Source organism: Asterias amurensis, chromosome 18, assembly GCF_032118995.1.
Source record: "Asterias amurensis chromosome 18, ASM3211899v1".
Taxonomy (NCBI): Eukaryota; Metazoa; Echinodermata; class Asteroidea; order Forcipulatida; family Asteriidae; genus Asterias; species Asterias amurensis.
The window spans coordinates 5976371-6048459 of record NC_092665.1 but is presented as its reverse complement, the minus strand read 5'-3'; the positions used below and the strand labels follow the sequence as shown (position 1 = coordinate 6048459).

Genomic DNA, 72089 nt, shown 5'->3' with positions numbered 1-72089 from the left:
TACTTCTTTAGGACCTATATTTTCATGGTCGATATTCAGATAACTTAATTTTAGTCATGAAGCTATACAAAAAACATGATTTTGTTAAGTAAACGTACTTTTAAACGTCATTTGTGTCCCTTTTATTTCTGCATAGCGCGAAGTATCGCTGATTTGTATTCCTCGCAGTTCTGTCGTTCGGTACCCCCTACGTACATCATGGTATCATCGGAAACCTTTGACACTCGCCTTTCCGAATATTAGAGGAGATTAAAGCCATGGTTAAAACTAAGGCTGCACAATTGTTAGACCAACAGAGGGCGTTATTTATAATACTCGGATGTTATTGTGGGCTTAGTGTGTGTGTTCGACCCCCCCCCCCCCCCCAGTTTGTAAATATTATTTCAAATATGACGTCAAGGTCACATGGGGCTCCCCAGGCTGATCAACCATTTCCCTCCAATAGACCGTGTAAGGCCGTGTCCGAATGTTTCGACTTCGGCTGCGGCTGCGGCCGCTGGCAGTGCGCGCCATTTTGAAGCCGTGTCCGAATGTTTTTTTCTTTTGGCTGCGGCCGTGGCTGCGGCCGCGACGTCACAGATTTCAAGCCACAAGCGGAGGTGACTTGCTTGTGGCCGGGACGGTGTGTCGTCTGCTGCTACGTGCTAGTGCTACATTATTTACGATGGGACTAGAAACTGTGACTACATACTTCTGCTAAAGCTGCTACAGGTGAAACCTTCAAGTGTAAGTGATGTTTAGATAAAGAAAAAGACGACCTGTGATAATTATGTCACACTTTTTGTGTTGTATTGCTATTTCGGGTGTGTTTTTATCCTGCATTTAATTTAATGTTTTTGTTTATGTTTTTTGTTTTTGACAATAACTCACAACCCAAACCTACCCTAGCGTTGCTCGTTTCGTTTTGTACGAAATTATCATCTTCCTGGGATTCCTGTCATCTGTTTATTGCAATCACGAACAGACAGTCGTGACAAACGATTTTATTTTTTATTTTTGGTGGGGGAGGCTTGTGGTTAGTGGTCTTACTCTTAGAATATTTTAGTTAACTGTAGGACCATGGGACTGGGTCATGATGGGTGAGCTATGTAGGTCTATTTTTACCTCCCATGGGTGAGCTGAGATTGAAGGGCAGGTTGGGCTTTCCAGTTTCACTGGTAATATTTGCTATGGTAAAAATAAAACACAATTGTCATGGTGGTAACTGAAAATTACTTTCATACTTTAACTTCAGGAATTAAAACACCCCTCAACTAGGGAAGGATGGAAGATGAAACGTGCAGCCGTAGGCCTATATCATGGCCCTTTTATGAAGACATGACCTCTCCATGCCCGGTGTACTGTCATCTTTGGTGTTTGGAGGAGTACGAGGATGACCGGTAAGATCTTTATGGTAAGACCAGGAGGAACAGCCACCCAAAAAAAAAATAAGCATCTGTATTATATGACATGATGATGGATGGAGCAGAACAACTCCAGTAGCCGATTTCACAAAGCAGTACGATTATGCTATCTCTTACTCGTCCTAGGATGGGTTAGATGCGTCCTTACGTCTTCAGATACAGAATTTGGAAAGTTCATTCTTAAGTTCTACTGTAAGTCAGTTTTTCGACTACTCAGAAACCAGCTATGACTAGGGCACAGTTTCACACAGAGTAACAAACTAGTTGTACATGCTAATAAATTTTGTGACATTGTTTTACTAATCTCTCTATAATGATGCAAAGGAATTGTTATGAGGGCCTTGAAGTCGGTTTTGCGATGGTCGCCCAATGAATATCTTGACGCAGCGATTGTAAAAACACAGTTTATATGCCATAGTGATGATGTCTATAAACCGTGTTTTTTAGAATCATGCGTCAACATTTCCGATGTCAACATTTCCAACGACTATAAACCGGCTTTAAAGGCAGTGGACACTATTGGTTATTGCTCAAAATAATTATTAGCATAAAACCTTACTTGGTAACGAGTAATGAGGAGAGGGTGATACTGTATACGGGTGGGTCGTGTGGTGTGATTAAACGCACCACGCACAGTGTATACGGGTGGGTTTACAACGGCGTCTTTTTCGGAGTGAATGATGCGACTGCCTTGAGCAAGGCTAGTGATAGTATAAAACATTGTGAGAAACAGCTCTCTCAGTTTTTGAGAAAGATGTAACTTTTTCACGAATGTGATTTCGAGACCTTAGAACTAGATTTTGAGGTCTCAAAAACAAGCATCTGAAAGCACACAATTTTGTGTGACAAGGGTGTTTTTTCTTTCATAGTTATCTCGCAACTTCGAAGACCAATTAAGCTCAAATTTTCACAGATTTGTTATTTTATCAAATGTTGAAATACACCAATTACCAATGGTGTCCAGTGTCTTTAAGTTGGCCTTTTAGTTTGATTAATAAATACCTTGGACAGTTTCCAGGTACTGATTGGTCAAAATCTGATCACAAGGGGATGTATTAACGGATGATAGTTTCAAGTTATCAAAAAAGCGTGAGTAGAATACAGATAAATATACCACTTCCTTATATGCGTTCCATATCCAACCAGGCTGATGGGACGCAGATGCACTATATTTTTCTGTATTGCACTCTCGCGATTGTGATAACGAATTTAAGTCAATAAGGTTAGGTGAAATGTTTTTGTTTTTGGTTTTGCACACGCGTTTTCAATGTAATTTTTGAACTGACTGATCGTATGCATAGCGTGACGTATTGACACTTAAGCTGTTTATTTCGTTAAAAAGATATTTACTAATGGAAATAACAGTGCGAAGACCGTTAACAGCACCAGCCACCAACCCGGTCATTATGCGCAGTGAAGAGCGTGTCCTCGCACTGTTATCTCCTAATTGGTTAAACTATGGGCAATGCTCTATAAACTTGTATTATGTTGGCCTATAAAAGGCAGAGCTGGTGAAAATATACCTCACGTCTCAAAAGTTAAACTTATCTCCTGTGTCTTAATTAATTGTTGATTGTGTGATTATTGGTAGTCTGGGACAGGGGTGTGCTCCACAGTAATCCACATCAATTCCCACCCAATCGCCCCACCCACCCATTGGACCTACAATATTGTTTAATTAAAATAGATGTAATACTAGGTTTTGCAAGAATATTAGAACACTGATGAAAGCACTGTCAGGGGTTTCTTATTTCTGCAGGGGGGGGGGGGGGAGAAATCCACAGGCTAAGTAATTACTGAGGTAGGATTACATTTATTTTAAATTGTTTGCTGTACCCATTGTCAATAAACATTATTATCGAACTGGTCTCTTGACATCTGGTGTAGATCTGCTCTAATAATTATGCGGGAGGTCTTGGGTTAAACTCACCCGAGTAGTAAGCCTGTGAATTCTTTCCTGCAGGACTCAGAAAGCATCTAGTATAACAGTGCTTGATTATCATTACACACCAGTTGGGCATGGTTGGGTCAACCAAAATAATTTTATTTTAAAAAGGTTGTTTTATTTTGGTGTTTATAAAAGAAATGGGTTAATTGTTCACTTTTCAATGTTGAAATCCCTAAATAAAACATGACACTATACTTCAACAAATAGATTTAAACTAAAATTCTACTTGAGAGGTAGAAATAGAGAAATATTGAGCCCCCCCCCCAACTTTAAAATTCACGCCGTTCACATCACTCAGTCCAATCGTGCATGTTGTTTGTTTGCATTAGCAGACGAAACAACACATGTACGACGTATGCAAACACTCATTTCACCGCTTGAGGGCGCGCACACGAAGTCACAGCCGCGTCCGAATGTTTTTGTTGGCCGCGTCATGCCACGGCCGCTAGACGCTGCCAAAGCCGCGATCGCAGCCAGCGGCCACAGCCGAAACATTCGGACACGGCCTAAGTCTCACGATGATAAGGTCACCACTGAGCTTCCGGGCACCACAGAGCCATCAGCTGGGGGAGATTAACGTGCGTGCAATTGTAGTGTGATTTTGTTTCTGTCTGATCACTTTTTATCAATCCCCATAACATATTTATCGAATGATTACATTTACAGTTACCAATCACTAAAATCTGTAAACTTAAAGAAACTAAAAGGAAGAAGTAATGCGCCACCATCCGACTTGAAGTGCCCGAATGGTAAGCAAAGTGAATGTGTTGACTACACTAGCACACCGAAGTTAGTTTTGTTTAAATAAACATAACATTTTCATCTTATTCGAGCAAAAAAAGTCACCTAATTGTTTCTAACACACATCATTGCCCCCTTGGCTCGAAACTCCAATGGGAGTTTCGCTTGTTATCATTGAACATACATTTATTAAATTTTAAATTAAATTGTTACCTCAAACAAGGTCAGAAAAAAATAATACATTGTCAATTTTAATGTATTTTGTCAGAACAGACTAATTTGCAAGCACATCAAGCAACATAAGGCCAGTTGTGTATTGCTTTTAACACGAACGTTTTACTATACCACTCAAGTCAAGCTTTAACAATTTTTTTTTTCAACAAACTGAGGATTTTAATTTAAAGACACCTTTTCTGTGGTACGTTACACCAAACCTTAAGTTAATGGCTAAATTCTGTTGTTTTGAAGCATTTTCTAATACCTTTTAAAATTCAACAAATAATTGTAAGCATAAACACCTTACTTGGTAATGAGCAATGGAGAGATGTTAATAGTATAAAACATTGTGAGTAACGGCTCTCTCTGAAGAAAACTAGTTTTTGAGAAGAAGTACTTTCTGGAATTGTTGAGGTCTCAAATTCAAGGCATCTGAAAGCACACAACTTGTGCGACAAGGGGTGTCTTCCCATTATTCTCTCGCAACTTCGACGGACAATTGAGCTCAAATTAATGTTCACGGGTTTGTTAATTTAAGATTATGTTGAGATACACCAAGTGGAAAGACGTGACTAGTGCTTGAAAGTTTCCTAATGTGTCCTGCCTTTGCCCTTAAAGGGTAATTTTAAACTGATTTTCAATTGTATTTTTTGTTTTCTCAGAGTCTACTTCCGCACAAATGCTTTTGGGAAACAAGAATATTCAATGGAGCAAAACAAATTAAATGAACACATTGCGAACAAAATGTATTTACTATTTACAACTTTTGGATGAGATTGGAGTCATTTTGATTGTTTAACTAAGGCAGGATTCCGCCTTGGGCCCGTGTTTTTAATGGAAATCTGTCCCCGGAGATTCTTTCCCCATTATAGGCAGGTGTGTCAGGAGATTATGTTCTCCCAAAATTCCCTCCCCCTTATACGGCAAACTTGTTACAAACTACTTGTGGTAGCGCCCTCTGTTAAATCACCCTCACTCAGCCCATGTTTGTGTCTCAAACAGGGGAAAGAATCTCCGGCAGCACTGATTTCACTGAGACACCGGCAACCCATCCGGGCGCCTAGTCCTGGAGAATTGCGCGTGACCCTTGTAGTGGCATGAGATTTCTGTCCCTTGGAGATAGTTTCATCCTTTTACAGTGAGCGGTGACCATGGTCGTTTCTTAATTCTGAAAGCACCCTCTTTTGATTCCATCTGCTTTAGACCGTATTGATATCAGATACTCCGAGGAAAAATCCATAGCACTCCGGCTATTCGTTAACCGCGGCCCATACCAGTCTGGGGAAGACAGGAGGGGCCAGGTCACTTCGTTTGTTTGCAGTTTTTCGGAAGCAAACAGAAAACAACATGTTCTGTCGCCAGTCAAATAAGCCGAGTTTTGTTCCCCCGACAACGGGGGCTACAATCCCGGCCAAAATGCTTGGGCCACCCATTCCTACGTTATTTAAACCCATTCCCTGTTCATCCTTCCCACTGACAAGTTTTTAGGGTTCGTGTACTTTTTGTAGAAGGACGCAAAATCAATGTTGACTGATTTACGGTAAACTTGCACTGTTTGAAGGTAAAACGGTAAAAAGTTTCCCTTAAATTTTATTTGCTGAGGTGTTGTAGGTTTTGGCAAAAATGAGTAAAACAGTGTGAGGAAAATTAGTTCAGCTTGCAAATTGTATTTACCAATCATTTTAGTTCAATATCAACTAAATACGCAAAACACAAAAACCAAAACAATCAATTGATACGGCGTTAATGTTCATTCTTTCAATGTATTTAAAACATTCAAGTGACACCTGACTATTTCTAAAACTATGCAATATATCTTAACGTCTAGTACACTAAATGGATTATAGTTAAATTTAAAAAAACATGCTTTGTAGAAATACAAGTATCTAGTAATATACTAATGCTTTGTATTCTAGCGTTAATGCAAACATTAACACTGTGTTTTTGACGACCTTTAACGTAATAATTGTTTAATTGTGAAATGAATCAGATGTTGACAATTTGAAGATTTGATTCAAATGCAGGGGCTAGAAAGAACACACCAGCAGCAGTTATTTGGTTTAATGTCCAAGCTTTGGGTGTATCGCGTTGCTAAGTTACTCCCGTTTGAAATAAGTCAGTGTATACATTTTTGTTAAAAACGAATTACAAGTAAAGTGATGTTTTCGCGCAAAAAGGATACAAATAAGACTAAAATTTGATCACAAAACTGTTGTTTTCAGAGCGTTATTGCTAAAATACCAGTGTGTTTAAAGTCACCTGGAAGTGGTATTTTGTCAAAATAAAGCTTTTGTCACTCACTAAAATATGTGTGTTTGATGAGTAGAATACGAATGAACATTTAACTAAGGTTCTACAAATTTAGTTTCCATAATTAACAAATTTAAAAGTAGGCCCGACCCGAGAGGGCGCTGTTCGTGACGTCAATCGAGGCGCGATATTTGAAGCAGGACGGCTCAAAGTGTTTGCTGCACAGCGCTGGAAAAGACGTCGGACCGAACCACTTTGCAAACTGACCCCATTTTTAGTTATTTTGCTGCCTCCAGCAGCAATACACGTGGTCGACATTGCCGACAAAATGCAAGAAATAAACTTTTTTTCGAAACGTAAAAACTAGAACTTGCATGTAATTGCACGTACGTGTGTTCAATGTACGATCGAGGCAAAGTCTGCCTCGATTGACGTCACAAAAGGGGTAGGCGGAGTCACCCCAAACAACTTTATCTATTTTTAAACATGTAAATCGTTACAAACAATAACTCAACAAATTATGTTATTGTTCATTAACATATACTCTAATGTTTGAAGAAAAATAAATTATATTTCCAGGTGACTTTAACCCTTTAAACTCGACCCCATTTTTAATAAATTTGCATGTGCTCAGGTTATTTATTAAAATGTCTGGTTTACTTCTTGGAAACATGTTAGCATTATGCATCATATTAAAGCTTACATATAGTGCTATTTTATAAGAATATTTTTTACCCCCAACAGGCTATACCATGCAAATATAGTTCTAACAAAAATCACAGAGTGGGTCACAATATTACTGTCAACGAAACCTTTCTGTGTAAGGTAAAATACGACATTGTGTAATCAGCTAATATTCCGAATAATTAAGTCACGGTCGAAGTGAGGAAATTGTTATTTTCCAAATTCACACTAAGATGGTGTATTGGTTTCATGCCGATGTGACGGTTTAACGAATCGCTGTAAGTGTAATATATTTTCCCCTCTTTGACATGTTATCAAACGTTTTATACGAAAGTAATTCAAAACGAATACCCAATGTTTCATCTGCATTAAACAAAAGTGCTTTCTCATGTGAAAACAAAGAAACGCTCAAACCACGACGAAAATTTAAATATTTCTCCATATCGAAACGTGTTCAAAAAGCGACACAAAATAAATGTTTTCTGTTACTTTACAACGCAAGTTCTTTTTGATCACAAGTTGTCGTTAGTTTAATATCAGAAGTATTGTACATTAACGAACATATCAACCGAAGACAACTGTTACCAGTTGTTAGGTGAATTATTTGTATTTTGTTGCCTTAACAGGGTACAGCTTTTTCAACCAATTTAAAATGTTTGAAATAAAATTGCCGGCACAATCGGAGGCCACAATGAATTATAAGTCTGAGTCTGTATCAAGAAATCTGAAGTTTTGTATGTACTGTTTAATAAACTGTCAGTTTTTCTTGCGTAGTTTCATTTTGCATTTTATGGACTCATCATGGTTTCAAGGACTCATCATTGCACCCTCGGACGGAATTACAGGCTGCAGAAATTTCAAACTTTACCGAACATGTAATAAACTCAAAAAGGGGATGAACTGATATTTATAGCACTGTTTACGTGACAAAAACACGTTGAAAGTTGTTGTCACAATACACGTTTGCAAAATCAAGTGTTCAAATAAAACGTCTTTTCCATACTTATTGTCCTGCAAATAATAAAACAATTAATAATAAAGTTATTTTATTCGATTCATCTAAATCCACGTTCGATTTTCCACGATTAACTCATTATTATTATATTTGTAAAAACTATATAGTTGCATATTAGTGTATTTAAATCGTTGTCTAAAACATTTAAACGTAAATGTAATAAACTCAAAAAAGGGATGAACTGATATTTATAGCACTGTTTACGTGACAAAAACACGTTGAAAGTTTTTGTCACAATACACGTTTGCAAAATCAAGTGTTCAAATAAAACGTCTTTTCCATACTTATTGTCCTGCAAATAATAACACAATTAATAATAAAGTAATTTTATTCGATTCATCTAAACACACGTTCGATTTTCCACGATTAACTCATTATTATTCTATTTGTAAAAACTATATAGTTGCATATCAGTTTATTTAAATCGTTGTCTAAAACATTTAAACGTTTCCGTGTGTTTGTATGTGTGATTTAGATTTCGTACAGCAGGAATCCAGTGAAAGACGTGCAATGGTTAGAGTCACATAATACTTGACCGTATACAGCTAAGTGAACTTGATCTCCGTAGTGCAGGGGAATCAATGCACTGTTGCTCACATGATGAGAACCTGCATCGTTTACACCCCCTGTTACAATGGTGTTACCGTTCTTCCTCAGCTTGACAAATAGGTAAGACCCACTTGATGATTTATGGACTGAGAACATCAATACGTATACCCCAGGCACATTACACGTAAACGTGCCGTTATTCAAGTTGAAATCAGTCCCTTCCTCTGAAAACAATAACTCTTCAAAGGGCAGAGGATCATAGGAGAATGGAGGGTTGAAGGCGGTATTCCTCACTGCAGTGAAGGCGGACTGTCGCGTACTACATTCACCTGCTTCACCAGTCTGTCCAGCTGGTCCAGGTTCACCTCTCTCTCCCTTCAGACCATTCATCCCAGACAGACCTCGAAGTCCCTTTCTGCCCTGTTGACCGACTCCTTGCTCTCCCTTCATACCATGATCCCCTTTAGCGCCTGGCGCACCAACCAGTCCATCTGACCCGATGTCTCCATTTCCCCCGGGCTCACCTGCTTCGCCGGTCTGTCCAGCTGGTCCAGGTTCACCTCTCTCCCCATTCAGACCATTCATCCCAGGCAGACCTAGAGGTCCTTGTTTCCCTGGTTGACCGACTCCTTGCTCTCCCTTAAGTCCAGTATCCCCTTTAGCGCCTGGCTCACCAACTAGTCCATCTGACCCCTTGTCTCCTTTAGCCCCAGGTTGACCTACCTCACCAGGGGACCCTACAAGCCCTTGTCCATGGTTCCCATTTGACCCGGGAATTCCCGGTATACCGGCTGGGCCCTGGCAGCAGGAGTTACACGTCATCTCCGGATCAGGTGAAACTGCTGTTTTAGCCACCATGAACGGAACTTGCAAAATACAAAGAAGAAGGGGCACTGTTGGTATGGTAATCTTCATCTGTAATTTAATAGAATAAATAAAACAAACGATGAAAACATGCAGACATAGTAGCGCTGCTCTAGCGGTGACCACAAGTTTTGGGTCAGCTCCAATTTATTCACATTTTCCATGTGTTTGTGGAAGTTCTTTATCACCACTTTCTACATTAACCACGTTTTAGTCAATTTGTGTTTCGCTGGGCTGAGCATGTGTGTGTTAAATTATGTACCTGGCCGTATTGATCGTAATTGTTCTCTTGTGTTGAGCTAAATAATCGCTCCACACAACAAAGTGGCTACCGCTACACACTTGAGTACCTAGCTTACGGCAGGGTGCCGTTGGCTCGTTTGATCTTTAACATACTGAACATCGTGTTGAAATGCTCCCCAATGACACCCAAACAACTGTCAGACAACAGTAAACAACTTTAAAAGAAGAACAAGAGGAAATATGGGTGGTGAGGAGAAATAAATTTAATCAGACCGATAGAATCTTTCTCCCATTAATGGTATCGTCCATTGCCGTTCCCTATGCCCCAAATGGATGAGCTCGATTAATCACATGCGTAAACACAGAGACTCTGGTATCCTTCACTGAGACATGGTTAGACAATACAACCCAGAGTAATGATTTCCATATAGACGGCTTTGGATCTCGGATTCGACTTGACAGAGATTACAAAATTACATGGAAGATACAGGGTGGGGCGCGTATGCCTCTATATTAACAAGAGATGGTGCAACATAGTGATCGTTTGAGATAAAACCAACACCCTATACATTGAGCTCCTGTCCGTATCACTTCGCTCATTTTATAATCCAAGAAAGATTCCTCAACTTGTCTACATTGTGAGGATTTCTCCTCGTGTAAAAAGATACGATATCTACGATAGTCTAACTACTGCATAGCGCGCAGCAGCGTATTGCATGGTACCTCGACGTTTGAAATAATAACTGCACTTGGCATCACAGTATTCTCCTTCGAACCCAATTAGTGTATACCGATTTCCCAATACGCTGCCACTACTTAATTTCATCAAAAGTGGTCGTCCGGAACACGTCAAATAATTTCGACATAGGTTCAAAGCATAATACAAAGACGTATATCGGCGTATTTAGCCGTGATCTTAACTTACGGCACTGTCACACCTTGACGTTTTAGTCAGCGTATGCCGACGTATGACAATTTCTCTTAAACGTTGGCATCCGCTGAACTTTCGATGGACTTTTCAATTTTGAGCGTATACAAAGCCTATTCATAACGAGTTGGACGTATGCAGACCGTAGTAGTAACTTACATAGGACGTTTCCATAGCGAATGCTTAGCGTGTTGCCAGCGTTCACAACTTATGTCCTACGGTAATCTAACTACTGCATAACGCGCGGCAGCGTATTCCCGGCGACCACATCCAGTTGCCTACAAAGAGGGTGTCTCTCGGCGATTGAAATAATAACTGCACTTGACAATGTAGTATCCTCCCGCGAACCCAATTTGTATCCGATTCACATAAACGCTGTCAATACGCCATTATACGGTAGCTGTAAGTTAGAATCACGTTCATTAAGTTATGTGGTCGTCCGGAGCACGTCAAATACGTTCGAGGTAGGTTCAAAGCACGTTACTACTATTACCTGTTAAGGCCCTGTCACACCTAGACGTTTTAGCAAGCGTATGCCGACGAATACAAAATTGTGGCGAATACGCTGGCGTACGTCGAATAAGTTATGGGTAAGTTTTGTATAAGTTATGAGCACGCTGAAACACGCCGTGTACGTCGTAGTAAGGCGAGGTCGTCGAGAAATTGTGTGCATGCACAACAAAATCTAAGTGTGCCAGCGTGTGGTTCATAAGTTCCGCATAAGTTGTAGGTGCGTTATACAATCGATGACGCACGTTCACACACGTTACTTGTGAGGTTATCAGAAGTCGACATACGTCGATATAATGTCTTGCGTACCAAAAACGTATTTCAAATAACCTATATGAGTAATGTGCTTTGAACTTACGTCGAACGTATTTGACGTGTTCCGGATGACCACAGAACTTACTAAACTTGTTTCTAAACTTACAGCTACCATTGACAGAGCAATGTCAATAGGTACATAAAATTTGGGTTCGCATGAGGATTAATACGATGTCAAGTGCAGTTATTATTTCAATCGTCGAGAGGCACCCTCTTTATAGGCTACTATATGTGATCGTCGGCAATACGCTGCCCCCGCGCTCTATGCAGTAGTTGGACCATCGTAGAACATAAGTTGTGAACGCCGTCAACATGCTAAGCATTCGTAGGAAACGCTCTGTGTAAGTTACTTCTACGGTATGCATCCGTCCACCTCGTTATGATTACGCTTCGTATACGCTCAAAATTGAAAAATCCATCGAAAGTTCAGCGTATGCCAACGTTTTAGAGAAATTTGCATACGTCGGCATACGCTGACTAAAACGGAAGGTGTGACAGGGCCTTCATTAGCCACACGCCTTACATCGACGTGTATATCAGCGTGTTTCATCGAGCTCTAACTTATACAAAGTTATCCATAACTTATTTGACGTACACCAGCGTAGTCGCCAAAATTGTCATACGTCGGCATACGCTGGCTTAAACGTCAAGGTGTGACGGGGCCTTTACCCATAACTATTCGACGTACGCCAGCGTGGCTAAAACGTCAAGTGACAGCACCTTAAGACAGTGTGCCACCATGTTTTGGCTTACAAAATATGCTGCCATAGTTTTAAACTGTGTCATTATTGTCGTAACAAATTATTGTTACGAATTATTGGTAACAATTTGTCCCCAAACAAGAGGAATCGATTATCATGGTAAAATAAAACAATTAATGTTGCATGCTCCGTGACGGGGTCCAGGTTTTGTGTAAACTTTTGGGGCAAACAGGCAAACTCGGCTTCACCTCGGTTGCCCCTCCCCACAAAATCACCATAATAATTGTGAAAGTGTTGCATAATGTTCAATCTTGTTTTGTTTTACCCACAACATAAAAGAAAATAACAAAGTGGTCATGTCACACAATGCCATTTCATCAGTACTTGTTGTTAATTTTGTTGACAGCTTTTGGATGAATAGTACACACACATTAAAACGAGCAGAATATCAAGCACATTCAACTGAAACTGTCTAGGTAAACTTTTATTCCCCACTATTTGAACAAGACAAAGTACAAAATACCAGCGGAACTTGCTGCTCCAAAACGGAAACCACTTGCAAGTATGGTGATAAAAGCCCCAACGACACAACGCTATGTATCGTGGTTTCAAAGGGAAATGCAACGGCATTACAGTCTGTACCACCAAACAGTACCACAGTACACTAATGTTGGCAGAGAGAAAAAAGACCCAAACACTGCATAAGAACTTCAGCTGAAAACACTGTAAAACAAATCCGTAAAAATGAATGTGCTTTATTACCTGTGCCAGGTAAAGTGCAATAAATTGCAAAGTGGAAAATTTACAAACTACCCCTTCAAGGCACAATTTACCAAAATTCCATTGTGCAATTTACTGCACTAAACCTTGCACCCTAGCTGCCAGGTAAAGCACCCTAAATTTTACTGCTTTATTGGGTAGAGTGGTGCCCCTTCTTGGGCCAAAACTGCAACCTTCTTGAAATAATTGGCTACTCTAAAATACACGGCATGCATCTAGAAGCCAAAGTCCGGGTCCGACAGTATAACGAGAAACACTTACCTTGATGTTGTGTTCTTGTAGTGCAAGCTTTCTCAGTTTCTCTCTTCCGATAAGATGCAAAGTTGTTATGAGCACTGCTGCTGGTGCAGCGCGTTTAAATACTGCTGTATTTCCATTGAAGTGGCCATCAGTCTACTTCGGGTTTGATTGACAATAGATGAGCAGCCAATCATAGATACGTGTTAAAGTCACTGATTGAAAGCAGTGACTTACTCTACCATTGGTTTGGACGAGGCTGTATGTTGCAATTGTGGATCAATACCGTGTTAAAGTCACTGATTTATGACAGTGACTTACTCTACCATTGGTTTGAATGATACTGTATGTTGAATGGATGCCAATGGTGTAAAACTCTACACTACATTGTGTATGTGTTAAAGTCACTGATTGAAAGCAGTGACTTACTCTATCATTGGTTTGGACGAGGCTGTATGTTACAATTGTGGATCAATACCATGTTAAAGTCACTGATTTATGGCTTACGCAGTGACTTACTCTATCATTGGTTTGAATGATACTGTATGTTGAATGTATACCAATGGTGTAGACTCTACACTACACTGTGTATGTGGTATAGTCACTGATTGAAAGCAGTGACTTACTCTATCACTGGTTCGAATGAGACTGTGTTACCAATGGAGCTCAATTTGTACATGCTTTAATGGTATGGTGTTTTTACATGTATATCCGCCCTACTGGGTTGCACTGTGTGATTGCTTCCTGAAGTTCCTGGCCGTTTTCCTTCTATTTCCGCTCAATTGATGTATTTCCCTGATGATTGTGAGTTAAAGTGCAAGTTTATTATCAAAGAAAGAACTGTGAACGCAATATATATGTTCAGATGGATCTCTTTCGTGCTTCCACTCTTTTGAAGTATATGTTTACTAACACTAACTCAGTGAGTTTTTTTCCGAAATCGAAATGCAATAACAATGTATTTATAGTAGAGTGCGCCACCAACAGAGCAACATTAAATGCACTGGACACCACAGGTAGTTACTCAACAGAATTGCTAGCATAAAGACTTACTTGGTAATGAGCAATGGAAAGAGGTTAATAGTATAAAACATTGTGAGAAACGGCTCTCTCTGAAGAAACCTAGTTTTTGAGAAAGAAGTATTTTCTCGAGTTGTTAAAGGTCTCAAACTGAAGGCATCTGAAAGCACACAACTTGTGCGACGGGGGTGATTTTCCCATTATTCTCTCGCAATTTTGACGACCAATTGAGCTCAAATTAATGTTCACGGGTTTGTTAATTTAAGAATACGTTGAGATACACCAAGTGAAAAGACTCACTAGTGGTTGAAAGTTACCTATTAATGTGTCCTGCCTTTGCCCTTAAAGGGTATTTTTAAACTGATTTTCAATTGTATTCTTTGTTTTCTCAGAGTCTACTACCACCGAAACGCACAAATGCTTTCTGGAAACAAGAATATTCAATGGAGCAAAAACAATCAATACAAACCACAAAAATCAAAAACAATCAAATGAACTTTTGGATGAGATTGAAGTCATTTTGATTGTTTTAAAAAACACGTAAGGCAGGATTCCGCCTTGGGCCGGTGTTTCATGGAAATCTGTCCCCGGAGATTCTGTCCCCATCTTGGGCAACTTCTTTGACATAAAGGACTCGTTCATATATTGAAAATCTCAAAATCGTCAAAATGTGCTTAAAGGCAGTGTACACTATTGGTTAATTACTCAAATTGGCATAAAACCTTACTTGGTAACGAGTAATGGGGAGCTGTTGGCAGTATGAAAGACTGTGAGAAACGACTCCCTCTGAAGAGACGTAGTTTTCGAGAAAGAAGTAATTTTCCACGAATTTAAACATCGTTTTTTTTTCTGGAGGGCTTTCGTAACTATTAGTTTTTCGAGGTGATTTTTTTTTAAACAAATCTTATTACAACACCTCATACAATTATGCTGAAAAACCGTTACAGCAACACAAAGTAAAAAATTGACTGAAATAGTTTACCACTTTAGTAAAATGCAGAGTTAACCTCGGCACAATTCTTTGAAGGAGTCCCATTTTTTGTAAAACTTCACAGTAGATTAATTGGTATTAAAAAATACAGATGTGAAGTTGATGATATAGTACAAGTACCGATATAGATAATGGCCATTTGAAATATGAAATTAAAGTTCAAGAACCGATCATTTATTTCCAAGGTTCAAAAGCCAAAGAATGAATGAAATGATAAGTTATTGCTGTTTTATAGTTATGAAGTCTGTAATTCAAACTGACTATGACCTCAGTCGGATACAAACAGTGACGATCGGTATACACTGTTTCATTACCTCTGATTTTGTTACCTTGATTTCAACATTAATATGGTTAATTTGGATCTATATGCTGACTGCAGGAGGCATTGTGCTACCACAAAGTAAGTAGGCATATAGTGGTTCTCGCTTGAATAGAGTAGAGCTCCATTTGACTTTTCTTTGGATCAAAGTTGAATATGATAATGTAAGCAGACTAAGTGATCACATTGTTTCACGCGAGATCTGGTTGTACGAGAGCTCTGTTGTTTTGCGTGTTGTTATCACGTGAATAGAACCCGAGTTTTTGACGCAATGTGCCCTGTTCCATTGTCTTTTATTGATAGTTTAACGACGTAGGAACACAACAAATATTACAGCCGATTATTTTTTATCGAAAAACACAGAAGATGAGGGTCGAGAAAGAACACACCTTAATCTCATAAAACAAAATACCCGGTATATGTATTTCGGTGTTGCAATTAATATAACAATACTGTTTAGAACTATATGCCAACTAGATATCTGTATAGTGATTAATTAAATGAAAATGAATACCCCCCATAATCAAAAAAATTATATTTTATTTAGTAAATTAAAGTTGTTTTATGTCAATAATTATTTTTTAAGTGCACTCCTGATCAATTTATCCTATTTACAAGGAGCTTCAACATCTGCAAAAGCTCAATCACGAAACCCATAAAATTCCACCAATGATCTTTCAGTTCTGAGCAGACGACACTATCTGATTGTCTTCGAGTAGTGTTTGTAGTGTTTGTATAAATTAATCGTTGTATGGTGCGAAGTACTGGAATGACCTGGCTAGTGACATTTTGCAGAAAGCTATTACCAGAGAGCAAACACTCAATACGAAGAAAGCTAAGAACGTAGTGTTTTTCGTCGGAGATGGGATGGGTATAACAACCGTGACGGCTGCGAGGATTCTCAAGGGGCAGCTGGAGGGAGATCACGCGGAAGGAATAGACCTCGAATGGGATAAGTTCCCTAGTGTAGCTTTGTCAAAGGTAACAATAATTATTACGTCTCGAACATACACACTGAAACAACTACTGCAGGAGATCTTCACCGTTTAAAAAACCTCCCCACTTAAAGCAGGCCTGGGGTCGATTTCACAAAGAATTAGGACTAGTCCTAGGAGATATTAAAAACGTATGGGTAGTCCAAACTTAGGACGAGTAACTCGTCCTAAGTCGAGATAAGACTAGTCCTAGACTAATCCACCCACTGGTTTATATACATGACACGCCCTTACTACTACTTTTTAAACTGCAATGCAGGAGTAACTCACTAGTAATCGTGCAATGTTCTTGCAAACAAATTGCACTCGTCGAAGCCCACACTCTCATAATGGTGCCGCATCGAAACAAGCCAAGTTATGTCACGGTAAAGTAATAACAAATGTTATTTATGATTACAATAATATTGTTTAACTATTGTGCGGAAAGTTGCCGGTTGTGGCGTTTTTAAGAGAATTATTTTGCACCAATGCCGGTATATTGTGGGAGTGTCATTTTGCATAAGTACTGCAGATTATGTTTGCGCTGACTTTAAGCCAGCCATGGGTGAGTTTTTGGCGGTTGAATTGGACATTGGATAATCACTGGACAATGACTGAAACATCTATTGGTACGACCGCCAATACGCAGCCCTGTACTTTGATTTGGACATTCAAACAGAAATGCGCCGTACTTTTGACCGAATGAGGGCGCTATCAAACATATTTGTATCACGGGGTTTATTAATTCATCCCCAAACAGTTATTAAAGACTGGAAAACATAGCCACCACATTACATTCATATGAACCAAGGACAATAAAGGAGCCATTACAACCCGTCTCTCAAGCAACATTAACGGCGCAACAAGTGGCAGAACATTGATCAAAACTGTACAGGACGAATCGTGGGACGGGATTGACGGGGATTGGAGACGGGGATAGACGGGGATTGGTGACGGGGATTGACCTTAGAGGCGAGAGGTTACTCTTTCGCGTTATTCACGAGCCTCGAAGTGTGACGTCAGATGTTCAGGCTAGTATATCCCTATAGCCTGAACATATGACGTCACACTTCGAGGCTCGTGAATGATAACGCTAGAGAGTGGCCTCTAGCGTAGGTCAATCCTTGTCCATCTTCACCTTTCACCTAGATTCATATGCAGATGACCACTAGTACAAATGCCAAAAATCACCTCGGACCAATCAAAACACGGAAACAGAATGCTTACGTCACTGCACGTTTATCCAATGAAATCAGTGTCCAAATATGATACAAATAGTGGGTGTGCCCGATAAGCTTCCCTGGGTCGACCCCGTGGTGCTCACTCGGGTGAACCCCTGACAAGAGCTAATCGAACGAAGCACTCGCCCTCTCGTGGTGATGGCATGCACCTCAGGTCACCCCAAGTGACCCACTCCACAAGCAGGGGGGGGGGGGGGGGGCGCTGACACGGGTGAGCCCCGTCAAAGCTATTCTAAAGTACCGGGGCAGATCGGGGTCGACCCAGGGAAGCTAAACGAACGCACCCACTATATTGAGTGCGCCCCACGTGGTCAAACATACGGAGCATTTAGTCTGAGAATATTTCCTGCACTCTTTCATCCTCTAGACCTACAATACCGATAGGCAAGTACCGGACTCGGCTGGTACGGCTACTGCTTATTTAAGTGGTGTTAAAACCAAGACAGCAGTGATAGGGCTAGACGATTCTGCTATTAAAGGAGATTGTAAATCTAGTCTCAATGCTAATGTGGAGTCTGTTATGATATCTGCTCAAAAGTCTGGTAAGTTTAAAAGAACGTCAACATATTCATATAATGTTTTATAACACACCTCTTGCCTTTTTCTGTATTCTGGTTGGCTGAAACACGGTCTCGTGGGATAAGCTTAGTCTAGTGATCGGGCGCATGTGTTTTGCGGGAACTAGCTCTTTGAAAATAGTGCCCTGTTACAGCGCCCTCTCTTGACTTGAACCGTGAACAGCAACTACAAAACTTCCTTTCTTTTCCACGTGTTGTTCTTATTTCACATTTTAAGACCGACACAATTCGGTAACTAGTGTACGTCAATTCCCCCCTCGGGCCTGTTAGTGACCAGAAGAGGGACCTATTTCCCTTGGCCTTCAGCCTCGGGAAATAGGTCCCTCTTCTGGTCACTCAAAGTCCCTCGGGGGTAGACGTACAATTACCTCATTGCCAGTCAATGTGTGTATAATAAGTATGATTTACTTTCATTGATTTGTTGTCAAGTGTTTTGTATTAATTTTAATCTTGTGTTCTTGAAATTGTATCGATCGAATATAATAGCTAATAAATTAGGTTTTCGTTGCTTTGTGTGCTTTCTAAAGGCAAGGCAACGGGATTCGTCAGCACTGCCCGTGTGACACACGCTACCCCTGCCGCACTTTACGCACATTCGCCCCATCGAGACTGGGAGTGTGACTCTGATATACCGCAGAAGGAAACTGACATTGGTTGCATTGACATCGCTCAGCAACTCATAACACTCGGACAGGATACACAGGTACAATCTGCAACATTGACACAAACCAGTGTTTGCGTTCACTATTCTGAATGTACCTTTTGATTATTCGATACCTTTACCAATATCATGGGTTATTTTGGTTTTTGAATCAGAGTATCTCACAAACTGACCGGCAATGAAACAGGTAGCTGGAAGCATTCGATAGTTAATCAATTTAAACAGTTAATCAATTTAAACAGTTAATCATTTTTTAGCATTTTTTTTAAAGCGTGCTCGCATAATGAAAGGCTGGCAAATGTCATTATTTCAAACTTACTAGCAGCACTTCCGAAGCAGCTTCCTAGAATACCCTACCTGCTAGTCATTGCTGCATGCCGACCACCAACTTCATGGTACGGTAATTTTTATACTAATTCTTCATTAATCTATGCCAGGTTATAATGGGTGGGGGAAGGATGAAAATGTTACCGAGAGAAGCTGCCGACCCAGAGTATCCTGAAGACTCTTCTAAAGCTGGATCTAGAAATGATGGACGAAATCTCATCGGTATGTAAACCTGACCAAACTTAAACCCAATTATTGATGACTATTGCACCATTTTGCTTTAACAGCTTCTGATCCCATCCAGATTCCATAGAAACCGAGCTACTGAAATCAATAATGCTGAATTGATAATGGTGAATCAAAATTGGTTGATCGATAATTATTAGTCGATATTGGTGAGTCGATATTTGTAAATCAATAACCACTATTCGATGTTGGTGAATCGATAATGGTGATTCGATAATATTTGTGGATCAATAATGGTGAACCGATAGTCGTAAAAAGATAACTGTGAATCAGTAATGGAGAATCGATAATGGGAAAAGATAATATTGAAACGACAATGGTAAATCAATATTGGTAAGTCGATAATGGTGAATCGATAACTGTCCATGAGCCGCAAGACGCTGACATTACCATAGAGACAGCATGGTGCGTAGTCATAGAAGATAGGAGGAATGTACTTGAATATAAAGTGGTAATGAATCTGAAATAAAAGATTCGTTTTTACAAATCCAAAATTAAGTATGATGTATACTTTACATATCATTTAGTACGAGTAGTTACGTTTTAATCCTAAGCTAGGAGCTTTGTCAATTATATGTTTAGTAACATCGTACATATTTTTGGATTTGTAAAAACGAATCTTTTTTTTCATGATCATCAACAATCCAGACGAACTTATTTATATGCAGTGGACACTATTGGTTATTACTCAAATTAATTATTAGCATACCTTACTTGGTAACGAGTAATGGGGAGAGGTTGATAGTATACAACATTGTGAGAAACGGCTCCCTCTGAAGTTACGTAGTTTTCTAGAAAGAAGTAGTTTTCCACGAATTTGATTTCGAGACCTCATATTTAGATTTTGAAGGCCCCAAATTAAGCATCTGAAATCGCACAATTTCGTGTGACAAGGGAGTTTTTTCCTGTCATTATTATCTCGCAACTTCGCCGACCAAATGAGCTCAAATTTTCATAGGTTTGTTATTTTATGCATAATGTTGATATACACCAAGTGAGAAGACTGGTCTTTGACAATTACCAATATAGTCCAGTGTCTTTAATGGTAATGAATCTATTCATCTTATAATTATTCTTGTCTGTTTATGTTCTTTTAAAATGTTGTGTTCTTGTAGAAGTATCTCTCATCAAAATAGTTTTACTTGATCAAACCTTGACTTTATAGATGTTTGTTATAGTTCCACAGCATTTAATTTTCTTTCGGTCACATGAAGCTCTTGCTATATACTACGAATTGAAACAATCAAGCAAGGATTTGTTTCACTAGTTGTTTTACAATATTATGTTTTGTTTAAGACGAATGGCAAGCAAGTAAAGACAAGACAAACAGCAAGTACGTGTGGAATTTGGAACAATTTAAAGACGTCAATCCACTTGAAACTGACAACCTTTTAGGTGAGTTGTTGTTTTATGTACCAATTTGAACAAGTACGAACAATCGTCTGTCGTTCGGAACATGATTGTGCCTACAACCTTTATGCGCCGCATAAATCTTGGGCTAAATGCTCATGTAAATAGGTCTAGGATGTTGGCTTAGAAGAGAGTTTCATTTTGGTATCGAAGGTTGTGTCACTTATTTGGCTTGGGCTTTAGGCTAGGTGCCGTTGATCCAGAATTCAAGCATCTGAAAGCACACAACTTCGTGTGACAAGGGTGTTTTTTCTTTCATTATTATCTCGCAAGTTCGACGACCAAGTGAGCTAAAATTGTAACAGGAGCGTGTTTTAGCGACCATGACCAGAAACAAATTGCTGACGTCAAATTCACTGACCGAAAAAATTTCAGAGAGCTACGCGAAAACGGGTCGGTAACCAGAAACAGTTCATGACGTAGGTACATCTCTTGAAAATTTATGTCCTCAAAATATATTGCCGTCATTTTATTATCGAGGAATGGAACTTATTCTTTGTAATTCTTTATAACTATAGCCAGGACGATTTAATATTGAAACTTTTGTTTGACAGTTATAATAAGTTTGCTTACCTTTCAGGTTTGTTTGAGCCCAGTCATATGCAATTTGAAGGTAACCGAATGAATGACGTAGGGGGTGAGCCCTCATTGTCTGAGATGGTAGAAAAGACCATTGAGATACTTCAGAAGGACAAAGAAGGGTTCTTCCTTATGGTTGAGGGTAAGCTATTTTGCAACATACAGGTTTCTGGTTTTTGTAGAGTGTTGGTTAATTGGTTTCATGAGCCCTAGCAATGTCCAAGTACTTGATATCGAGTCTAGTTGCAGCCTCGTTGTATGAGGTACGACAACCTCGAAAAACCATGCTTCGACCCCACGGTATTAAGTACTGTTATATACCGTGCAGTATAGTAACTATGCAGTTCTTGAATTCATGGTAGCGAGCCGGTGCTTGCGTAAAAGACCTTGGACAAGACTACATGAGCCTATTGTGTCATTGCTGCTGTTTCACAAGAGGTTATCGTTATTGGCCCTACCTCTTACTTTTGAGGCTTAGAAAATCATTGACAATCTGAAACCTCGTTATATGGAGTATTTGCATTGTCTCTTTGATGCCATTGTTCAGTCACAGATTGTATGTATTTTCATTGTTGAAAAGTAAACCACGCATGGTTGGCATGGACGACCGAATAATAGCAAAACATCAACCGACCTACTAGATTTTTTCACCAAAGTAGACATTGCTGCAAACTTGTAATTAAAAAGAATACATCCCAATTGGTTGCAAACGAACATTCTTAAAAACTAGGGCCAACGTTTGTTATCTTTGTATTCATGTATTTTCCTAGTTTTAAAATCGTGGTTGACAAAAACTCCGTCTATGATGTTGCTTTATCACGGTGTGGCCATCTTGGTTTTCATTCAAACTCATTGTAACAAAACTGAGGCTGGACGAAATATCAGTCTGGTGCCATGTTTGCGCAATGAATGTTAGCTTTCATTACTTTTATAGAAACAGGGAACATGACAAAGATGGTGATAGCGTGATTTAGCCCTTTATCACGGTGTGGCCATCTTGACTTTATACCCCATTGTAACCAAACTGAGGCTGGTGCCATGTTTGCGCATTGAATGTTAGCATTCATTACTGTTATAGAAACAGGGAACATGACCGAGATGGTGACATCGTGATTATAGCCCTTCATCACGGTGTGGCCATCTTGACTTTATACTCCATTGTAACCAAACTGAGGCTGGTGCCATGTTTGCACAATGAATGTTAGCATTCATTACTTTATGGAAATAGGGAACATGACCAAGATGGTGAAAGCGTTAACATTCTTCACGAACAAGACACACTACCTTATGTTGCCCTCCCTTTGTTAATGTTAGGCGCTCTGTTCTTTGTATAGCGCCCTATAAATGTTCTGTATTATTATTATTATTATTACCAGATTTTTCATCAAATTTCAATAATTCAAATACAAATAATTTATATCATACTATCTTGATTTGAAACACGAAGGTGGCCGAATTGACCATGCGCATCATGACGGGTTAGCCTACCACGCCCTGCATGATACCATTGCACTGGATAAGGCTGTAGCCAAGGCGATGTCACTGACCAATGAAATGGAGACTTTATTTATTGTAACTGCCGACCATAGCAATGTACTCTCTATAGGAGGAGCAGCTGTTCGTGGTAGTCCAATACTCGGCAGAGGAGGTAAGTTTCATCCACAAATATAACTTTAAAGGCAGTGGACACTATGACTTCTAACAAGCTTAAGCTCAATGAAAATAAAACTGAGTTCATTGTGCTTGGTACTCCCCAAAACCTTAAGAAACTGCCGAATATATCTTTGCATATGGGTGATACATCGATTGACCCTACTGATTCTGTCAGCAACTTAGGAATAAAATTTGATTCGCATATGACAATGAGCAAGCAAGTTTCTAGCCTCTGCCAATCAATACATTTTCAATTACGTAACTTAAGGAGAATCAAACGCTACCTGGATAAGGATACTCTCAATCATGTTGTCAGAGCTTTAGTCCTCTCTCGTATTGACTATGGCAATCTCCTTTTATTTGGTGCAACGTCATATGAATTGGACAGAGTTCAAAGACTACAAAATAGTGCAGGTCGTTTAATAAGTTCCACACCCTTGAGAGAACATATTATTACCTCATCACTTAGGGAACTTCATTGGCTACCAATTAGAGAACGAATCCATTTTAAGATTGCTCTTCTCGTTTTTATGCTTTAACAAAACTACACCTCATTATCACCACTTAACTGTCACATTACACTCCTCCACGATTTCTTCGGTCCACACTTGACATCACTCGCTTGAATGTTCCCCGAGCAAACAAAGTTTTAGGTCAGAAGGCTTTCAGTGTGGCTGGGCCCATGATTTGGAACAATCTCCCAACTGCCATTAGGGAATCTAATACTCTGTCTGCTTTTCGTAAAGTCCTGAAGACTCACCTTTTTCCAAGTTAATTTCTTTCTAGTGCGCTATGATCTTGATGGAATAGAGCCTTAAAAATATTAATTGTTATGTTATGTTATTGTTATTGGTAATTACTCAAAATAATTATTAGCATAAAACCTTACTTGCTAACGAGTAATGGAGAGCTGTTGATAGTGTAAAACATTGTGAGAAACGGCTCCCTCTGAAGTAACGTAGTTTTCGAGAAGTAATTTTTCACGAATTTGATTTCGAGACCTGAGACTTAGAGTTTGATGTATCGAAATCAAGCATCTAAAAGCACACAACTTCGTGTGACAAAGGCGTTTTTTCTTTCATTATTATCTCGCAACTTCGACGTTTGATATTTTATTGTCTGTGACAATTACCAATAGTGCTAGTGTCTTTGAACAATTAAAAGCTATATCTTTCCAAATATCATTTGTATGCAAAATAGTATACGATGAATTTAAAGAGAGACTGTTTCTAACTATTATTATTTATTTACTTCCCCTTTTTCAAAGGGAGATATCTCTCAAAAAAATCCAATTGTTTGTAGACAGCAGCTTGATTATGTTTGGAAACAAAAAGTAACCTCCGTTAAGTTACCCGAATGCAGACTGAATTCTGACCAGTAAGTAATGTTAACAAGTTGTGCAAGCTTCTCAGTTTTCTATAAGTGAATGGTGATTCATCGTCAAACCATTCATATTTAAATTCTAATTACAACAAAATGGTTTTGCATAAATGTCAAGGTCTGATGAATGACGGTTTGCCATTTACAACACTCTCATATGCAAACGGCCCTGGAGGAATTGAGGAGTTAAACAGCTTCAAAAGTACTGGTTCGAGACGGAATCTGACGGATACCAACACAGATAAAGCTTCAATTGATTACTTTGAGTATTGGTTTATACCACTCAGGTACACCACTCAGTAAAATTAAATCCGAGTATATGCAAACTTTTTGAAATATATTTAATCTTAAACATATAACTTGGCAAAGTTACAGGGAAGTTTTTGCAAACACGATTTTACCAAGGGAAAGTGCCCCTTTGCCATTCATAGAGTTAATCATTAACTTGTGTAAACAATTATTTTACTTGTATTGTGATAAACATTGTTTTATTATTTGTTTGTGCAGAGGCTGCCGATTTTCACCATCCAGCGCTTGTCCCAATTAATGCAGAGACTCATAGTGGAGAAGACGTCACTATTTACGCCAATGGACCAATGTCGCATCTTTCTCACGGGGTACATGAACAGCACTACATTGCCCACGTTGTCAGATATGCTTCCGGGTTAAACTGCCACAATGGGGCGCCCTCTACTGGACCAAATTCCATTTTGGCTTTACTGTTGTTTTCTTTCGTACGGAAGTTTATATATTGAAAAAGAAATTCAATGAATGTGTTTTGTCCACTTGTAGCAAAGACAGCCAAGATTATAGTGTTTGCAAACAGTAAAACAAACAACCCAAAACATAACATCTTTTAACTTTTTTTTACAACCGCTTTTAAAAATCAGACCGACTTTTGAATCATACAGTTAAAAAAAACCAAAAAAAAAAAAACGCCAGGCCTAAATGAGAAACTGACTGGATACATTTTAGTTTAGTGTTTGATGAAAACAAATCACAAAAACAAATTACTTTGACATTTGAACCTGTGATCTTTATATTAACGTAGCCCTGGTGTTTCCTTGCCTGGTCCATATACTTGTTCGCCGTAGTAGCCAGAGACCAGTGACCCGCTCTGTGAAAATGAGTAAAATTTCGCGCAATGCATTAGCGTGCAATGGACGGTTACATTATGTGGAAGGGGTCGTTGTGGAGAGGTTTTAATTTTGTAACAATGTTTTTTGTTCTACTTCTTTAGGATCTATATTTTCATTGTCAATATTCAGATAACTTAATTTTAGTCATGAAGCTATAAAAAAAAACATGATTTTGTTAAGTAAACGTACTTTTGTTTCATTTGTGCCCCTTTTATTTCTACATAGCGCGAAGTATCGCTGATTTGTATTCCTCGCAGTTTTGTCGTTCGGTACCCCCTACGCACATTATAGTATCATCGGAAACCTTTGACACTCGCCTTTCCGAATATTAGAGGAGATAAAAGCCATGGTTAAAACTAAGACTGCAAAATTGTTAGACCAACAGAGGGCGTTTTGTATAATACTCGGATGTTATTGTGGGCTTAGTGTGTGTGTTCGACCCCCCCCCCCCCCAGTTTGTAAATATTATTTCAAATATGACGTCAAGGTCACATGGGGCTCCCCAGGCTGATCAACCATTTCCCTCCAATAGACCGTGTAAGGCCGTGTCCGAATGTTTCGACTTCGGCTGCGGCTGCGGCCGCTGGCAGTGCGCGCCATTTTGAAGTCGTGTCCGAATGTTTTTTTCTTTTGGCTGCGGCCGTGGCTGCGGCCGCGACGTCACAGATTTCAAGCCACAAGCGGAGGTGACTTGCTTGTGGCCGGGACGGTGTGTCGTCTGCTGCTACGTGCTAGTGCTACATTATTTACGATGGGACTAGAAACTGTGACTACATACTTCTGCTAAAGCTGCTACAGGTGAAACCTTCAAGTGTAAGTGATGTTTAGATAAAGAAAAAGACGACCTGTGATAATTATGTCACACTTTTTGTGTTGTATTGCTATTTCGGGTGTGTTTTTATCCTGCATTTAATTTAATGTTTTTGTTTATGTTTTTTTTTGTATTTGACAATAACTCACAACCCAAACCTACCCTAGCGTTGCTCGTTTCGTTTTGTACGAAATTATCATCATCCTGGGATTCCTGTCATCTGTTTATTGGAATCACGAACAGACAGTCGTGACATAACGATTTTATTTTTATTTTTTGGTGGGGGAGGCTTGTGGTTAGTGGTCTTACTCTTGGAATATTTTAGTTAACTGTAGGACCATGGGACTGGGTCATGATGGGTGAGCTATGTAGGTCTATTTTTACCTCCCATGGGTGAGCTGAGATTGAAGGGCAGGTTGGGCTTTCCAGTTTCACTGGTAATATTTGCTATGGTAAAAATAAAACACAATTGTCATGGTGGTAACTGAAAATTACTTTCATACTTTAACTTCAGGAATTAAAACACCCCTCAACTAGGGAAGGATGGAAGATGAAACGTGCAGCCGTAGGCCTATATCATGGCCCTTTTATGAAGACATGACCTCTCCATGCCCGGTGTACTGTCATCTTTGGTGTTTGGAGGAGTACGAGGATGACCGGTAAGATCTTTATGGTAAGACCAGGAGGAACAGCCACCCAAAAAAAAAAATAAGCATCTGTATTATATGACATGATGATGGATGGAGCAGAACAACTCCAGTAGCCGATTTCACAAAGCAGTACGATTATGCTATCTCTTACTCGTCCTAGGATGGGTTAGATGCGTCCTTACGTCTTCAGATACAGAATTTGGAAAGTTCATTCTTAAGTTCTACTGTAAGTCAGGTTTTCGACTACTCAGAAACCAGCTATGACTAGGGCACAGTTTCACACAGAGTAACAAACTAGTTGTACATGCTAATAAATTTTGTGACATTGTTTTACTAATCTCTCTAAAATGATGCAAAGGAATTGTTATGAGGGCCTTGAAGTCGGTTTTGCGATGGTCGCCCAATGAATATCTTGACGCAGCGATTGTAAAAACACAGTTTATATGCCATAGTGATGATGTCTATAAACCGTGTTTTTTAGAATCATGCGTCAACATTTCCGATGTCAACATTTCCAACGACTATAAACCGGCTTTAAAGGCAGTGGACACTATTGGTTATTGCTCAAAATAATTATTAGCATAAAACCTTACTTGGTAACGAGTAATGAGGAGAGGGTGATACTGTATACGGGTGGGTCGTGTGGTGTGATTAAACGCACCACGCACAGTGTATACGGGTGGGTTTACAACGGCGTCTTTTTCGGAGTGAATGATGCGACTGCCTTGAGCAAGGCTAGTGATAGTATAAAACATTGTGAAAAACAGCTCTCTCAGTTTTTGAGAAAGATGTAACTTTTTCACGAATGTGATTTCGAGACCTTAGAACTAGATTTTGAGGTCTCAAAATCAAGCGTCTGAAAGCACACAATTTTGTGTGACAAGGGTGTTTTTTCTTTCATAGTTATCTCGCAACTTCGAAGACCAATTAAGCTCAAATTTTCACAGATTTGTTATTTTATCAAATGTTGAAATACACCAATTACCAATGGTGTCCAGTGTCTTTAAGTTGGCCTTTTAGTTTGATTAATAAATACCTGGGACAGTTTCCAGGTACTGATTGGTCAAAATCTGATCACAAGGGGATGTATTAACGGATGATAGTTTCAAGTTATCAAAAAAGCGTGAGTAGAATACAGATAAATATAGCACTTCCTTATATGCGTTCCATATCCAACCAGGCTGATGGGACGCAGATGCACTATATTTTTCTGTATTGCACTCTCGCGATTGTGATAACGAATTTAAGTCAATAAGGTTAGGTGAAATGTTTTTGTTTTTGGTTTTGCACACGCGAAGTTTTCAATGTAATTTTTGAACTGACTGATCGTATGCATAGCGTGACGTATTGACACTTAAGCTGTTTATTTCGTTAAAAAGGTATTTACTAATGGAAATAACAGTGCGAAGACCGTTAACAGCACCAGCCACCAACCCGGTCATTATGCGCAGTGAAGAGCGTGTCATCGCACTGTTATCTCCTAATTGGTTAAACTATGGGCAATGCTCTATAAACTTGTATTATGTTGGTCTATAAAAGGCAGAGCTGGTGAAAATATACCTCACGTCTCAAAAGTTAAACTTATCTCCTGTGTCTTAATTAATTGTTGATTGTGTGATTATTGGTAGTCTGGGACAGGGGTGTGCTCCACAGTAATCCACATCAATTCCCACCCAATCGCCCCACCCACCCATTGGACCTACAATATTGTTTAATTAAAATAGATGTAATACTAGGTTTTGCAAGAATATTAGAACACTGATGAAAGCACTGTCAGGGGTTTCTTATTTCTGCAGGGGGGGGGGAAATCCACAGGCTAAGTAATTACTGAGGTAGGATTACATTTATTTTAAATTGTTTGCTGTACCCATTGTCAATAAACATTATTATCGAACTGGTCTCTTGACATCTGGTGTAGATCTGCTTTAATAATTATGCGGGAGGTCTTGGGTTAAACTCACCCGAGTAGTAAGCCTGTGAATTCTTTCCTGCAGGACTCAGAAAGCATCTAGTATAACAGTGCTTGATTATCATTACACACCAGTTGGGCATGGTTGGTTCAACCAAAATAATTTTATTTTAAAAAGGTTGTTTTATTTTGGTGTTTATAAAAGAAATGTGTTAATTGTTCACTTTTTAATGTTGAAATCCCTAAATAAAACATGACACTATACTTCAACAAATAGATTTAAACTAAAATTCTACTTGAGAGGTAGAAATAGAGAAATATTGAGCCCCTCCCCCCCCCAACTTCAAAATTCACGCCGTTCACATCACTCAGTCCAATCGTGCATGTTGTTTGTTTGCATTAGCAGACGAAACAACACATGTACGACGTATGCAAACACTCATTTCACCGCTTGAGGGCGCGCACACGAAGTCACAGCCGCGTCCGAATGTTTTTGTTGGCCGCGTCATGCCACGGCCGCTAGACGCTGCCAAAGATTAACGTGCGTGCAATTGTAGTGTGATTTTGTTTCTGTCTGATCACTTTTTATCAATCCCCATAACATATTTATCGAATGATTACATTTACAGTTACCAATCACTAAAATCTGTAAACTTAAACAAATTAAAAGGAAGAAGTAATGCGCCACCATCCGGCTCGAAGTGCCCGATTGGTAAGCAAAGTGAATGTGTTGACTACACTAGCACACCGAAGTTTAGTTTTGTTTAAATAAACATAACATTTTCATCTTATTCGAGCAAAAATATTCACCTAATTGTTTCTATGACACATCATTGCCCCCTTGGCTCAAAACTCCAACGGCAGTTTCGCTTTTTATCATTGAACATACATTTATTAAATTTTAAATTAAATTGTTACCTCAAACAAGGTCAGAAAAAAATAATACATTGTCAATTTTAATGTATTTTGTCAGAACAGACTAATTTGCAAGCACATAAAGCAACATAAGGCCAGTTGTGTATTGCTTTTAACACGAACGTTTTACTATACTACTCAAGTCAAGCTTTAACAATTTTTTTTCAACAAACTGATGATTTTAATTTGAAGACACCTTTTCTGGGGTACGTTACACCAAACCTTAAGTTAATGGCTAAATTCTGTTGTTTTGAAGCATTTTCTAATACCTTTTAAAATTCAACAAATAATTGTAAGCATAAACATCTTACTTGGTAATGAGCAATGGAGAGATGTTAATAGTATAAAACATTGTGAGTAACGGCTCTCTCTGAAGAAAACTAGTTTTTGAGAAGAAGTACTTTCTGGAATTGTTGAGGTCTCAAATTCAAGGCATCTGAAAGCACACAACTTGTGCGACAAGGGGTGTCTTCCCATTATTCTCTCGCAACTTCGACGGACAATTGAGCTCAAATTAATGTTCACGGGTTTGTTAATTTAAGATTATGTTGAGATACACCAAGTGGAAAGACGTGACTAGCGCTTGAAAGTTTCCTAATGTGTCCTGCCTTTGCCCTTAAAGGGTAGTTTTAAACTGATTTTCAATTGTATTTTTTGTTTTCTCAGAGTCTACTTCCGCACAAATGCTTTTGGGAAACAAGAATATTCAATGGAGCAAAACAAATTAAATGAACACATTGCGAACAAAATGTATTTACTATTTACAACTTTTGGATGAGATTGGAGTCATTTTGATTGTTTAACACGTAAGGCAGGATTCCGCCTTGGGCCCGTGTTTTTAATGGAAATCTGTCCCCGGAGATTCTTTCCCCATTATAGGCAGGTGTGTCAGGAGATTATGTTCTCCCAAAATTCCCTCCCCCTTATACGGCAAACTTGTTACAAACTACTTGTGGTAGCGCCCTCTGTTAAATCACCCTCACTCAGCCCATGTTTGTGTCTCAAACAGGGGAAAGAATCTCCGGCAGCACTGATTTCACTGAGACACCGGCAACCAATCCGGGCGCCTAGTCCTGGAGAATTGCGCGTGGCCCTTGTAGTGGCATGAGATTTCTGTCCCTTGGAGATAGTTTCATCCTTTTACAGTGAGCGGTGACCATGGTCGTTTCTTAATTCTGAAAGCACCCTCTTTTGATTCCTTCTGCGTTAGACCGTATTGATATCAGATACTCCGAGGAAAAATTCATAGCACTCCGGCTATTCGTTAACCGCGGCCCATACCAGTCTGGGGAAGACAGGAGGGGCCAGGTCACTTCGTTTGTTTGCAGTTTTTCGGAAGCAAACAGAAAACAACATGTTCTGTCGCCAGTCAAATAAGCCGAGTTTTGTTCCTCCGACAACGGGGGCTACAATCCCGGCCAAAATGCTTGGGCCACCCATTCCTACGTTATTTAAACCCATTCCCTGTTCATCCTTCCCACTGACAAGTTTTAGGGTTTGTGTACTTTTTGTAGAAGGACGCAAAATCAATGTTCACTGATTTACGGTAAACTTGCACTGTTTGAAGGTAAAACGGTAAAAAGTTTCCCTTAAATTTTATTTGCTGAGGTGTTGTAGGTTTTGGCAAAAATGAGTAAAACAGTGTGAGGAAATTTAGTTCATCTTGCAAATTGTATTTACCAATCATTTTAGTTCAATATTAACTAAATACGCAAAACACAAAAACCAAAACAATCAATTGATACGGCGTTAATGTTCATTCTTTCAATGTATTTAAAACATTCAAGTGACACCTGACTATTTCTAAAACTATGCAATATATCTTAACGTCTAGTACACTAATTGGATTATAGTTAAATTTAACAAAAACATGCTTTGTAGAAATACAAGTATCTAGTTATATACTAATGCTTTGTATTCTAGCGTTAATGCAAACATTAACACTGTGTTTTTGACGACCTTTAACGTAATAATTGTTTAATTGTGAAATGAATCAGATGTTGACAATTTGAAGATTTGATTCAAATGCAGGGGCTAGAAAGAACACACCAGCAGCAGTTATTTGGTTTAATGTCCAAGCTTTGGGTGTATCGCGTTGCTAAGTTACTCCCGTTTGAAATAAGTCAGTGTATACATTTTTGTTAAAAACGAATTACAAGTAAAGTGATGTTTTCGCGCAAAAGGATACAAATAAGACTAAAATTTGATCACAAAACTGTTGTTTTCAGAGCGTTATTGCTAAAATACCAGTGTGTTTAAAGTCACCTGGAAGTGGTATTTTGTCAAAATAAAGCTTTTGTCACTCACTAAAATATGTGTGTTTGATGAGTAGAATACGAATAAACATTTAACTAAGGTTCTACAAATTTAGTTTCCATAATTAACAAATTTAAAAGTAGGCCCGACCCGAGAGGGCGCTGTTCGTGACGTCAATCGAGGCGCGATGTTTGAAGCAGGACGGCTCAAAGTGTTTGCTGCACAGCGCTGGAAAAGACGTCGGACCGAACCACTTTGCAAACTGACCCCATTTTTAGTTATTTTGCCGACAAAATGCAAGAAATAAACTTTTTTTCGAAACGTAAAAACTAGAACTTGCATGTAATTGCACGTACGTGTGTTCAATGTACGATCGAGGCAAAGTCTGCCTCGATTGACGTCACAAAAGGAGTAGGCGGAGTCACCCCAAACAACTTTATCTATTTTTTAAACATGTAAATCGTTACAAACAATAACTCAACAAATTATGTTATTGTTCATTAACATATACTCTAATGTTTGAAGAAAAATAAATTATATTTCCAGATGACTTTAACCCTTTAAACTCGACCCCATTTTTAATAAATTTGCATGTGCTCAGGTTATTTATTAAAATGTCTGGTTTACTTCTTGGAAAAATGTTAACATTATGCATCATATTAAAGCTTACATATAGTGCTATTTTATAAGAATATTTTTTACCCCCAACAGGCTATACCATGCAAATATAGTTCTAACAAAAATCACAGAGTGGGTCACAATATTACTGTCAACGAAACCTTTCTGTGTAAGGTAAAATGCGACATTGTGTAATCAGCTAATATTCCGAATAATTAAGTCACGGTCGAAGTGAGGACATTTTTATTTTCCAAATTCACACTAAGATGGTGTATTGGTTTCATGCCGATGTGACGGTTTAATGAATCGCTGTAAGTGTAATATAGTTTCCCCTCTTTGACATGTTAGTCGTGACATCATCAAACGTTTTATACGAAAGTGATTCAAAACGAATACCCAATGTTCCATCTGCATTAAACAAAAGTGCTTTCTCATGTGAAAACAAAGAAACGCTCAAACTACGACGAAAAATTAAATATTTCTCCATATCGAAACGTGTTCAAAAAGCGACACAAAATAAATGTTTTCTGGTAACTTTACAACGCAATTTGTTTTTTATCACAAGTTGTCGTTAGTTCAATATCATAAGTCTTGTACATTAACGAATATATCAACAGAAGACAACCGTTACCAGTTGTTAGGTGAATTATTTGTATTTTGTTGCCTTAACAGGGTACAGCTTTTTCAACCAATTTAAAATGTTTGAAATAAAATTGCCGGCACAATCGGAGGCCACAATGAATTATAAGTCTGAGTCTGTATCAAGGAATCTGAAGTTTTGTATGTACTGTTTAATAAACTGTCAGTTTTTCTTGCGTAGTTTCATTTTGCATTTTATGGACTCATCATGGTTTCAAGGACTCATCATTGCACCCTCGGACGGAATTACAGGCTGCAGAAATTTCAAACTTTACAGAAAATGCAATAAACTCAAAAAAGGGATGAACTGATATTTATAGCACTGTTTACGTCACAAAAACACGTTGAAAGTTGTTGTCACAATACACGTTTGCAAAATCAAGTGTTCAATAAAACGTCTTTTCCATACTTATTGTCCTGCAAATAATAAAACAATTAATAATAAAGTAATTTTATTCGATTCATCTAAATCCACGTTCGATTTTCCACGATTAACTCATTATTATTATATTTGTAAAAACTATATAGTTGCATATTAGTGTATTTAAATCGTTGTCTAAAACATTTAAACGTAAATGTAATAAACTCAAAAAAAGGGATGAACTGATATTTATAGCACTGTTTACGTGACAAAAACACGTTGAAAGTTTTTGTCACAATACACGTTTGCAAAATCAAGTGTTCAAATAAAACGTCTTTTCCATACTTATTGTCCTGCAAATAATAAAACAATTAATAATAAAGTAATTTTATTCGATTCATCTAAACACACGTTCGATTTTCCACGATTAACTCATTATTATTATATTTGTAAAAACTATATAGTTGCATATTAGTTTATTTAAATCGTTGTCTAAAACATTAAAACGTTTCTGTGTGTTTTTATGTTTGATTTAGATTTCGTACAGCAGGAATCCATTGAAAGACGTGTAATGGCTAGAGTAACTATGTACGTGACCGCGTACAGCTAAGTGAACTTGATCTCCATAGTGCAGGGGAATCACTGCACTGCTGCTCACTTGATGGTAATCTTCATCGCTTACACCCCCTGCAACAATGGTGTTACCGTTCTTCCTCAGATGGACATATAGGAAAGGCCCACCTAATGGTTTATAGAGTGAGAACATCAATACGTATACCCCAGGCACATTACACGTAAACGTGCCGTTATTCAAGTTAAAATCAATCCCTTCCTCTGAAAACAATAACTCTTCAAAGGGCAGAGGATACCAGTCGGGTCGAGGCCTGAAGGGGGTAATCCTCACTGCAGTGAAGGCGGACCGTCGCGTACTACATTCACCTGCTTCACCAGTCTGTCCAGCTGGTCCAAGTTCACCTCTCTCCCCCTTCAGACCATTCATCCCAGGCAGACCTCGAGGTCCTGTTCTGCCCTGTTGACCGACTCCTTGCTCTCCCTTCAGTCCATGATCCCCTTTAGCGCCTGGCTCACCAACCAGTCCATCTGACCCGATGTCTCCCTTTCCCCCGGGCTCACCTGCTTCACCAGTCTGTCCAGCTGGTCCAGGTTCACCTCTCTCCCCATTCAAACCATTCATCCCAGGCAGACCTTGAGGTCCTTGTTTCCCTGGTTGACCGACTCCTTGATCTCCCGTAAGTCCAATATCCCCTTTAGCGCCTGGCTCACCAACTAGTCCATCTGACCCCATGTCTCCTTTAGCCCCGGGTTGACCTACCTCACCAGGAGAGCCTGCATCACCTCTCGGGCCTACAAGCCCTTGACCATGGTGCCCATTAGATCCAGGGATTCCCGGTATACCGGCTGGGCCCTGGCAGCAGGAGTTACACGTCATCTCCGGATCAGGTGAAACTGCTGTTTTAGCCACCATGAACGGAACTTGCAAAATACAAAGAAGAAAGGTCACTGTTGATATGGTAATCTTCATCTGTAATTTAATAGAATAAATAAAACAAACGATAAAAACATAGAAGGCGCTTCTCTAGCATGTGTGTGTTGAATTATGTACCTGGCCGTATTGATCGTAAGTGTTATGTTGTGTTGAGCTAAATAATCGCTTCAACGTACTGAATATCGTTTTGAAATGCTCCCCAATGACACCCAAACAACTGTCAGACAACTATAAACAACTTTAAAAGTAGATACAGGGGAAATATGGGTGGTGAGGAGAAAGAAGTTTAATCAGACCGGTAGAAACTTTCTCCCAACAATGGTATTGTCCATTGCCGTTCCCTATGCCCCAAAATGGATGAGCTCGTTTAATCACATGCGTAAACACAGAGACTCTGGTATCCTTCACCGAGACATTGTTAGACAATACAACCCAGAGTAATGATCTCCATATAGACGGCTTTGGATCTCGGATTCGACTTGACAGTTTTTACAAAATTACAGGGAAGATACAGGGTGGGGCGCGTATGCCTCTATATCAACAAGAGATTGTGCAACACAGTGATTGTTTGAGATAAGACCAACACCCTATACATTGAGCTACTGTCCGTATCACTTCGCTCATTTTATAATCCAAGAATGATTCCTCAACTTGTCTACATTGTGAGGATTTCTCCTCGTGTAAAAAGATACGATATCTACGAATAGTCTAACTACTGCATAGCGCGGCAGCGTATTGCATGGTACCTCGACGTTTGAAATAATAACTGCACTTGGCATCACTATATTCTCCTCTGAACCCAATTTGTGTATACCGATTTCCCAAAAACGCTGCCATTACTTAATTTCATCAAAAGTGGTAGTGCGGAACACGTCAAATAATTTCGACATAGGTCCAAAGCATAATACAAAGACGTTTGTCGGCGTATTTAGGCGTGATCTTAACTTACGGCCCTTTCACACCTTGACGTTTTAGTCAGCGTATGCCGACGTATGACAATTTCTCTTAAACGTTGGCATCCGCTGAACTTTTGATGGAATTTTCAAGTTTGAGCGTATACAAAGCCTATTGATAACGAGTTGGACGTATGCAGACCGTATTAGTAACTTACGTCGAACGTATTTGACGTGTTCCGGATGACCACATAACTAGTTACTAAACTTGTTTCTAAACTTACAGCTACCATGTAATGGTGTATTGGCAGAGTTATGTGAATCGGTATATACAATTTGGATTCGCATGAGGATTAATACGATGTCAAGTGCAGTTATTATTTCAATCGTTGAGAGGCACCCTCTTTATAGGCTACTGTATGTGATCGTCGGCAAAACGCTGCCCCCGCGCTCTATGCAATAGTTGGACCATCGTAGAACATAAGTTGTTAACGCCGTCAACACGCTAAGCATTCGTTATGAAAACGCTCTGTGTAAGTTACTTCTACGGTATGCATCCGTCCACCTCCTTATGAATACGCTTCGTATACACTCAAAATTGAAAAATCCATCGATAGTTCAGCGTATGCCAACGTTTTAGAGAAATTTGCAAACGTCGGCATACGCTGACTAAAACGTCAAGGTGTGACAGGGCCTTCATGAGCCACACGACTTACATCGACGTGTATATCAGCGTGTTTCATCGTGCTCTTAACTTATACAAAGTTATCCATAACTTATTTGACGTACACCAGGGTAGTCGCCAACATTGTCATACGTCGCTATACGCTGGCTTAAACGTCAAGGTGTGACGGGGCCTTCACCCATAATTAATCGACGTACGCCAGCGTACTCGCTAAAATTTTCATACGTTGACATACGATGGCTAAAACGTCAAGTGACAACACCTTAAACAGTGTGCCACCATGTTTTGGCTTACAAAATATGCTGTCATAGTTTTAAACTGTGTCACTATTGTCGTATCAATAATGGAGGATCGTAACAATTTGTCCCCAAACAAGAGGAATCGATATCATGGTAAAATAAAACAATTAATGTTGCATGCTCCGCCGTGACGGGGTCCAGGTTTTGGGTAAACTTTTGGGGAAAACAGCCAAACTCGGCTTCACCTCGGTTGCCCTTCCCCACGTCGGCTGTACAAAACACCGATCACCATAATAATTGTGAAAGTGTTGCATTATGTTCAATCTTGTTTTGTTTTTGTAAAACAAAATAACAAAGTGTTCATGTCACACAATGCCATTTCATCAGTACTTGTTGTTTTTTTTGTTGACAGCTTTTGAATGAAGAGTACACACACATTAAAACGAGCAGAATATCATGCACATTCAACTGAAACTGTCTAGGTAAACTTTTATTGCCCACTATTTGAACAAGACAATGTACAGAATACCAGCGGAACTTGCTGCTCCAAAACGGGAAATGCAACGGCATTACAGTCTGTACCACCAAACAGTACCACAGTACACTAATGTTGGCAGAGAGCAAGTGACACAAACACTACATGAGAACTTCAGCTGAATACGCTGTTAAAAATAATCCGTCAAAATTACGGTGCTTTGTATACCTGGCAGCCAGGGTGCTAGGTATTAAAAGTGCAGTAAATTTCAAAGTGAAGTTTAGCAAACTACCCCCTCAAGGCACAATTTACAAAAATGCTACTGTGAAATTTACTGCATTTTACCTGGCACCAGCTGCCAGGTAAAGCACCGTAAATGTTACTGCTTTATTGGGTAGAGTGGTGCCCCTTCTTTGACCAAAACTGCAATCTTCTTGAAATAATAGGCTACCCTAAAATACACCGCATGCATCTAGAAGCCAAAGTCCGGGTCCGACAGTATAACGAGAAACACTTACCTTGATGTTGTGTTATTGTAGTACAAACTTTCTCAGTTTCTCTCTTCCGATAAGATGCAAAGTTGTTATGAGCACTGCTGCTGGTGCAGCGCGTTTAAATACTGCTGTATTTTCATTGAAGAGCTCATCAGTCTACTTTGATATTTGATTGACAATCGATGAGCAGCCAATCATAGATACGTGTAAAAGTCACTGACTGAAAGCAGTGACTAACTCTACCATTGGTTTGGACGAGGCTGTATGTTACAATTGTGGATCAATACCGTGTTAAAGTCACTGATTTATGGCAGTGACTTACTCTACCATTGGTTTGAATGATACTGTATGTTGAATGGATACCAATGGTGTAAAACTCTACACTACATGTATGTGTTTAAAGTCACTGATTGAAAGCAGTGACTTACTCTATCACTGGTTTGGATGAGGCTGTATGTTGAATGGATACCAATGGTGTAAAACTCTACACTACATTGTGTATGTGGTAAAGTCACTGATTGAAAGCAGTGACTTACTCTATCACTGGTTTGGATGAGGCTGTATGTTACCAACGGAGATCAATTTGTACACGCTTTAATGGTATGGTGTTTTTACATGTATATCCGCCCTACTGGTTGCACTGTGTGATTGCTTCCTGAAGTTCCTGGCCGTTTTCCTTCTATTTCCGCTCAATTGATGTATTTCCCTGATGATTGTGAGTTAAAGTGCAAGTTTATTATCAAAGAAAGAACTGTGTACGTAATATTTATACTGTTCAGATGGATCTCTTTCGTGCTTCCACTCTTTTGAAGTATATGTTTACTAACACTAACTCAGTGGGTTCTTTTTTCCGAAATCGAAATGCAATGACAATGTATTTATAGTAGAGTGCGCCACCAACAGAGCAACATTAAAGGCACTGGACACCATAGGTAATTACTCAACATAATTGCTAGCATAAAGACTTACTTGATAATGAGCAATGTTAATAGTATAAAACATTGTTAGAAACGGCTCTCTCTGAAGAAACCTAGTTTTTGAGAAAGAAGTATTTAAGGTCTCGAGTTGTTAAGGTCTCAAACTGAAGGCATCTGAAAGCACACAACTTGTGCGACGGGGGTGATTTTCCCATTATTCTCTCGCAATTTCGACGACCAATTGAGCTCAAATTAATGTTCAAGGGTTTGTTAATTTAAGAATATGTTGAGATACACCAAGTGGAAAGACTCACTAGTGGTTGAGAGTTACCTATTAATGTGTCCTGCCTTTGCCCTTAAAGGGTATTTTAAAACTGATTTTCAATTGTATTCTTTGTTTTCTCAGAGTATACTACCACCGAAACGCACAAATGCTTTTGGGAAACAAGAATATTCAATGGAGCAAAAACAATCAATACAAACCACAAAAATCAAAAACAATCAAATGAACTTTTGGATGAGATTGAAGTAATTTTGATTGTTTTAAAAAACACGTATGGCAGGATTCCGCCTTGGGCCGGTGTCTCATGGAAATCTGTCCCCATCTTGGGCAACTTCTTTGACATAAAGGACTCGTTCATATATTGAAAATCTCAAAATCGTCAAAATGTGCTTAAAGGCAGTGTACACTATTGGTTAATTACTCAAATTAGCATAAAACCTTACTTGGTAACGAGTAAAGGGGAGCTGTTGGCAGTATGAAAGACTGTGAGAAACGACTTTCTCTGAAGAGACGTAGTTTTCGAAAAAGAAGTAATTTTCAACGAATTTGGTTTCGAGACCTCAGAAGTAGATTTTGAGGGTCTCGAAATCAAGCATCTGAAAGCACACAACTTCGTGTTACAAGGGTATTTTTTCTTTCATTATTATCTCGCAACTTCGACGACCAATTGAGCTCTAATTTTCACCGGTTTGTTATTTTATGCATAGTTGAGATACGGCAAGAGTGAACACTGGTCTTTGACAACATTACAAACGGTGTTTACACACATTTGCCCCCAGCTACATTCAGAGTACAGACAAGTTGCAAATGCATATTATGAGAGATTTATACAAACTTTGATCAGGATTTATTTAACACAAGTTTGAACTTACAAGTCCATTCCAATTGTTTTGGGCCTATTCATGTAAACCAAAAATGGCTTTGCTATATTAGTAAGAATAAATTGTGCTAAGTCATAGTCTTGAACATTCGTTTCAAACTGGCGGGGTCGTGGTCGTAGATGAAGGACCCGGCCTGCCTTCGGCTTAGTCTTTTGTTTACGGCCAAATTAACGCGGGGTCCAGTGGGAACGGGGCCTAAGATACTGTTGATTTTAGACAAACGCTTAAGACCTCGTACCACTCCCCTTTTTCATTGTTCTACTTATTGTTATGAACAAACAAATATCTGTAAATGCAGGAGAAGATTGTTGAATAAATAAATAGCATTGAAGAAGTCGAGGGCCCAGTAATTTGATAAATACTCCAAGCATGTCAATGAGAGGCCTACAATTTATTAAGAACGTGTACATTGAGGATCAACTATTTCGAATAGTGCTAAAAAAAAACGCCAAGATATTTTGATTTGGTTATCACAATTTACAGTCCATCATTACGGAATCATCAAAACGTGTATGTAATTAGATTGTATGCACATTCAATCGTTAAGGATTTGTAACGCTGATACGCCATCCGCTATTTACGCGGGGAGGGGTGGGGGTAGGGATGGGAGGGGAGGCGTTGGTGAATCCATTATGACGAATCAAGCCGTTATCACAGATTTAAACATCGTTGTTTTTTTCAGGAGGGCTTTCGTAACTATTAGGTTTTCGAGGAGATTTTTTTTAAACAAATCTTATTACAACTCCTCATACAATTATGCTGAAAAACCATAACAGCAAAACAAAGTATACCGACATACAAGGCTGTCGGCCTGACGGCCTCCGCATGCGGTTAGTGGTATGAGTGCGGATGACTTATGTGCACAGTAGTCGTACGATGTGACAGTGTGTATACGGGTGGGTCATGCGGTCTAATCGCACGCACCACGCACAGGGTATACGGGTGGGTTTACAGCGGCGTCTTTTCGGAGCGAATAACGCGACTTAGCAAGGCTAGTGTGCCTGATAAGCTTCCCTGGGTCGACCCCGTGGTGCTCACTCGGGTGAACCCCTGACAAGAGCTAATCGAACGAACACACTCACCCTCTCGTGGTGATGGCATGTACCTCAGGTCACCCCAAGTGACCCACTCCACAAGCAGGGCATTGGGGGGGGGGGGGGGGGATGGGGGCTGACCCGGATGAGCCCCGTCAAAGCTATTCGAACGTACCGGGCAGATCGGGGTCGACCCAGGGAAGCTAAACGAACGCACCCACTAAATTGAGTGCGCCCACCTGGTCAAAAATACGGCGCATAAAATCAGTCTGTGACTATTTCCTGTCCCCTAGACCTACAATACCGATAGGCAAGTACCGGACTCGGCTGGTACGGCCACTGCTTATTTTAGTGGTGTTAAAACCAAGACAGCAGTGATAGGCCTAGACGATTCTGCTATTAAAGGAGATTGTAAATCTAGTCTCAATGCTAATGTGGAGTCTGTTATGATATCTGCTCAAAAGTCTGGTAAGTTTTAAAGAACGTCAACATATTCATATAATGTTTTATAACACACCTCTTGCCTTTTCTGTATTCTGGTTGGCTGAACACGGTCTCGTGGGATGAGCTTAGTCTAGTGATCGGCGCATGTGTTTTGCGGGAACTAGCTCTTTGAAAATAGTGCCCGGTTACAGCGCCCTCTCTTGACTTGAACCGTGAACAGCAACTACAAAACATCCTTTCTTTTCCACGTGTTGTTCTTATTTCACATTTAAGACCGACACAATTCGGTACTAGTGTACGTCTATTCCCCCCTCGGGCATGTTAGTGACCAGAAGAGGTGCCTATTTCCATTGGCCTTCAGCATCGGGAAATTGGTCCCTCTTCTGGTCACTCAAAGTCCCTCGGGGGTAGACGTACAATTACCTCATTGCCAGTCAATGTGTGTATAATAAATATGATTTACTTTCATTGATTTGTTGTCAAGTGTTTTGTAATAATTTTAATCTTGTGTTCTTGAAATTGTATCGATCGAATATATAGCTAATAAATGCTAGTTATTTACTTAGGTTTTCGTTGCTTTGTGTGCTTTCTAAAGGCAAGGCAACGGGATTCGTCAGCACTGCCCGTGTGACACACGCTACCCCTGCCGCACTGTACGCACATTCGCCCCATCGAGACTGGGAGTGTGACTCTGATATACCGCAGAAGGAAACTGACATCGGTTGCATTGACATCGCTCAGCAACTCATAACACTCGGACAAGATACACAGGTACAATCTGCAACGTTGACACAAACCAGTGTTTGCGTTCACTATTCCGAATGTATCGTTTGATTATTCGCCCCCCTCATCAATATCATGGGTTATTTTGGTTTTTGAATCAAAATATCTCACAAACTGACCGGCAATGAAACAGGTAGCTGGAAGCACTCGATAGTTAATCAATTTAAACAGTTAATCAATTTAAACAGTTAATCATTTTTTTGCATTTTTTTAAAGCGTGCTCACATAATGAAAGGCTGTTAAATGTCATTATTTCAAACTTGTCAGTATCACTTTATGCATGGTGTCCATCTATTTAAGAAGCAGCTTCCTAGAATACCCTTCCTGCTAGTCATTGCTGCATGCCGACCACCAACTTCATGGTACGGTCATTTTTATACTAATTCTTCATTAATCTATGCCAGGTTATAATGGGTGGAGGAAGGATGAAAATGTTACAGAGAGAAGCTGCCGACCCAGAGTATCCTAAAGACTCTTCTAAAGCTGGATCTAGAAATGATGGACGAAATCTCATCGGTATGTAAACCTGATCAAACTTAAACCCAATTATTGATGACTATTGCACCATTTTGCTTTAACAGCTTCTGATCCCATCCAGATTCCATAGAAACCGAGCTACTGAAATCAATAATGCTGAATTGATAATTGTGAATCAATAATGGTTGATCGACAATAATTAGTCGATATTGGTGAGTCGATATTTGTAAATCAATAACGACTATTCGATGTTGGTGAATCGAGAATGGTGATTCGATAATATTTGTGAATCAATAACGGTGAACCGATAGTCGTAAAAAGATAACTGTGAATCAGAAATGGAGAATCGATAATGGGAAAAGATAATATTGAAACGACAATGGTAAACCAATATTGGTAAGTCGATAATGGTGAATCGATAACTGTCCATGAGCCGCAAGGCGCTGACATTACCATAGAGACAGCATGGTGCGTAGTTATAGAAGATAGGAGGAATGTACTTGAATATAAAGTGGTAATGAATCTGAAATAAAAGATTCGTTTTTACAAATCCAAAATTATGTATGATGTATACTTTACATATAATTTAGTACTATTAGTTACGTTTCACTCCTAAGCTAGGAGCTTTGTAAATTATATGTAAGTATATCATACATAATTTTGGATTTGTAAAAACGAATTTTTAATTTAATATTCTTCCGCAATCCAGATGAACTTATTTAATGGTAATGAATCTATTCGTCTTATTTTCTTTTCTTTTTTTCTGTTCTTTCGGTCACATGAAGCTTTAAACAATGAAGTAAAGGATTTATTTCACTAAATGTTTTACAATATTATGTTTTGTTTAAGACGAATGGCAAGCAGGTAAAGACAAGACAAACAGCAAGTTTTTGTGGAATTTGGAACAATTTAAAGACGTCAATTCACTTGAAACTGACAATCTTTTAGGTGAGTTGTTGCTTCATGTACCAATTTGAACAAGTACAATCAATCGTCTGTATGGCACAGCCAATGTTACCAAGGTATGTCGTTTGGAACATGATTTTGCCTACAACCCTTGCGCCGTATCTATACTGAGCTAAATGTACATGTACGTACATGATGTGGGGTTGTGTCACTTATTGGCACGGGCTTTAGGCTAGATGCCGCACGTCGTCATTACAAACTGCGGTGACATAGACGTAGGTTACCATAATTGCCGTATAATGAGAGTTAAGTTTTATATTCCAGCAAACCTAATTTGGTTTTACCCCATTACATTACTTTTTTTTTAAGTCCATTTCTCTTTTTTTGAAGCATGGTGGAACAATGTCCAACTACATCCATGTATGATACCTCTAAAAGACATGGTGAAAACCTGGTGCATTTAAAAAAAACAATCCGCTCCAAAAACATAAACAAAATATAATCGTTCTTACTTAAGTGTATGGCGACAGATCCCCGTTTTGAGCGACTATTCTAACTTGTGTACAACGGTTATACGTCACATCCCCATGGACCTCAAAAAGTGATGACGTATTATGACGTATCCGTTTACGTAAGAGTATGTGTGACTCTGCGGAACCTCTCTAATAGGGAGCTGTCAACCACGGAAGAAACCTTTGACTATCTAATTTATATACACGGAACAAGTAAAAATGCGTAAGTTTGAACTTTATAACTAACCAGGACGATTTAATATAGAAACTTATATTTGACAGTTGTATTAACTTTGCTTACCTTTCAGGTTTGTTTGAGCCCAGTCATATGCAATTTGAAGGTAACCGAATGATAGACGTAGGGGGTGAGCCCTCATTGTCTGAGATGGTAGAAAAGGCCATTGAGATACTTCAGAAGGACAACGACGGGTTCTTCCTTATGGTTGAGGGTAAGTTATTATTACAACATACAGGTTTCTGGTTTTTGTAGAGTGTTGGTTAATTGGTTTCATGAGCCCTAGCCTTGTCCAAGGCTCTATCGTTAGCACCAACCCGCTCTGAATTCACGAACTGCATAGATACTATACCGCACGGTATACATAACAATACTTGATACCGTGGGGTCGAAGCATGGCTTTTCGATGTATCAACGAGGTTACAACGAGTCTAGTTGCAGCCTCGTTGTATGAGGTACAACAACCTCGAAAAACCATGCTTCGACCCCGCGGTATTAAGTACTGTTATATACCGTGCAGTATAGTATCTATGCAGTTCGTGAATTCAGAGCGGGTCGGTGCTTGCGTAAAGAGCCTTGTACAAGGTTACATGAGCTATTTGTGTCATTGCTGCTGTTTCGCAAGAGATTGTCGTTAGGCCCTACCTCTTACTTATGTGGCTAAGAAAATCATTGACAATCTGAAACCTCGTTTTATGGAGTAGTTGCATTGTCTCTTTGATGGCATTGTTCAGTCACAAATTGTATGTATTTTCATTGTTGCTAACAAGACCACGCAGGTTGGCATGGACGGCCGAATAATAGCAAAACATCAACCGACCTACTAGATTTTGTCACCAAAGTAGACATTGCTGCAAACTTGTAATTAAAAATGAATACATCCCAATTGGTTGCAAACGAACATTCTTAAAAACTAGGGCCAACGTTTGTTATCTTTGTATTCATGTATTTTCCTAGTTTTAAAATCTTGGTTGACAAAAACTCTGTCTATGATGTTGCTTTATCACGGTGTGGCCATCTTGATTTTACTCCATTCAAACTCATTGTAACAAAACTGAGGCTGGACAAAATAATAGTCTGGTGCCATGTTTGCACAATGAATGTTAGCATTCATTACTGTTATAGAAACAGGGAACATGACCAAGATGGTGACAGCGTGATTTAGACCTTAATCACGGTGTGGCCATCTTGACGTTATACCCCATTGTAACTAAACTGAGGCTGGTGCCATGTCCGGCAATGAATATTAAAATTCATTACTGTTATGGAAACAGGGAATATGACCAAGATGGTGACAGCGTGAACATTCTTCACGAACAAGACACACTACCATTTTTTTCATCAAATTTCAATAATTCAAATACAAATAATTTATATCATACTATCTTGATTTGAAACACGAAGGTGGCCGAATTGACCATGCGCATCATGACGGGTTAGCCTACCACGCCCTGCATGATACCATTGCAATGGATAAGGCTGTAGCCAAGGCGATGTCAATGACCAATGAAATGGAGACTTTATTTATTGTAACTGCCGACCATAGCCATGTACTCTCTCTAGGAGGAGCAGCTGATCGTGGTATTCCAATACTCGGCAGAGGAGGTGAGTTTCATCCACAAATATAACTTTAAAGGCAGTGGACACTATGACTTCTAACATGCTTAAGCTCAATGAAAATAAAACTGAGTTCATTGTGCTTGGTACTCCCCATAACCTTAAGAAACTGCCGAAGATATCTTTGCATATGGGTGATACATCGATTGACCCTACTGATTCTGTCAGCAACTTAGGAATACAATTTGATTCTCATATGACAATGAGCAAGCAAGTTTCTAGCCTCTGCCAATCAATAAATTTTCAATTACGTAACTTAAGGAGAATCAAACGGTACCTGGATAAGGATACTCTCCATCATGTTGTCAGAGCTTTAGTCCTCTCTCGTATTGACTATGGCAATCTCCTTTTATTTGGTGCAACATCATATGAATTGGACAGAGTTCAAAGACTACAAACTAGTGCAGCTCGTTTAGTATGTTCCACACCCTTGAGAGAACATATTATTACCCCATCACTTAGGGAACTTCATTGGCTACCAATTAGAGAACGAATCCATTTTAAGATTGCTCTTCTCGTTTTTATGCTTTAACAAAACTACACCTCATTATTACCACTTAACTGTCACATTACACTCCTCCACGATTTCTTCGGTCCACACTTGACATCACTCGCTTGAATGTTCCCCGAGCAAACAAAGTTTTAGGTCAGAAGGCTTTCAGTGTGGCTGGGCCCATGATTTGGAACAATCTCCCAACTGCCATTAGGGAATCTAATACTCTGTCTGCTTTTCATAATGTCCTTAAGACTCACCTTTTTCCAAGTTAATTTCTTTCTAGTGCGCTATGATCTTGATGGAATAGCGCCTTATAAATATTAATGGTTGTGTTATGTTATTGTTATTGGTAATTACTCAAATTAATTATTAGCATAAAACCTTACTTGGTAACGAGTAATGGAGAGCTGTTGATAGGGTAAAACATTGTGAGAAACGGCTCACTCTGAAGTAACGTAGTTTTCGAGAAGTAATTTTTCACGAATTTGATTTCGAGACCTGAGACTTAGAGTTTGATGTATCGAAATCAAGCATCTAAGAGCACACAACTTCGTGTGACAAGGGCGTTTTTTCTTTTATTATTATCTCGCAACTTCGAAGTTTGATATTTGATTGTCTTTGACAATTACCGATAGTGCTAGTGTCTTTGAATTATTAAAAGCTATATCTTTCCAAATATCATTTGTATGCAAAATAGTATACGATGAATTTAAAGAGAGACTGTTTCTAACTATTATTATTTATTTACTTCCTTTTTTTCAAAGGGCGATATCTTTCGATAAATCCAATTGTTTGTAGACTGCAGCTGGATTATGTTTTGAAACAAAAAGTAAACTCCGTTAAGTTACCCGAATTGACAAGTTGTGCAAGCTTCTCAGTTTTCTATAAGTAAATGGTGATTCATCGTCAAACCATTTATATTTAAATTCTAATTACAACAAAATGGTTTTGCATAAACGTCAAGGTCTGATGAATGACGGTTTGCCATTTACAACACTCTCATATGCAAACGGCCCTGGAGGAATTGAGGAGTTAGACAGCTTCAAAAGTACTGGTTCGAGACGGAATCTGACGGATACCAACACAGGTAAAGCTTCAATTGATTACTTTGAGTATTGGTTTATACCACTCAGGTACACCACTCAGTAAAATTAAATCCGAGTATATGCAGACTTTTTGAAATATTTTAAATCTTAAACATATGATAACTTGGCAAAGTTACAGGGAAGTTTTTGCAACCACGATTTTGCCAAGGGAAAATGCCCCTTTGCAATTTCATAGAGTTAATCATTAACTTGTGTAAACAATTATTTTACTTGTATTGTGATAAACATTGTTTTATTATTTTGTTTGTGCAGAGGCTGCCGATTTTCACCATCCAGCGCTTGTCCCAATTGATTCAGAGACTCATGGTGGAGAGGACGTCACTATTTACGCCAATGGACCAATGTCGCATCTTTTTCACGGGGTCCATGAACAGCACTACATTGCCCACGTGGTCAGATATGCTTCCGGGTTAAACTGCCACAATGGGGCGCCCTCTACTGGACCAAATTCCATTTGGGCTTTACTGTTGTTTTCTTTCGTACGGAAGTTTATAGATTGAAAAAGAAATTCAATGAATGTATTTTGTCCAGTTTATAGCAAAGACAGCCAATATTATAGTTTAATAGTGTTTGCAAACAGTTAAACAAACAACCCAAACCATGACGTCTGTTAACTTTTTTTTACAACCGCTTAAATCATACCGACTTTTTTTCCAGTAATATCACTTTTGAATCATACAGTTAAAAAAAAAAAAAAAAACGCCCGGCCTTAATGTGAAACTGACTGGATACATTTTAGATTAATGTTTGATGAAAACAAATCACAAAAACAATTTACTTGGACATTTATGAACCTGTGATCTTTATATTAACGTTGCCCTGGTGTTTCCTTGCCTTGTCAATATACTTGTTCGCCGTGGTAGCCAGAGACCAGTGACCCGCTCTGTGAAAATGAGTAAAATTTCGCGCAATGCTTAAGCGTGCAATGGACGGTTACATGGGATGTAGAAAGGGTCGTTGTGGAGAGATTCTTTTTTGTAACAATAATTTTTTGTTCTACTTCTTTAGGATCTACATTTTCATTGTCAATATTCAGATAACTTAATTTTAGTCATGAAGCTATAAAAATCATGATTTTGTTAAAGTCACCTGGAAATATATATATTTTTTTCAAACATAAGAGTATAATGCTTACGTACAATAAAACATTTTGTTTAGTAATTGTTTGTCACGATTTATATGTATAAAAAATATATAAAGTTGTTTGGGGGCTGACTCCGCATACCCCTTTTGTGACGTCAATCTAGGCAGACTATGCCTGCAATGCGTATAGTAAACACACGTGCAAAGTACATGTACGTCCAAGTCGTGAGTTGGTACATTTCAAAAAGTGTTTTTCTGCATTCAGCAGCAATACACCTGGTCGGCATTGACGGAAAAAAACTTTTTTTTTCTTTTTTTGAAACGTACAAACTCACGACTTGGTCCGTTTGCAATTGGGTTTACTCTACGGCTAATTTGCAAGCACATACAGCAACATAAGGCCAGTTGTGTATTGCTTAGGTCTACATTACACGAACGTTTTACTACTCAAGTCAAGCTTTTTTTCAACAAACTGAGAATTTTAATTTGAAGACACCTTTTCTGGGGTACGTTACACCAAACCATAAGTTAATGGCTAAATTCTGTTGTTTTGAAGCATTTTCTAATGCCTTTCAAAATTCAACAAATAATTGTAAGCAAAAAAACCTTACTTGGTAATTAGCAATGGAGAGATGTTTATAGTATAAACAAAATTGTGAGTAACGACTCTCTCAGAAGAAAACTAGTTTTTGAGAAGAAGTACTTTCTCGAATTGTTGAGGTCTCAAATTCAAGGCATCTGAAAGCACACAACTTGTGCGACAAGGGGTGTCTTCCCATTATTCTCTTGCAACTTCGACGGTCAATTGAGCTCAAATTAATGTTCACGGGTTTGTTAATTTAAGAATATGTTGAGAAACACCAAGTGGAAAGATTCACTAGTGCTTGAAAGTGTCCTAATGTGTCCTGCCTTTGCCCTTAAAAGGTTTTTTAAACTGATTTTCAATTGTATCCCTTGATTCTCAGAAACGCCCAAATGCTTTTTGGAAAACAACAATGTTCAATGGAGCAAAAAACAAATCAAATGAACACATTGCGAACAAAATGTATTTACTATTTTACAACTTTTGGATGAGATTGAAGTCATTTTGATTGTTTAACACGTAAGGCAGGATTCCGCCTTGGGCCGGTGTTTTTAATGGCAATCTGTTAAATCACCCTCACTCAGCCCATGTTAGTTTCTCAAACAGGGGAAAGAATCTTCGGCAGCACTGATTCCACTGAGACGCCGGCAACCCATCCGGGCGCCTAGTCCTGGAGAACTGCGCGCGGCCTTTGAATTGCGAGTGGCAGGATATTTTGTCCTTTGGAGATAGTTTCCTCTTTTTACAGAGAGCGGTGACCATGGTCGTTTCTTAATTCTTAATTCGTTAACGGCGGCCCCTACCAGCCAGGGGAAGGCAAGACGGGCCAGGTCATTTCGTTTGTTTGCAGTTTTTCGGAAGCAAAAAGAAAATAGCATTGTTGGTCGCCAGTCAAATAAGACGAGTTGTGTTCCTCCGGTAACGTGGCCTACAATCCCGGCCAAAATGCTTGGGTCACCCATTCCTACGTTATATAAAATCATTCCCTGTCCACTTCCCACTGACAATAAACATTGTCTCCCCGTCCCCACCCCTCTCAATGTTGAATGTAACGCAGAAGACCGGCAGCCGGAACCATCAATGAAAGGGGGCAGGAGGCCCAAAGAGATATGGCCGGGATTGTAGTCTGGGTATCAACACCGCACACTGTACGTTTGTAGGAAATAATATAAGCAGAAGAGGGCGCTTTTTAATTCCCATCCCCTTGTTTCCAAGAGAATGGTGTTTGCCAGAACACCACCGTTCGGATCTGTACACACCTCACATTGTATATTTTTGATAAATTTATACATAGAGGGCGTTTGTTAAATATATTCCTAATTAGGATGTCCTTAGGGAAAATAACACAACACCACAGCGCCCTCTACGTATATTTTCTTACAGTTTGCCGTCTACAATTGCTGACTGTGTTACTGTCTTTATCCAGATCCAGAGACTCCATTGGATACAATGGTATCATTCGATAAATGCAGTGACCAAATTTACCTGGGTTTGTTTTAATTTGTCTAAGGTAACCTCAGTCGACCAATCAAAACACAGATATGGAAAGCTTACTTTCGGCCAACCGCATGCTATGTGTCCACGTGTGTGGTGTATGTATACTAAACATACAATGCGCATGAACTTGCATGTAGTGTTGGTGTAGAGTTTGACCGCATATCTGTATGTAAAATAAGTGTAGGTCAAGGGTGAAAATACACGCAGGTTTGGAGGCCGGTCTCTGCTGTTATTCACGAGCCTCGAAGTGTGACGTCAGATGTTCAGGCTACTGTGGGTGCGTGCGTTCGATTAGCTTCCCCGGGTCGACCCCGGTGAGCTCATCCGGCTGGCGTATTTTTTTCCAGGACGAACGTGGGCAGATAATAACCCCAACGTTCGTCCTGGAAAAGTCGCCTATTTTATATTATTTTTTTCCCAGGACGAACGTGTGGAGATTCTTACCCACGTTCCACCTGGAAGAAAATACGCACTTCGGGTCAGCGCACTTCGGGTCAGCCCCAAGTGTCCCACTTTTCCAGGACGAACGTGAGGTAATTATCTACCCACGTTCGTCGTCCTGGAAAAATAAAATAAAAAATACGCCACTTGGTGTACAGGGAGAGGTGACCGGGGTTTATTTGTTCAAGGTTTAGGCCCAATGAGCATGCCCGTAGGTCAGTCATTCCATGTGCTTTTGAATGAGGCTTTTGGACCGATTCGCTCGACCCCACCGGTCTCACTAGCATCACTGGGAAGGGCTGATGAGCTTGTACAACTTATATCATTCATGAGGGTCACTACTGGTCTATAAAAAGAGAGCAAGTTGAATTCGAGATTATTAGACTATAATAACATTATGCTGAACTTTACTTAATTGTGCGGGGCAAACGGTTGTTTATACCATTGTGCCATTTAAAAAAACGTGCTCTGAACTATTTGACATAGCAACTTGAGTCTGATGGTTTCAAACTTAAGGGTTCGGATATTTTTTGTAGAATGACACAAACACAATGTTCACTGTTTTTCATTAAACTTGCACTGGTTGAAGATATAACGTTAAGTTTCCCTTAAATTATTACTTGCAGAGGTGCTGTAGCTTTTTACAAAAAGAGTAAAACAGTGTCAGGAAAAAAAAATTAACCAATAATTGTAGTTTAATATCCATTCAATGCTTAAAACACAAAAACCAAAACAATCAACTGATACGGCGTCAATGTTCATTCCTTCAATGTTTTTAAAACATTCAAGTGACATCTGACTATTTCTAAAACTATGACATAGATCTTAACTTCTGGTACAATGGATACTAGTGTATTTAGATTAGTTTATTTATTTAAATATATGTATCAATTATTATGTTATGTGTTCTAATGTTAATTCACACATCAATAATGTGTTTTTGACGGCCTGTAACGTTAATGTTTAAAGGCAGTGGACACTATTGGTAATTACTCAAAATAATTGTCAGCATAAAACCTCAATTGGTAACGAGTAATGGGGAGTTAAGATAGATTGTATAGTTTCGCAAAATTCGGTACCTTCTTGGCAACTCGCTGGAAGTGGGAACCGCATTGAAGAAATCCAAGTGATACCTGATGAGGAGGGCGAAGATGGGCGGCTACAGAGAGTGGTGAAGCCGATGGCTTACTAGCCGGGCAAATCGGGTGAGTCGCTACATTTTCAGACCTAATGCTGGGGCAAGTACAGCCCCAACAGTAACGCTAGTAGGTAACACGAGTACCGTGAATACGGAAAGGTTTCAAACATCTAGTATGTATAAAGGGCCAATAATTGCGAACATCCCACAGATTAATAAATAGCGGTCAAGACACAATAATTCTTGCTGGCTGTAAACGAGGGGGGTTTTATAATATGGAAAGATAATAAACACAGGCGTCCAATTACTTCTATACATTACATGGACCTCTGCATTTTTGACTTATGTAGCAGTGTATTTGCGAGCTCATCTCCATAGAACACATAGAATTATTGAAATAGTGTCAGATCGTACGCACAGAGAGCAGCAGCTCGTCCAATAAGGGGGGGAGGCGCACTTTTAGAATGAGGCAGCAATTAACACCAGTTAGATCATGGGCATAATTGACGATGAATTATGGGCATTGCACGTCACAGCACCATGTGTTAATCAAGCTCTAGAACAAAGTGTACATAAAGAATAGAAGGGCAATACCAAGTTTCATTATGACCTTTCGGAATGATTGATCATTATTAGGCACTAAATGGCCAGCTTCCATAAATCAAGGGGTAGCCTATTGCATAATATTAAAATTAAAGACCTTTGCATCTTCTTCCATTTGTACATACGTATCTGGTATTTCATATGTTTAATGAATAGGGTGGTATAGATGGCCTTAGCTTTCGATCCAAACCGGACCTAGTTCAGAGGCATAAAACAAGTACAAACAAATACATATCCATTCATAGAAAAAGAGAGGGGAAATGGATTAAAGGAAGAAAGAAGCGGGAAAATAACAGCCAATCAAAGTTTCTATTTCAGAAACAATTGGGGGCTATGAACCAATACGAGTAGAGTGGCGAGGACAAAGGAGGTTTCATATGAAAGGATGGATTACTGGACCATAAAAGTGGTAAATGCATCGTTCGTTAACAACGCAGGGAAACATGAAAGGGTAGAATTAGAGAACAAGTTGCATCATGATGCAATTAACAATGGTCAATTAATAGAGAAAAGCAAGATCAAAAGTACGATGGTATTAAAAATAGGTATGAGGGACCTGTGGAAAAAAGGGGGGTTACTTACATGAGATAGTTATAGTAACAAATATATAAGAACAACTTTAAAAAAAATTAATTTATACTTGAGTTACAGAATATAAACAACATTATAGTTCTCAAGCAGAAGTGAAGTGGGGGTAACGGGAATTTATTTAACACCAGTGTTTATGTTTAGTCCAAAGGACTTGACTGTCTTGAGTTGGTGAATCCAGTGTGATTCTCTATGCTTGCAGTTATATTTCATATGTTCATAAATTGCACAAATGGGAGGATCCCAAGGGTAGTTTCATTGTTTCCAAGATGAAAGAGGATTGTAGACGCTTGGACCCTCGGCAAGATTCAAGATGTTCCATTACATTTCCAGTGCTGAGCAGTCTGGTTAGTTTTTACCGCCAGTCTGCAAAATATTGAATTATTCGGTTGGGTCCTGAGGCGAATTAGAATAAATCTGCTTTATACTTGTTAAGTATAAAGAGTTACACGGTTCAATGGTTTGGCGGGAACATTGAATAGGACTGGGTGCGGTACCCAGGGTAAGGCTTATCTGGCTATGCTATCAATATACACATTAAAGCTTTGTTAATTTAGTCTTTTTTTTAGTCGTTATATAGTTTAAGTATCATCGGTAACAGTAGCAGCTACCATAGCTTAGCAGGGAGGTCAGTACTAGCTTGAACTGAAAGCGTTGATTTGCATAGATCAGGTGTACGTTTCCAATATCGGTTGGTTTTTCGTATCTGGCGGTCAACACAGCACTGATGTTCCATGGCAATGACACGTTGTGTCGTAAAAATGTCGGCACAAAATGTAACGAACAATGGAGGCAGGCTAAACCGTAAAGCTTACGTATTTGAACAACAAAGGCGCATGATTAAAAATTATCAGTTGATCCGGTTATTCAAATTACAGGGTGTAATTATTGTCAGTGAAGACGAAAATTCGGTCGTTACAAAAAGTAACAAACATTATAATGTGGGACTAAACGTACAGAGTATGTACATGAGATGAGAAGACGCATGATTAAAAATGATCGAGTGATCCGGTTATTCAAGTTACAGGGTGTAATTATTGGCAGTGAAGATAACAATTCGTAAAGTGGTTACAAAAAGTAACCCATTATAATGTTGGATTAAAATGTAACAGAGCATACACATGAAATGACAAGATGCATGATTAAAAATAGGTTCAATTACAGGGTGTAATTTTTACAGTGAAGACAAAAATGTTCGATGCAAACGTAGAAGAGTGTGAAGATGAAAAGAGAAGATGAATGATTAAAAAGGAATCAGTTGCTCCGGTTGCAGCATAGCTTGCAGACATCTTCATCCGGTTGCAGCATAGCTTGCAGACATACCATATTTGACTTATATGACCTTTATTAAAGTAGCATAGTTAATGTTTAAAGTATAATCAGCTTATGAAGCTCTGCTGTTAAAAGCAGCATTCTTGGTTGCCCTTTTCGGTTATTCTGAGGGTGAGTGAGTTTACAACTCACGATGGCAAATTCCCGGGCGTTGCGTATTGGTGATATTTCCTTTAATCAGGAAGGGAATTTGCAAGTAGTTCTAAGATATTCAAAAACGGATCAAGTGGGTAAAGTTCAATCATTTCTATTGACAGGAATGCCAATACTTCACCGTTTGTACATTGAGGGGGGACCCTATGTCAGCCAGACATGTTAATCACATCTTAAAGTAGGGATTAAGGCCTTCAGGTAAACCCCACACCCTTTTCAGTTCATAGTTGCAGGATATGTTTGGGGTTCGGGAGGAACAAATCAAAAGTATGGGGAGATGGAAGTCTGGAGCACTTGAATCCTACGTTAGGCCAGACTTAATGTTTTCAATTGTCTAAAAGGGGGTAGCTTGTAGCAAGGTCATAAATAAGCAGTGTAGACAACCGCTTCTTTAATTAGCATATTGCCGTTTAAGATAAATAATCATTTACAAGATTGGTGAATGTTGAGTTGGTTGTTAACAAATTGTGTACAACATTTTCAACTACATACAAGACTTTGACAAGATAAAATATTGGTCAGAACAGATTACCCAGGCTGTTTTTCTTTGAATTTGTTTTTATACAGATGTTTATCGGGGACAGTATCATTCGCCACAGCAGCGGCACAGTGGTGGTACAGTGAAATGGAAAGGCGTGTCTGGGGCACGCCTGGACGGCTGGGACTAGGCTCAGGAGATACGGCAAAAGGCGAGGTCCCGACGGCAATAGTGTTACATCTAAGTACCAAAGATATCTTGAAGGAAAATTCGGGACAGATAACACATAGGGTAAAAGGGAGCCTAAAGATGTTCATCAATCCGATGCAAGAACGTTGGTACCGTGACAATCATTCGCCACAGCAGCGGCACGGTGGAGGTACAGTGACATGGAAAGGCGTGTCTGGCGAACGCCTCGACGGCTGGGACTAGGCTCAGGAGACTCCTGGCAAAAGGCGAGGTCCCGACGACAATAGTGTTACATATAAGGACCAAAGATATCGTGAAGGAAAATTCGGGACAGATAAGACATAGGGTAACAGGGAGCCTAAAGATGTTCGTCAATCCGAAGCAAGAACGTGGATACCGGGACAGTATAATTTGCCACAGCAGCGACACAGTGGTGGTACAAGTGACATGGAAAGACGTGTCTGGGGCACGCCTGGACGGCTGGTACTAGGCTCAGGAGATACCTGGCAAAAGGCGAGGTCCCGACGACAATAGTGTTATATCTAAGGACCAAAGATATCTTGAAGGAAAGTTCGGGACAGAGTAGACATAGGGTAAAGAGAGCCTAAAGGTAATTAGGAACATCCTACCCAACACACGGTTAATTTGGTCAGACATTTTGTTAAGGGTGAAGTATCAAGGTAAAGTTAAAGGAGGGCAGAAAAACGCTGCACTTGGGATTTAAATATGTATGCAAAGAAGATACTTCGGGAGATGCAAAACGCACCTGTTATAAAACACCCCCATCTCATTAACCCTTCCCGGAAGGTGCGTACTGGCAAGACATGATTCATTTGGTTCCATCAAAATTTATCAGACGGGTTGACACTCGGAGAAAGTTTTGTAAAAAAAAATAAAAATAAAAAATAAAAATAAAAAAATAAAAAAAAAATAAAAAAAAGGGGGGGGGGGGGGGGTGTTTGGGCAAATTTTTATATCAAAATTTGCTTTGGCGGTAAGTTTAGGTTGTTCCTATAAACAAGAAGCTAATAGGCATTGTAGCCTGTGAGGAAGTGGTAAATTCATTTATGTGAATTGATATGGATAAATATGGTGGTAATAAAATGATGTGATTGTATATAAAGAAGTAGATTAATTTGGTACCTTCTTGGCAACTCGCTGGAAGTGGGAACCTCATTGACCCGGAGTTTTCTCCAGTCAATGAGTGCATTTATAATTATAATAATTGTAATTAGTCTGGTACCTTCTTTGGCAAATCGCCGAGAAGTGGGAACCTTTGCGGATTGGAAATTTACCGTTCGCAAAGTGAGGGATTGGGACCCTTTGCGAATTGGTCGCAAAGTGTATTATAATGGGAACTGGTATACTTCTTTATGAGTGTGGATATCACTGGATGGAATTAAATAAAGGGAAATCCCTTATATTATTATGAATGGGCGTTTTACCACCGAATTCAGAGTACGGAATAAATTAACTCTTGGCAGAGTTCACTACAACAACAAATCCTTGTGTCTGTGTATATTTATCAGGTGGTAAAGTGCAAGTTTATTATCAAAGAAAGAACTGTGTACGCAATATATATACTGTTCAGATGGATCTCTTTCGTGCTTCCACTCTTTTGAAGTATATGTTTACTTACACTAACTCAGTGGGTTTTTTTTTCCGAAATCGAAATGCAATGACAATGTATTTATAGTACAGTGCGCCACCAACAGAGCAACATTAAAGGCACTGGACACCATAGGTAATTACTCAACAGAATTGCTAGCATAAAGACTTACTTGGTAATGAGCAATGGAGAGATGTTAATAGTATAAAACATTGTTAGAAACGGCTCTCTCTGAAGAAACATAGTTTTTGAGAAAGAAGTATTTTCTCGAGTTGTTAAGGTCTCAAACTGAAGGCATCTGAAAGCACACAACTTGTGCGACGGGGTGATTTTCTCATTATTCTCTCGCAATTTCGACGACCAATTGAGCTCAAATTAATGTTCACGGGTTTGTTAATTTAAGAATATGTTGAGATACACCAAGTGGAAAGACTCACTAGTGGTTGAAAGTTACCTATTAATGTGTCCTGCCTTTGCCCTTAAAGGGTATTTTTAAACTGATTTTCAATTGTATTCTTTGTTTTCTCAGGGTTTACTACCACCGAAACGCAAAAATGCTTTTGGAAAACAAGAATATTCAATGGAGCAAAAACAATCAATACAAAGCACAAGATCAAAAACAATCAAATGAACTTTTGGATGAGATTGAAGTCATTTTGATTGTTTTAAAAATCACGTAAGGCAGGATTCCGCCTTGGGCCGGTGTCTCATGGAAATCTGTCCCCGGAGATTCTGTCCCCATTTTGGGCAACTTCTTTGACATAAAGGACTCGTTCATATTTTGAAAATCTCAAAATCGTCAACATGTGCTTAAAGGCAGTGTACACTATTGGTTAATTACTCAAATTAGCATAAAACCTTACTTGGTAACGAATAATGGGGAGCTGTTGGCAGTTATGAAAGACTGTGAGAAACGACTTTCTCTGAAGAGACGTAGTTTTCGAAAAAGAAGTAGTTTTCAACGAATTTGGTTTCGAGACCTCAGAATTAGATTTTGAGGGTCTCGAAATCAAGCATCTGAAAGCACACAACTTCGTGTTACAAGGGTGTTTTTTCTTTCATTATTATCTCGCAACTTCGACGACCAATTGAGCTCTAATTTTCACCGGTTTGTTATTTTATGCATAGTTGAGATACGGCAAGAGTGAACACTGGTCTTTGACAACATTACAAACGGTGTTTACACACATTTGCCCCCAGCTACATTCAGAGTACAGACAAGTTGCAAATGCATATTATGAGAGATTTATACAAACTTTGATCAGGATTTATTTAACACAAGTTTGAACTTACAAGTCCATTCCAATTGTTTTGGGCCTATTCATGTAAACCAAAAATGGCTTTGCTATATTAGTAAGAATAAATTGTGCTAAGTCATAGTCTTGAACATTCGTTTCAAACTGGCGGGGTCGTGGTCGTAGATGAAGGACCCGGCCTGCCTTCGGCTTAGTCTTTTGTTTACGGCCAAATTAACGCGGGGTCCAGTGGGAACGGGGCCTAAGATACTGTTGATTTTAGACAAACGCTTAAGACCTCGTACCACTCCCCTTTTTCATTGTTTTACTTATTGTTATGAACAAACAAATATCTGTAAATGCAGGAGAAGATTGTTGAATAAATAAATAGCATTGAAGAAGTCGAGGGCCCAGTAATTTGATAAATACTCCAAGCATGTCAATGAGAGGCCTACAATTTATTAAGAACGTGTACATTGAGGATCAACTATTTCGAATAGTGCTAAAAAAAACGCCAAGATATTTTGATTTGGTTATCACAATTTACAGTCCATCATTACGGAATCATCAAAACGTGTATGTAATTAGATTGTATGCACATTCAATCGTTAAGGATTTGTAACGCTGATACGCCATCCGCTATTTACGCGGGGAGGGGTGGGGGTAGGGATGGGAGGGGAGGCGTTGGTGAATCCATTATGACGAATCAAGCCGTTATCACAGATTTAAACATCGTTGTTTTTTTCTGGAGGGCTTTCGTAACTATTAGGTTTTCGAGGAGATTTTTTTTAAACAAATCTTATTACAACTCCTCATACAATTATGCTGAAAAACCATAACAGCAAAACAAAGTATACCGACATACAAGGCTGTCGGCCTGACGGCCTCCGCATGCGGTTAGTGGAATGAGTGCGGATGACTTATGTGCACAGTAGTCGTACGATGTGACAGTGTGTATACGGGTGGGTCATGCGGTCTAATCGCACGCACCACGCACAGGGTATACGGGTGGGTTTACAGCGGCGTCTTTTCGGAGCGAACAACGCGACTGCCTTTAGCAAGGCTAGTGTGCCTGATAAGCTTCCCTGGGTCGACCCCGTGGTGCTCACTCGGGTGAACCCCTGACAAGAGCTAATCGAACGAACACACTCACCCTCTCGTGGTGATGGCATGTACCTCAGGTCACCCCAAGTGACCCACTCCACAAGCAGGGCATTGGGGGGGGGGGGGGATGGGGGCTGACCCGGATGAGCCCCGTCAAAGCTATTCGAACGTACCGGGCAGATCGGGGTCGACCCAGGGAAGCTAAACGAACGCACCCACTAAATTGAGTGCGCCCACCTGGTCAAAAATACGGCGCATAAAATCAGTCTGTGACTATTTCCTGTCCCCTAGACCTACAATACCGATAGGCAAGTACCGGACTCGGCTGGTACGGCCACTGCTTATTTTAGTGGTGTTAAAACCAAGACAGCAGTGATAGGGCTAGACGATTCTGCTATTAAAGGAGATTGTAAATCTAGTCTCAATGCTAATGTGGAGTCTGTTATGATATCTGCTCAAAAGTCTGGTAAGTTTAAAAGAACGTCAACATATTCATATAATGTTTTATAACACACCTCTTGCCTTTTCTGTATTCTGGTTGGCTGAACACGGTCTCGTGGGATGAGCTTAGTCTAGTGATCGGCGCATGTGTTTTGCGGGAACTAGCTCTTTGAAAATAGTGCCCGGTTACAGCGCCCTCTCTTGACTTGAACCGTGAACAGCAACTACAAAACATCCTTTCTTTTCCACGTGTTGTTCTTATTTCACATTTAAGACCGACACAATTCGGTAACTAGTGTACGTCTGTTCCCCCCTCGGGCCTGTTAGTGATCAGAAGAGGTACCTATTTCCCTTGGCCTTCAGCCTCGGGAAATAGGTCCCTCTTCTGGTCACTCAAAGTCCCTCGGGGGTAGACGTACAATTACCTCATTGCCAGTCCATATGTGTATAATAATTATGATTTACTTTCATTGATTTGTTGTCAAGTGTTTTGTAATAATTTTAATCTTGTGTTCTTGAAATTGTATCGATCGAATATAATATAGCTAATAAATTAGGTTTTCGTTGCTTTGTGTGCTTTCTAAAGGCAAGGCAACGGGATTCGTCAGCACTGCCCGTGTGACACACGCTACCCCTGCCGCACTTTACGCACATTCGCCCCATCGAGACTGGGTGTGTGACTCTGATATACCGCAGAAGGAAACTGACATCGGTTGCATTGACATCGCTCACAGCAACTCATAACACTCGGACAGGATACACAGGTACAATCTGCAACATTGACACAAACCAGTGTTTGCGTTCACTATTCTGAATGTACCGTTTGATTATTCGCCACCCTCTGTCATGGGTGTTATGGTTTTTGAATCAAAGTATCTCACAAACTGACCGGCACTGAAACAGGTAGCTGGAAGCACTCGATATAGAACATAATAGATGTTAAATTAGAACGATATAGAACAGTTAATCAATTTTTAGAATTTTTCAAGCGTGCTACATAATGAAAGGTTGGCGAATGCCATTATTTCAAACTTGTCAGTATCACCTTATGCATGGTGTCCGTTAGCCTTGATCAAGGCGCTACAGCCAGCCGCGACCTGCAAAATCCCAGTCCCCGTCACTGAGTTCCGCCAGCGCACCCCATACATAACACAGTGCATATAATACGTGTACAGCGTATGTACACACACATACCTACTGTATGTATGTACATTACATGTACCATCTGTATGGTACACGTATGGTACATCATGAGTACTTTCTAAGTAGCGCCTTGATGGTTTTGTAACTGCCAAAATTTAGGGCGGAGCTCATTATGGTAATATTTACTAACAACCCGTTCTCATTGGTTGTTGGTTGACCTATAAACTCTTGCTGCAATGTCAATCACAACGTTCTGCAAGCACACGCACGTGCTCCGACGTAAACAACAAGCCGTGGCTGCTGTGCAAAAAAATGCAATGGCGGCGGGCGAGAGGAAGAAATCCCTACCCTAAAACAAAGTTGTGTAAATCAATGGTGTATAATTTGCAACAGTAGCCTACATCGTGGCACAACTGCAGAAGCTTTCAACAAGATAAAACAACCAAGTTTAATGCACCAATCATGGATTTAAAAATAGGAAGGAAGAAAATGGGACCATACAGTGTGTGAAGTGTGTTTGAGAAAAGTTCAAAAAGTATCAAGGTGTCATGGGTTTCCGGCAATGGCTACTTGGTTAGAATTACGTTGGGCATACCCCATCCCCTTGAAGCACTAACATTTAATAAGATTCTGTTTTCCCCATTTCAGACCAGATGAGATAAGAAACCCAGCTGTTTATTTTGTCTACACATACTATGCGTTACGTTTCTCGCAGTAAATCAAAGTTGGGGATCGAAAATAAATTATGTGTTGGTCAAAAACATACCAGACGGTAGAAGATGGCGTGTGGCTGAACAACAACTACAAGTAAAGATCAATTTCATAAACTAACTCTTGCCATACTACTACACTACAACGTTACACTTATAGTAAAGCAGCTTCCCATTCAGGGACAAATCTACCAGCTACATTGTACTGATGCTAGTCCTCGTGTTATAATGAAACACAAGACAACGGGGCCAAGGAACCCCTCCTCACTTTGAAGTTTTTTGACACCGTACCGACCGAGCGAGGCTTGTCCGGCTCACATCGGTAGCCCGAGTACCGTCCGGCAGCGCATTCAGACCCATTATACATCATAGTGACACCACGCTCATGTCCTTACAGCTAGCGTACAGCGTTACACACACAAACATACACACATGGACGTGGCATGATTGCTAGCAGTAATACGTCATTCTCAATCGCGCTTGTGATTGGCCAATGTTTAGAATGACATGCCCAGATCATGCACGCCCTTTTATCGGAATTCCGATAAAGCTGTTACAGACCCATCAAGGCTGTTGTTTGAGCCACGTGTGCGAGGTTGAAAGTAGAAAGACACGACCGTACTCACGACTTCGCTATACAGTTCTCACTGTACAATGTACTGTACATACAATGAACTGTATACATGTACATTGTTCGTGTATGCACAGCGTGCAGACTGCCGAATCGCGCCGGGCCGGGGCACACTACGCCAACAGCCTTGAGTCAAGGCTAGGTGTCCGTCTATTTAAGAAGCAGCTTCCTAGAATACCCTTCCTGCTAGTCATTGCTGCATGCCGACCACCAACTTCATGGTACGGTCATTTTTATACTAATTCTTCATGAATCTATGCCAGGTTATAATGGGTGGGGGAAGGATGGAAATGTTACCGAGAGAAGCTGCCGACCCAGAGTATCCTAGAGACTCTTCTAAAGCTGGATCTAGAAATGATGGACGAAATCTCATTGGTTTGTAAACCTGATAAAACTTAAACCCAATTATTGATGACTATTGCACCATTTTGCTTTAACAGCTTCTGATCCCATCCAGATTCCATAGAAACCGAGCTACTGAAATCAAAAATGCTGAATTGATAATGGTGAATCAATAATTTGATCGATAATAATTAGTCGATATTGGTGAGTCGATATTTGTAAACCAATAACGACTACTCGATGTTGGTGAATCGAGAATGGTGATTCGATAATATTTGTGAGTCAATAACGGTGAACCGATAGTCGTAAAAATATAACTGTGTATCAGAAAATGGAGAATCGATAATGGGAAAAGATAATGTTGAAACGACAATGGTAAATCAATATTGGTAAGTCGATAATGGTGAATCGATAACTGTCCATGAGCCACAAGGCGCTGACATTACCATAGAGACAGCATGGTGCGTAGTTATAGAAGATAGGAGGAATGTACTTGAATATAAAATGGTAATGAATCTGAAATAAAAGATTCGTTTTTACAAATCCAAAATTATGTATGATGTATACTTTACATATAATTTAGTACTATTAGTTACGTTTCACTCCTAAGCTAGGAGCTTTGTCAATTATTTGTAAGTAACATCATACATAATTTTGGATTTGTAAAAAGGAATCTTTAATTTAATATTCTTCCGCAATCCAGATGAACTTATCTAATGGTAATGAATCTATTCGTCTTATTTTCTTTTCCTTTTTTCTGTTTTTTACTCTCATCAAAATAGTCGCACTTGATCAAACCTTGACTTTATAGATGTTTTCAAGATATTTATAGTTCCACAGCATTTAGTTTTCTTTCGGTCACATGAAGTAAAGAATTTATTTCATTAAATGTTTCACAATATTATGTTTTGTTTAAGACGAATGGCAAGCAGGTAAAGACAAGACAAACAGCAAGTACGTGTGGAAAGTGGAACAATTTAAAGACGTCAATCCACTTGAAACTGACAATCTTTTAGGTGAGTTGTTGCTTCATGTACCAATTTGAACAAGTACAATCTATCGTCTGTATGGCACAGCCAATGTAACCAAGGTATGTCGTTTGGAACATGATTTTGCCTACAACCCTTGCGCCGCATCTATACTGAGCTAAATGTACATGTACGTACATGATGTGGGGTTGTGTCACTTATTGGCACGGGCTTTAGGCTAGATGCCGCACGTCGTCATTACAAACTGCGCTGACATAGACGTAGGTTACCATAATTGCCGTATAATGAGAGTTAAGTTTTATATTCCAGCAAACCTGATTTGGTTTTACCCCATTACATTACTTTTCTTGTTTACACTTTATTTTATTTTTTATTTTTTATAACACAATATTACGTACAGTCTGTGTCCGTCTTATGAGAGAGGTTTCGCAGAGTCGCGGATACGAATACGCATACAGATATCGAACCGTACGCGTTCGCGTCAAGTGAGCTGTGTAGTTTTGTTGTGCAAAATTCTAACGAATACCCTCAACTTGAGGCTCATATTAACCAAATGTACAGTACATAAAAAACTCCACAGGCTAAACTGACATCCGTCGCCTAACTTTTTAGTCCATTTCTCTTTTTTTGAAGCATGGTGGAACAATGTCCAACTACATCCATGTATGATACCTCTAAAAGACATGGTGAAAACCTGGTGCATTAAAAAATAACAATCCGCTCCAAAAACATGAACAAACTAGAGATTGAGAGTTTGTGAACAAACTCAAGGTGTTCGGTTTCCGGGAGTAAAAGCCTGGATTAAAAAACAAATATTACACCTTGCTTTGTTCTCAAGATTTGTAATAAATGATTCAAATTACAAAAACTGTCAAAACCACATGATTACGTCATCTAGTAAAAGTGTATGTTTGGTGATGTCATCGGTAATACTTGTATGGTGTGATGGTAAAGCATCAAAGGATGTTTTTTCGACCTAAAAGACAATAAACCACGCCCTTTCAAATCATTTCACAGTCACTTCCCGTTTAAACAGGTCAAAAGGTCAACGAAAGTTCACCAACATATCCATTTCTGTCAAGTACGTAAAGCCCTTTCATTTGATGTACAGATTGTCAAAATAGCTTATGTAGTTTAGGAAATATGAACTTAGGAAATATTGACTGACGACTGAAGAAAAGACTGTAAGGGGCATGTATGTTTTAACCGCCTTGAACGAAGACTATTCTTCCTGAAGCTTTTTCGCGCTCTATTGATAATATTTTTAAAAAGAAGTAAAAAAAAAAAAACGTGAATCAAAAATAATGATTTTTTGAAATAATAATTTGAATTTTTATTACTCAAGAATGGATGACATCATCATGACCTAACTAACACATTATTCCACTCCTAATGCATATCTAACTATGTGCGAAGTTTCAAGTTCATACGAGTTTGGGAAGTGTGCTTTTGTTCGAGGACAAGGGACGAAGAGAAGAATAAGATGAAAATCTGGATTGTTTTATTGATTTGTTTGTACTAAAGTTTTGTTTAATCCGGCAGTTTATTTTAGCAAGACCACTCCTAATTGCTTGGGCCTTATGCTTTAACCATTCTGTTTTCTTTGAATGTTTTGTATTGTAACATCCATGTCTGTGCATGGAGGTAGAAATAGATTAGTTTACGTAACGTCCTTTCCTACTAGAGAAAGTTTGAAAGGGCTTATGTTATTTCAGAGATTTTTTTTCTTCAAAATATTTAACTCAAAATAACTTGGATAGTTGTTTTAACAAATAATCAAAACAGTTGATGATTATGCTAAGTTCAAGAAGTAATAGATATCGTAATACTGACGTGAATTCCGTGGGCCCAAAACGCCCTTCACCCGGGGGAATGGTCGATCGATGTAACGTCTCTATTCTTCTCGGTGTTTAACCAAAACATGACCAATGTTCGTCATTTTGTACTGTTGTTTTCTCACATAATTAAAAGTCCCATTAATCACTGAAGTAGGTGGCCATCTCAGCGAAACTTCGTCTTCAATTCTACATTGACCACTAAGCCATCAGAAGGGTAACATTTGAACAATTTGACGCTGAAGATTGAAATGAAATCGTTTTCGCAGCGTTCTGCATAGCTATATAGCTCTATGCATATCACGCTATGGCACAGAGTACAACAAACTTGGCAGCATGCCACCAAATAAATTATGCCTTATACACTACACGTGTACGCCACAAGTGTTACGCACAACCAATGGGGAAATTTCGTAGTTCTTTATACAAGAAATTGTGAACTTTCAAACTCGATTTTGAACCAGAAGACGAGCTCAAAATGGGATCACGTCTGCGAGGCATTTACGGAGTTTTTAACGAACTTTCCGATGATGTGTCGATTGTAACAACCCATCATGTAGATCAAAAGTTAAGATTTTTTGAAATAATAAACTTTGAAAATTCATAACTCAAGAATTGATGACGTCATCGTGACATAACTCAAACGGTTTCTTCTCCTTATACATATCTGACTATGTGTGAAGTTTCAACTTTATATGTGCTTGGGAAGTGTGATTTTTTTAGCGGACAATCGCCGAATGGATGATCACTGGAGCGTGCTCTGCTGCACCGCTAATACACTACACGTTGTGTGTATGCCTACGTGCAATGTTTATGCACATACCAATGGGGATTTACGTTGTTCTTTAGACGTGAATTTTGAAATTTTCAACCTCTCTTTTGAGCCGGAAGACAACATCAAAATGGGGTCATGTCTGTGAGGCGTTTACGGAGTTTTCAATGACGATTCCGATGATGTTTCGATTGTAAAAATCCCTCATGTAGATCAAAAGTTATGATTTTTTTAATTAATAAACTTTGAATATTCATAACTCAAGAATTGATGACGTCATCATGACGTAACTCACACGGTTTCTTCTCCTAATAAATATCTAATTATGTGTGAAGTTTCAAGTTCATACGATGTTTGGAAAGATGTTTTTGTAGGGGGACAAGGGACGTACAGAAGAAGAAGAAGAAGAAGAAGAAGAAGAAGAAGAAGAAGAAGTATCAATAAAAAAAAAAAACCGAACAAAAATAAGAGGTGTTTCGGGCTGTTGGCCCGAACACCTAAATATAATCGTTCTTACTTAAGTGTATGGCGACAGATTCCCGTTTTGAGCGACTATTCTAACTTGTGTACAACGGTTATACGTCACATCCCCATGGACCTCAAAAAGTGATGACGTATTATGACGTATCCGTTCACGTAAGAGTATCGGTGACTCTGCGGAACCTCTCTAATAGGGAGCTGTCAACCACGGAAGAAACCTTTGACTATCTAATTTATTTATATACACGGAACAAGTGAAAAGGCGTAAGTTTGAACTTTATAACTAACCAGGACGATTTAATATAGAAACTTCTATTTGACAGTTGTATTAACTTTGCTTACCTTTCAGGTTTGTTTGAGCCCAGTCACATGCAATTTAAAGGTAACCGAATGAATGACGTAGGGGGTGAGCCCTCATTGTCTGAGATGGTAGAAAAGGTCATTGAGATACTTCAGAAGGACAAAGACGGGTTCTTCCTTATGGTTGAGGATAAGTTATTATTACAACAAACAGGTTTCTGATTTTTGTAGAGTGTTGGTTAATTGGTTTCATGAGCCCTAGCCTTGTCCAAGCCTCTATACGCAAGCACCGGCCAGCTCTGAATTCACTAACTGCATAGATACTATACCGCACTGTACATAGCAGTACTTGATACCGAGACTAGTTGCAGCCTCGTTGTATGAGGTACGACAACCTCAAAAAACCATGCTTCGACCCCACGGTATTAAGTACTGTTATATACCGTGCAGTATAGTAACTATGCAGTTCTTGAATTCATAGTAGCGAGCCGGTGCTTGCGTACAAGACCTTGGACAAGGTTACATGAGCCCTTTGCGTCATTGCTGCTGTTTCACAAAAGGTTATCGTTATAGGCCCTACCTCTTATTTTTGAGGCTTAGAAAATCATTGACAATCTGAAACCTCGTTATATGGAGTATTTACATTGTCTCTTTGATGCCATTGTCCAGTCACAGATTGTATGTATTTTCATTGTTGATAACAAGACCACGCAGGTTGGCATGGACGGTCAAATAATACAGCAAACATGCAACCGACCTACTAGATTTTGTCACCAAAGTAGACTTTTCTGCAAACTTGTAATTTGGTTTAAAACAAACATTTTTTTAAAACTAGGGCCATCGTTTGTTTTCTATGTTTTCCTAGTTTTTGAATCTTGGTAGACAAAAACTCCGTCTATGATGTTGCTTTATCACGGTGTGGCCATCTTCATTTTACTCCATTCAAACTCATTGTAACCAAACTTAGGCTGGACGAAATAATAGTCTGGTGCCATGTTTGCGCAATGAATGTTAGCATTCATTACTGTTATGGAAACAGGGAACATGACCGAGATGGTGACAGCTTGATTATAGACCTTAATCACGGTGTGGCCATCTTGACTTTATACTCCATTGTAACCAAACTGAGGCTGGTGCCATGTTTGCGCAATGAATGTTAGCATTCATTACTATTATGGAAACAGGGAACATGACCAAGATGGTGACAGCGTGAACATTCTTCACGAACAAGACACACTACCAGATTGTTCATCAAATTTCAATAATTCAAATACAAATAATTTATATTATACTATCTTGAATTGATACACCAAGGTGGCCGAATTGACCATGCGCATCATGACGGGTTAGCCTACCACGCCCTGCATGATACCATTGCAATGGATAAGGCTGTAGCCAAGGCGATGTCAATGACCAATGAAATGGAGACTTTATTTATTGTAACTGCCGACCATAGCCATGTACTCTCTATAGGAGGAGCAGCTGATCGTGGTAGTCCAATACTCGGCAGAGGAGGTAAGTTTCATCCACAATTATAACTTTAAAGGCAGTGGACACTATGACTTCTAACATGCTTAAGCTCAATGAAAATAAAACCGAGTTCATTGTGCTTGGTACTTCCATATGACAATGGGCAAGCAAGTTTCTAGCCTCTGCCAATCAACAAATTTTCAATTACGTAACTTAAGTAGAATCAAACGGTACCTGGATAAGGATACTCTCCATCATGTTGCCAGAGCTTTAGTCCTCTCTCGTATTGACTATGGCAATCTCCTTTTATTTGGTGCAACGTCATACAAATTGGACAGAGTTCAAAGACTACAAAATAGTGCAGGTCGTTTAATATGTTCCACACCCTTGAGAGAACATATTATTACCCCATCACTTAGGGAACTTCATTGACTACCAATTAGAGAACGAATCCATTTAAAGATTGCTCTTCTCGTTTTTATGCTTTAACAAAACTACACCTCATTATTACCATTTAACTGTCACATTACACTCCTCCACGATTTCTTCGGTCCACACTTGACATCACTCGCTTGAATTTTCCCCGAGCAAACAAAGTTCTAGGTCGGAAGGCTTTCAGTGTGGCTGGGCCCATAATTTGGAACAATCTCCCAACTGCCATTAGGGAATCTAATACTCTGTCTGTTTTTCGTAAAGTCCTTCAGACTCACCTTTTTCCAAGTTAATTTCTTTCTAGTGCGCTACGATCTTGATGGAATAGCGCCTTATAAATTTTAATGGTTATGTTATGTTATTGTTATTGGTAATTACTCAAAATAATTATTAGCATAAAACCTTACTTGGTAACGAGTAATGGAGAGCTGTTGATAGTGTAAAGCATTGTGAGAAACGGCTCCCTCTGAAGTAACGTAGTTTTCGAGAAAGAAATAATTTTTCACGAATTTGATTTCTAGACCTCAGACTTAGAGTTTGATGTATATAAACCAAGCATCTAAAAGCACACAACTTCGTGTGACAAGGGTGTTTTTCTTTCATTATTATCTCGCAACTTCGACGTTTGATATTTTTATGTCTTTGACAATTACCAATAGTGCCAGTGTCTTTGAACAATTAAAAGCTATATCTTTCAAAATATCATTTGTATGCAAAATAGTAAACAATGAATTTAAAGAGAGACTGTTTCTAACTATTATTATTTATTTACTTCCCCTTTTTTTCAAAGGGCGATATCTCTCGATAAATCCAACTGTTTGTACAGACTGCAGCTTTATTATGTTTTGAAACAAAAAGTAAACTCCGTTAAGTTACCCGAATGCAGACTGAATTCTGACCAGTAAGTAATGTTAACAAGTTGAGCAAGCTTCTCAGTTTTCTATAAGTGAATGGTGATTCATCGTCAAACCTTTCATATTTAAATTCTAATTACAACAAAATGGTTTTGCATATTAATGTCAAGGTCTGATGAATGACGGTTTGCCATTTACAACACTCTCATATGCAAACGGCCCTGGAGGAATTGAGGAGTTAAACAGCTTCAAAAGTACTGGTTCGAGACGGAATCTGACGGATACCAACACAGGTAAAGCTTCAATTGATTACTTTGAGTATTGGTTTATACCACTCAGGTACACCACTCAGTAAAATTAAATCCGAGTATATGCAGACTTTTTGAAATATTTTAAATCTTAAACATATAACTTGGCAAAGTTACAGGGAAGTTTTTGCAACCACGATTTTGCCAAGGGAAAGTGCCCCTTTGCCATTTCATAGAGTTAATCATTAACTTGTGTAAACAATTATTTTACTTGTATTGTGACAAACATTGTTTTATTATTTGTTTGTGCAGAGGCTGCCGATGTTCACCATCCAGCGCTTGTCCCAATTGATTCGGAGACTCATGGTGGAGAGGACGTCACTATTTACGCCAATGGACCAATGTCGCATCTTTTCCACGGGGTCCATGAACAGCACTACATTGCCCACGTGGTCAGATATGCTTCCGGGTTAAACTGCCACAATGGGGCGCCCTCTACTGGACCAAATTTCATTTTGGCTTTACTGTTGTTTTCTTTCGTACGGAAGTTTATAGATTGAAAAAGAAATTCAATGAATGTATTTTGTCCAGTTTATAGCAAAGACAGCCAATATTATAGTTTAATCGTGTTTGCAAACAGTAAAACAAACAACCACAAACATGACATCTGTTAACCTTTTTTTACAGCCGCTTAAATCAGACCGACTTTTTCCAGTAATATCACTTTTGAATCATACAGATACAAAAAAAGAAAAGAACGCCAGGCCTAAATGAGAAACTGAATGGATACATTTAAGTTTAATGTTTGATGAAAACAAATCACAAAAACAAATTGCTTGGACATTTATGAACCTGTGATCTTTATATTAACGTAGCCCTGGTGTTTCCTCGCCTTGTCAATATACTTGTTCGCCGTGGTAGCCAGAGACCAGTGACCCGCTCTGTGAAAATGAGTAAAATTTCGCGCAATGCATTAGCGTGCATGGACGGTTACATTATGTGGAAGGAGTCGTTGTGGAGAGGTTTTTATTTTGTAACAATGTTTTTTGTTCTACTTCTTTAGGATCTATATTTTCATTGTCAATATTCAGATAACTTAATTTTAGTCATGAAGCTATAAAAAAAACATGATTTTGTTAAGTAAACGTACTTGTGTTTCATTTGTGCCCCTTTTATTCCTACATAGCGCGAAGTATCGCTGATTTGTATTCCTAGCAGTTTTGTCATTCGGTACCCCCTACGTACATTATGGTATCATCGGAAACCTTTGACACTCGCCTTTCCGAATATTAGAGGAGATTAAAGCCATGGTTAAAACTAAGGCTGCAAAATTGTTAGACCAACAGAGGGCGTTTTGTATAATA

At 39.2% G+C, this 72089-nt stretch overlaps 4 protein-coding genes, 1 long non-coding RNA gene and 1 pseudogene across 5 annotated transcripts; 4 read left to right on the top strand and 2 right to left on the bottom strand.

Moving 5' to 3' along the window:
• The first annotated feature begins 682 nt into the window (after positions 1-682).
• LOC139951127 (uncharacterized) lies at positions 683-8773 on the top strand. Its single transcript, XR_011787736.1, has 3 exons — positions 683-726; positions 1235-1393; positions 8733-8773. It is a non-coding gene; the product is annotated as an uncharacterized lncRNA (long non-coding RNA).
• Positions 8774-8802: 29 nt separating this feature from the next.
• On the bottom strand, positions 8803-9721 carry LOC139950953 (uncharacterized). The gene is made up of 2 exons (XM_071949785.1): positions 8855-9721; positions 8803-8817 (listed from the first exon to the last, which is right to left on the bottom strand). The coding sequence occupies exons 1-2, from the start codon at positions 9719-9721 to the stop codon at positions 8803-8805; spliced, it is 882 nt and encodes a 293-aa protein (XP_071805886.1).
• Positions 9722-15761: 6040 nt separating this feature from the next.
• Positions 15762-25518, top strand: LOC139950952 (alkaline phosphatase-like). Its single transcript, XM_071949784.1, has 10 exons — positions 15762-15795; positions 16457-16695; positions 18297-18471; positions 19035-19210; positions 19606-19717; positions 21038-21136; positions 21732-21872; positions 23178-23378; positions 24882-25008; positions 25275-25518. The coding sequence occupies exons 1-10, from the start codon at positions 15762-15764 to the stop codon at positions 25516-25518; spliced, it is 1548 nt and encodes a 515-aa protein (XP_071805885.1).
• A 9075-nt stretch (positions 25519-34593) lies between these two features.
• Positions 34594-35604, bottom strand: LOC139950951 (uncharacterized). Its single transcript, XM_071949783.1, has one exon. It carries the CDS (start codon positions 35602-35604, stop codon positions 34594-34596), a length of 1011 nt encoding a protein of 336 aa, XP_071805884.1.
• A 282-nt stretch (positions 35605-35886) lies between these two features.
• On the top strand, positions 35887-50379 carry LOC139950950 (alkaline phosphatase, tissue-nonspecific isozyme-like). The gene is made up of 10 exons (XM_071949782.1): positions 35887-35985; positions 41763-41937; positions 42509-42684; positions 43101-43212; positions 44023-44121; positions 44900-45040; positions 46231-46431; positions 47904-48026; positions 48298-48524; positions 50296-50379. Exons 1-10 carry the CDS (start codon positions 35887-35889, stop codon positions 50377-50379), a joined length of 1437 nt encoding a protein of 478 aa, XP_071805883.1.
• Positions 50380-50929: 550 nt separating this feature from the next.
• On the top strand, positions 50930-71825 carry LOC139950949 (alkaline phosphatase, tissue-nonspecific isozyme-like; annotated as a pseudogene).
• Positions 71826-72089: the final 264 nt, after the last annotated feature.

Excerpts from the sequence above, each read along its gene's own strand:
- LOC139950952 (XM_071949784.1), top strand. The coding sequence starts at position 15,762 with ATGCTGACTGCAGGAGGCATTGTGCTACCACAAA. Across the intron at positions 16,696-18,296 it reads CTAGTGTAGCTTTGTCAAAG|ACCTACAATACCGATAGGCA; the intron begins GTAACAATAATT and ends TTCATCCTCTAG. Across the intron at positions 19,718-21,037 it reads TGATGGACGAAATCTCATCG|ACGAATGGCAAGCAAGTAAA; the intron begins GTATGTAAACCT and ends GTTTTGTTTAAG.
- LOC139950951 (XM_071949783.1), bottom strand. The coding sequence starts at position 35,604 with ATGAAGATTACCATATCAACAGTGACCTTTCTTCTTTGTATTTTGCAA.
- LOC139950950 (XM_071949782.1), top strand. The coding sequence starts at position 35,887 with ATGGTATTGTCCATTGCCGTTCCCTATGCCCCAAAATGGATGAGCTCG. Across the intron at positions 43,213-44,022 it reads TGATGGACGAAATCTCATCG|ACGAATGGCAAGCAGGTAAA; the intron begins GTATGTAAACCT and ends GTTTTGTTTAAG. Across the intron at positions 48,027-48,297 it reads TCTGACGGATACCAACACAG|AGGCTGCCGATTTTCACCAT; the intron begins GTAAAGCTTCAA and ends TTGTTTGTGCAG.
- LOC139950953 (XM_071949785.1), bottom strand. The coding sequence starts at position 9,721 with ATGAAGATTACCATACCAACAGTGCCCCTTCTTCTTTGTATTTTGCAA.